The sequence below is a fragment of the Corvus cornix genome, unplaced genomic scaffold (genome assembly GCF_000738735.6).
Source record: "Corvus cornix cornix isolate S_Up_H32 unplaced genomic scaffold, ASM73873v5 scaffold7, whole genome shotgun sequence".
Lineage (NCBI taxonomy): Eukaryota > Metazoa > Chordata > Aves > Passeriformes > Corvidae > Corvus > Corvus cornix.
In genome coordinates, this window is record NW_024108692.1 from 207807 (window position 1) to 270834 (window position 63028).

The following is a 63028-nucleotide window of genomic DNA, read 5'->3' on the forward strand; positions in this document are numbered from 1 at the left end:
TGTACCTCCATATGTCCTGGTGTTGGCAGCCTTGGCCCAATGCTGAGAGACACTGGGTGTGCAGGGAGGGAATCACTCACCTTCAGTGGATGTCTCCTGACTGGGAGAAGAGAAAGGGGCAGTGAGAAAGTCTGCAGCTGCCCCAGGTCCTGCACAGACTGAGCCACTGCGGGGACCCCCAATCCACCCTCTATCAACTGTGGGGATCAATAAATGAATGCCCTGCTCAGCTGTGGCTCTGCATTAGATCTGGCACCACCACTCTGCCCTTTCTGTGATGCTGGGGTAGGAGAGGAGCAGGATGCTCTGCTGGGACTGGCAGGAGTGTCCCTGGTGCCCAAGGCTGTGCTGAAGTGCACCCTGACCCCCAGCATCCCAACTGCCCAGGGACATGCTGTGGGGCAGGGCAGGATCCCCTCCCTCACCTGGAGTCTCAGGAGCCCTGGACTGTTTCCTGTGTGTGTCCCAGTGCCACGACTCACCTGTGACCCTCAGGTTTGTGGGAGCACTGAGGGCAGAGTTCCTCACTCAGTTGCTGTGTTCCTTGTGCTGGTATCCACATGTGAATGTCCCTGTGCTCTCCCTTGTCATGGTCAAGCGCATGAAGTAGCTCCTCTTCCCTGTTTGGCCTTCAGGCTGTGCACCTGCACCCCATCCTTGCAGAAGATGATTCGAGTGGCAGGAGACTGACGGGCAATGAGGCACTGAAACAAAACTTCTTCTCCCTCCTTTGTGGCAAAGGTGTTCATGAAGAGGGCAGGAGCTGGGAGGTTGTCTGGAGAGATTGCAAAGAGATGCCCAGGGACAGTGTTACTGTTGTCAGGGCAGAAAAATGCCTCAGGTCTCTGAGGGGAAGATGGGTTCACACATCCTCTCCATGGGTTCACACATGGGGAACAAAGACCTTCTTCCTTCCCATCTCTATCCCCACACAACTGCCTTTGTGGGATGTATCACTGAACTCACCATGCCCTGGGGAGCTGCAGATGTCCTGGGCCATCATACTGGTACCTGCACTGTGGGGCACAGAGGGGTTTGGTCAGACGGGTGGAAACCCACCTCAGCCCCGTGCCCCTGTCCATGTTCCCACTGCTGAGTCTTGGCTGGGCCAGCACCTTCCCACCCATGAGGCTCCAGACTGCATCTCCTTTGCCTCATGGATTTACACCTCTCCAAGCACATCTTGGTTGGGTTTGCAGTTCCAGGTGCCTGCCCCTGGCTCCCTAAAACATTTCAGCATTGGCAATGTCTTTCACTATGGACCAGAACCACTTTAGAGGGATTGGGAATTGCCCCTTTTGCTCAGAGGTCCATGGGAGCTGGAGGAAGCACTGGTCCTGCTGCCCTCCCCAGAGCAGCTCTGCCCCTCAGTGCTGCACGGCTGCTCCACACACCCTTTCCCCTGGGGCCTGCCCTGGGCCCAGCACGGGCCCTGTCCTGCCCCGCTCAGCAGCCCTGCAGTGCTGAGCCCCAAGGCAAAGCCATCCCCAACTCACACAGCAGGAGGAGGAGGAGGAGGAGGAAGGCCGGGCGAGCAGGAGACAGCCTGGCACATCCCCCCTGGGCCAGCATTGTTTGGGGCACTGCAGCCACAGCCTCTCCTTGCAGCGTCTGCTGTGGGCTGAGCTCTGCCCAGCGCTTCAAGAGCTGCCTGGCCCGGGGCTTGCAGCGTGCCTGGGGCTGGTCCTGCTGCAGGGCTGGGGCTGGCAGGGCCTTTCCCACACCGAGTGGCTGTGGCCAGCGGGGGCCCTGTCTGAGCCCCACTGTGGCCGCTGTGCCTGCAGAGCCCCCGCTTTCATTTCCGCACCCTGCGAGCCCAGAGCACGAGCCGTGTGTGCCTGTCCCTCTGGGGCTGCCTCCTCCCTGCAAAGCCCGCCTGAACCTGGTCCCCACCATGCACTGCATCCTCAGTCCCAGAGTATGGCGGTGTCCTGCACTGGTAGGGAGGAGAAGAGAGATCCAGCAGGAAGGCATTATGCAGCAAGATTCCTTTATTCAATTATTTTACAACTCTTTTATAGACTTTTTTCTTCATAGTCTAATTGCTCAAAGGATCAGCCACGCCTTGGGGTGATTGGCTAAAATCCTAAAACATCCATTGCCAAAATATTTTTCTACTGTACTATAAACAAGGCTTTGCAAGGTCGCAGGTGTTCATAGTTTATAGAACTCTACAAATGTCTTCCCTGAGAGAGAAAAATATCTCACGGGACTGGAAAGAAGCAAGGAAAATTCTTGCTACCAGCATCTTTGTACCCATACCAGAGCTCCCTCACTGCCTTCTGCCCTGGGTTGTCAGGGCATGAAGAAGCTCCATCCATAGCCATGGCCCAACAGGCCCCATTGCTCTGGGATGGTGTTGGGGACACAGACACTCAACACCTTTTCTCCTTCCTCTCTCCACACTGCTTAATGATGTTGGCATTGCTGAGGGCTCTGCTGCCAACATCCAGAGCTCCTGTCAGTGCCAATCCCCCACATTCCCTTCCCCTCTCAGCTCTGGGCACAGTGTCCTGATTAGCCATATTCGCTTTCTATATAAATATATATATATATATAAATCTAATCTAAATTGCTGATAAATGAAATCTCAGGAAATTCTGTCCTCAATAAATAGTCATAACCTTGTCCTGTTATTTACTCTTGAAAGGTGGGGCTCCTTCCCTCCAAACTGTTTTTGGATGTCCCCAACATCCTCCTGATGGATGGACACACAGGTTGTCCCTCCAGATGTCAACACGCACGCACTGGGCAGAGTTGAGGCGAGTGAAGCTCTTGCAGAGACTTTCAGCCTTCTTGGCTCCATGACAGAGTTTTTAGGGAAAATAAAGCTCAAACACCTTGAACCTGGGATTTTCCCAGGCTCTGCTGTGGCTGGCATTGCCCTCGTTCCACAGTGCAGCCCAGGCCAAGGGTCTGTGGCCATGATGGGCACCAGGCTGCTGTGTTCTCTTTTGAAGGCCTTCAGCTCAAAATGCTCTGAAGCTTCACTGTATGACAAGTTATGAGAAAAGGAGAGTTGCTGAAGCCATCTCCTGAGTTATCCAACAAGAGACAGCACATTCACATGGAACCTCTGTCTCTCTCTTTTCCTGTGTGAGGATCTGTGGGCATTTGCTGGAAATCCCTGGAGGGGCTCAGAAAGGCTCCTTTATGAGTTGTAATTATCCTGTTCCATCCCCAGTCATGGCTTCAGCTCTCCTGAAGGAAATGTTTGCTTGAAGACATCTCAAAAGACCCCCAGACCCTTCTCCACTAAAACACCCCACTCCCAGCTTTGTGGAGACCAGGCAGGGAAAGTGTCCACACAAGTTCTCTGAGAGGCAGAGGAAAATGAGGAAATGAGGATGGGGTGCTTTTCACATAGGTGTGTGCAGTTTGTGGGAAATTCGAGTCACCCCCCCTTGCGTTCTAGACATGGCTCACCCTTTTCGGGGTGTCGGGCTGGGTGTGGCTGGAGTGAAACGTCCTTCCGCTATTACAGACTACACACAACCTTGCAACCCCTTCTGTGTGTCAGATCCTGTCCATGATGCCAGTTTAATGTCACGATCCGCTAATGCCAGCGGGGGTTGTGATGGTTCGTTTATAGATCTCAGAGTGCAAAAGGACACAAGAGATTTCAGTTTTAATCAAAACAGTGCACCTTTATTAAGTGCCCACAACACGGTAATGCGATAGAGGAGAGAAAGAGAGAGAGATAAAGAAAACCAAGTAAAAGGGTAGAGAGGAAGAAGGGAGGGGAGGGGAGTAGCTACCAATGGATGAGACAAAGTCCTCGTGGTCTTTTGCCAATAGACTCGTCTTCTTTCCATGGGGAGATCTCATCTCAGTTATTTCAGAAAGTCCCTTTATAGTCCTTTTCAGAAGCAAGAGGCAACTGGCCAAGAGGTGGGGGAAATCTACAGCCGTTGTTATGAGGCCCATTGCTTTGGGAAACAGGTACAGGACAGACGTACAAGACAGGTGTACTGGAGAGGTGTACAGGACAGGTCATTCCTTTCTGCTTCAGCGCAGTCCTTCCCGCCTGGGCAGCAAGAACGGCGCAGTCCATTGTGACCTGCACTAATTTCCTCAGGAATGCGTACCAGTTCCCAGTGGGCACACCCATAGGCAACACTTGGCAGACAATCCCACCTCAGCCAGGCCAGGACTCCTGTGCTCAGTCTCTGTCCTCAGCGATGATCATGAGGCAGATGAGGGATCTTCGGACCGTCTCTTACAAATGGTACCTTAACAATGGCTCTTGTCTATTAATACTTGGGACAGAGAATGCAAAACGTGGGGCATCTTCTGGATGAAGTGGAATATTGAAAAAACAGTCCTTTAAATCAATGATAACTAAAGGCCAATCTCTCGGAATCAGAGAGAGAGAAGGAAGCCCAGGTTGGAGGGGTCCCATATCTTGTTACTTCATTAATCTTTCTAAAATCTTGAAGCAGCCTCCAGGTATCAGAGGCCTTCTTGTGTATAACAGACACTGGTGAATTCCAAGGACTAGTTGTTTCTTTAATATGTCCTTTCTGCAGTTGTTCCTGAACTCATTTCTTAAGGGCACTCAATTTCTTCTCCTCTAGGGGCCATTGATTAACCCAAATGGCTTCATTGGTTTTCCACAAAAGCTTAGGGGTGATGAGTGCCTGCATGGCCCCCACTAAAAATCCACTTCCAACTTGACTCCCCATTCAGATAACAAGTACCTTCCCCAGACTGTAATAGGCCTCTTTACAATAAAAGGACGAACAATTGCTGTTTTTCCCTCAGATCCTCTGACTGTAATTGCAGATTCACTTTGTAAGCATAAAGTGGCGCCCCCTATACCTGTTCGGGTATCCAGGGGAGTCACCAGCTGCCGGTCTTTTGGCCAAAACAAGTAAGAAATGATAGTGACATCTGCTCCTGTATCTAATAAACCTTGAACCATGATTGTTTTGTTGTTATGCATTAAACTGCCAGTCAATAATGACCTGTTATGTCCAATATGTTCTGTCCAAAAAATCTCTGGTCCCAAATTTGAGTTTTCTGTTATAGGTTGCTGACCTTCCATCTCTATTGCTCTGCGTGCAGCTGTAGTAGGCACTGCAACAGCTGTGGCTAATTGTGTTCCTGCAGGAACAATTAAAGGAGGTTGTAACACTTGAGCCAAAATTGTAAGCTCTTCATAACAATTTGCTGAAACAATTGTTGGATAGACTACAAGACCTACAACACAACATGCATCTTTTCCCATAATTAAAAAGTCCTGCCTCTCTTCAGATGTCCCAGTAACTCCTGTGGGTATCAAGTAATGGGAACTGTTTATAAAACATTAATTTGGAGGCTGCCAAGGTACAGAATGCTCCAGGGGGCAAGAGGTTTGGGTCGCTCAGGAGGCATTTGACCATTCTGCTGACTGTATATGACTTTGGTCTCCAGAGGACTGGAGCTCTGACTGATGGACTGCTGCTATTTGTTTTGTCACGCAGTGGGACATCGTGCTCAAAAATCCGTTTCCCAGCAAAAGATTCCCATCTGCATCATACCTAGAGTGACACCTGTTAGCATAGTGTCTGTTGCAGTGGGGATCCTGCAACACGCATATATCAAACCAGGAGTCCCGTGGAAAGGAAATATATATGGACAGACAGATTCTTGATAGCTGTTTCAGAGAGATGTTTATTCCTCCAGCCGCATGGCCGGAGCTCTGCTCAGGAACTGTTCCAGTCACCGGACCAAGGGTCCTTCTGCCCGCGCAGGGAACACAAACCAACCAATGGGAACAAGGCTGAGCAGGGGCAGGGAAACCCCGTGTCTGTGCCCTCAGGGCCCCTCTCCCAGGGCTACACGGCGGGGGAGGAGACCCCAACAAGTGTCTTCCTTTTTTACATCTTGGACAACGAAGCAGTACTGTTGCAATCTCTCTAAGACCTGGACAATTTCTCATTAAATGTCCAGGCTTGCCACATCAAAAACATGTTCTTTCATCTGTATCAGCTCGTGGCATTGCTTGAGAATTGCTTACAGCAAGAGCATTAAGTGCTGTTAGAAGTCTCTTATCCAACACCTCAGCTTGAGCAGAGAGCCTTTTGTCCATCATCTCAGCTTCATTGGTAATAGCTCTTTCCAGTCTTTCTCCTAATGTATCAGCTTGGACGACAGCCATATGCTGTGCAGTACAAACTTTACTACATGCTTCAAGCATATCTGAAATACTTGGTTGTATCCCTGGTAAAGCTCTAATAGTTCGCTGACAATCCTCATTAGCATTAACATAAGCAAGATTCCATAATAAAATTGGATGAGCAACATCATCATCACACTGTCTCTCCAAAGCTTGGGTCAGCCAATCAATGAAAGAAGAAAAGGTCTCGGTAGGACCCTGCTTAATTTGTGTATAGGCACCTTGTGGAGAACCCACAGGCTCAATTTGCAAAAGTGCCTTTTTAGCTGCCTCTTTGGTATCACCAAGGACCACCCTTGCCAGATTTGCTTGATCTTCTGGCCTGTCATGAGGTGGATCCCCTGCCAGTTGTGCAAGTGTCAGAGCTGCATTAGGACCTCCTGCATAATTCTCTATCAGCTTTCCAAGAAGTCAACGCCACTTTAAATCCCACAGTAAATACTGTGAATCAGTTAAAAGCATGGAAGCAATGATTTTACAGTCAAAAGGTGTTAAGTCCACGTGATCTAAGGTTGCTTTTAACAGCTGCTCAAAGTAGGGAGATCCCAAGCCACTCTCTTTTATAGCTCTCCTTAAATCCTAAATATCATCATGTGCCAGGGCTTCCCATCTCGGGTTTGCTCCTCCTCTACCATACCTCACCGGCAATGCTAACAATGATTTACGAGTTGGGATAAGATCATCCTCTTTAGATACCTCCCAATGTATAGCATTCCAATTTGTTAAAACAGGCTTTTCTCTCAGATTTTTTTCTCTCGGTTTATTGGCAGAGGAAAGCCTATTCATATCTTGAAAGCTTAAATCAAATTCATCCACTGATGGTAAACACTCATCCCGAGTTTGCACATCTGCTGTGCTACTAGCAACCCTCCGAGTTGTCATGGGGACATCCATCTTTGTTTTCATCATTTCTGGAGTTGTCATTTCCGGGGATGTCACTTCCGGAGATGTAATTTCCAGGGCCTTCCACCCTCCAACACTATCTGTCACTGCCAAGGGCTCCTCCCTCCTTTCTTCACCACCCCCCCGCTGGGTGCAATATCACGAGACTGTAAGGGACCCTGTGGCGCAGTTAAAATTCTGGAGTTGCCATTAATCACCAAGCTGTTTAACAATTCTATCACCACTCGGCAAGCAGGGAGTAAAATAGCCGCCGCTTTATCGCATCTCGAAACGAGATCGTAAAGTCTAGTTGCAATATCATCCCAGACAGATTTAGTAAGAAGAAGTTCAAAGTTAGCATCTGGGCAATTATGGAAAACCCAAAGCAAAAAATCCTTCACTTCCCTGCTGGGAAGAGGCTCAGAATGCAACATGAGCAAGGCATCCAACTTATTATAAACATCCCTTTGTTCTTTTGAGATATTTTCACCCATCTCGTCCCTTCCCTGCCCCTACCTCCACTCAACTTTGAAGGCAGTTCTTCTACCAGCGTGCTGTGGGATAAATTGGGCAGTGATCCTCCTTTCAGCTATAGCTGCTGCTGGATCACTCTTCCTTTCAGGGTTAGACTAAATCAGGCTCACGTCAACCAGGGGCATCATCCTCTCTACTCCAACCTCGCCGCAGTAAATCCGCTGCACACCAGGCACCAATTGTGGAATTTACCACATTCCGCTTGTCAGAGGGAATAACCTTCAGGGATGGGACTACACGATTACATGGATTTATTGTTTAAAATAACAAAACACATCAGTCGAGGCGTCAGATTTTACAATACCTCCAAATAATGGCAACTAGTCACAAGATTGAGAGTTATATCGTAATTCATAACTTTCTAATCCAATAGGCACTTAAAACGACACTTTGTTTTGGATTTAGGACCTATCACCTGTGGCACTTCTCACTGCAATGCAGCTGTGTCTTGACCAATAACTTCTCATGTCACGTACACACAGATGTCTCTCTTATACCATCTACATTCCAGAGCGTTTCCTCCTAAAATTTTGTCTCCAAATACCAAGAGCGTTGTTGTTGAGATTCTGGAGATGTTGTGGAATGGCTCCCTGACTGGAGGTTTGCAATAGAGCCACATGGGTTTTTAGGAAGAACAGGCTAGGAAGATGAGAAGGGGGATTTTCCTGTTATGTGAGAGAGTAGCTGGAGTCCATGGGGCTCCCCTGGGGATGGGTGAGGAGCCAAGGAAGAGTTCCTGGGTTAGGATTAAAGACGGCAGAGCTCCAGGTGACATTAGAGTGGGAGTCTGCTCCAGGCCTTCTGACCAGGGAGAACAAGGGGATGAGGCCTCTACTGACAGACAGGAGCAGCTTCACGTTCACAGGGCCTGGTCCTTGTGGGGGTTTCTACAGCTCCAGTATCTGCTGGAGGGAAAACATGGCAGGACACCAGCAATCCTGGAGGTTCATGGACTGTCTTGTGATGACCTTCTGTCTGAAGTGATAGAGGACCAAATGAGGAGTGTGGCTCTGCTGGATCTTCTACTCACCAGTCATAAGGGTTTGCTGGAAATGGGAAGGTCAAAGGCTGTTGGGGAAGATGAAACAGAAAAGCATTGTAAATATGATTGCCTGACAAAAGATTTTGGGAATATGAAAACTACAGGCAACATCAAAATGAAAGGCACTTTTGAAATACCAGGTCTTAGTTACTGAACAACTAGAAAACAATGGTATGGCCACTGAAGATAATCCCCTCTTGATGGAACAATACCCTCTGCTTGCAAGCGGGTCCAAGGGTCAGAGCAGACCCTACTAGCTCAGCAGAAGGGGTCCAAAGAGTAGTTTTTAGAAGTTAAGATGTAACACTCTATGGTAATATAAGAACTCTTATAGGCTGTATGTAAATGCTATAGGATTTGTATCTTGTATTAGATTGGTTAGTGACAATTAGAATATTCAGTACAGAAGATGATTTATTGTATTGTAACCAGGAGTTCAGACACTTCCATTCCTTTCCTTACTTCCTCTTCATTCCTTTCCTTCCTTACTTCCACTCTTGCTCTTACACCCTCTCTCTCTCTCACCTGCTTACTCTCTTGGGCCTGCTCAGAGCTGAGTCTGGCAGCTCTGAGCAGTGCCCCTATACCCACGCCTTTACAATAAACCGACTGTGTCCCAAGACCTGCCTATAGAGATCTCTACGTCCGGCCATCCAGTAACCTACAAAAGGCAAACTTTACTCCAGTGACCATGAGATAGTGGAGTTCATGATCTGATTGGAGGAAAGATGTGGATGCTAAAAGGCAGGAGCAGAGGAATTTTCCAGCTCTGTAGCATTTGTGAAGTCTTTCCTTTCTCATGCTTTAGCTGAGAAACAGAGAAATCCACCTTCTCACAGCTTCTCTGTGAAAGCTTTCATTCTCATGAGAACTGGATGGACAACAGTTTGAGAGAATGCAAACCATTTCTACACCTGTTGGTTGTTGTGAGAACAGTGGAATTGTTTTCAGTCTTGTGAGAATAATATTTGGAAATGGGTGTCTTACTGCTCAGCCTGTCACCTTGAGAGGTGATGGGTGAATAAGCCAATCATGTAATTTCTTAATTGCGAACCACGCTATAAAAGATGACCTATTCATTAAATGAGGTCTTAGCTCTGCTAAGGCCATATCATCTAACCTGGATTTATGTCATGATTTCGCCGTTTTCTGGGGATAACAGCGACAGGAAGAGGGTAAAATCCAGCACACAGCCCTGGACTACAGAACAGCAGACTTTGGCTGCTTCAAAGGCATGCTTGGAAAAGTTCTGTGGGATAAGAGGCAAAGGAAAATTCATTAATATTTAAGGATTACCTCCTCCAAGTTCAACAACTGTCCATGCCTCTAAATTATGTGTCAGGAATTTGGAGGCTGCTGCTATTCTTTCATAATTTATTGGTGTTTGTAATGTTCTACAGGACCACAGAAGAACAATGAGTTTCCCCAGCTGCTTTTCAGAGTCACATTCCAACTGGAGTTCCAGCCTGCCCAGTGCAACAACACAGACACAACAGCAATGTCATGGCCATCTGCCAGCCCCCTCCCATGGCCAGGGCTGTTACCCAACTGTTCCCAGGCATGCCATGGGAGGGGATCAGCAGCACAGCAGCAGCTCATTTTCTCTTTCTCTCTCGCTTGCGCCCTTTCTAACACCAGCTCTGGATCATCCACATAGCACAATTAACATGGGATCTAAAGACTGGTGATATTCTTTGTTTTCTTTCTCTCTTTTCCTTCTTTGATTCTTCCCTCCCTTGTATTGTCTGGGCAAAACGTAGCTGTCATATTGTACCCCATACTCCCTATTGAGCTGTGTTTTGGGATTGGGAACTTGTGGAAGTGTGTTGTGGCTTGTGAGACAGAACCTTTGAGAAGTTTTCTGTGGGAGCTGAGAGCTTATTGAAGTGTATTGTAAAAATTAAGGGCTTGTTTTGAGCAGTGTAAAGTGTAAGAGCTTGTTAGCCAGCACTTTTTGAGTCTAAACTGTGGGATCATTTCCAGAATTAAGGCAACTGTGCAACAAAGAACAAGAGCTCCCTGACAGATGATCTTGTGTCTTTGTTCAGCCTGATGAGAATTTAAAATGAACATCACATCCTGACCAATGGATTGTGACACTTTTTCAGAAGGCTGATGCAAATGTCACTATCAAAAACCTCCCTATAATCCAGGAAAACTTCATCTACTGCCTTCCTGTCATCCATGAGTCAGGTGACCTTATTGTAGAAGGATATGGAATTAGTTAGAGAGGAATTTCCCAATATAATTGGGAATTCCATATATTTTAGGAATAATTTCATCTATTTTAGGAATACAGTGACAGAAACTTCCAGTATTTCAAGGAAGAAACAGCTGGGAAAAGTGACAAAAAGAGACAAATGCAGTGGGAATCCAAGACTGCTTTAGTTTCTAGATGTGACTTTTTCAAAAAGTAGAAAAGCTCCCATTTCAAGCTGATTTCTCTAAAGGGTGACTGTGAATTCCCAGGGAAACCCCACCTTCATTCCTTATGTAACCTGTCAACAAAGCATCGATCTTACAGAAAAATGATCCCTGATCTTCATTCAGAGTACACCTTGAGTTAATCTTTACCATTTCATTCTTCTTTTCAAATTCTCTGTTCAAAGTCCATATCCAACTGCTCAGTTCACCTTTGATCCATAGATTAAACACCTGGAGTTTGTTCTTATCGCACAGCAGGTAAAATCCAGCTCTAAGTCTGAACTAAGAAACGCTTTGTAGGCATGGAGCAGGATTCTGGCTTGTCTCTAATGTCTCCACAACACTGAAACTCCATTTGAACCCAATTGCCTACAACACCAACATAGAGTGGCACACAAAATGTGATCTTCAGGCAACAAGGTGATTTTTAGGCAGAGGAATGCTGCATTCAAACTTCAGAACTAGATCCTTCTGTTCATTTACCTTTGTTTCTACAGGTGGAAATTTCTCTGGCAAGAGGAAAAATACCTGTCCCATGTCAGTGTTCACCTTTGCTGACCGAGGCAGGTAAGCAGCTCTGTGTTGTTTCTTTCTCTCCTGAACAAGTGGTGAATGTGCTGCTGCTGTCGGGGTGGAAAGGAACCACTCTGTTCCCCTCACCCCAGCTGTGCACACAGGGACCAGCAAGCTCTTCCCATCCCCCAGCTCTCCTCAGGCAAAGGTGGCAAGAACTGGGAGCGTCAGCAGCACAGGTGTTTCCAGGGGGGCTCAGAGAGGAACTGAAAGTGACAGGGAATGGTCATTTGGGGGAAAAGCTGAGCTATGGGCTGGCCCTCTGGGTCTGGTGTTTGTTTCCCCAAGGATGGTTCTGCTGCCTTTGGTGTCCAGAGCTGGCTGTGCTGTCCTGGTACAGCTTGGAAGGGGAGGCTGCAGAGCAGGAGAGAAGGGTGGAATTCCCCCTCTGCCTTGAGGCAAAGCAGGGCTGATGATAATGCTGGAACTTCCTTCCCAGCAAGCAAGGCTGGTCCCAAGTCTGGCCACTTGGAACTCTTTCCTGTTGCAAGCTGCAACAGTGTGAAACTGCCTTGATTTTATGGTAACTCAGGATGATGATAACTCCCAGAGCACCCAGGGGTCAGCAGCCCCTGCAGAAATGTGAATAAGCTTAAACATTTCCTGATTAGTACTTTGAAGAATTGAGGTTTCAAACCTCAGGGCATCATGACTTCGTCTTTGTTACCCATTAAATCATTCATCTCGTAACTCCAGAGCACTCGATAATCTTTGCAGACCTCACAGGTGTTGCAGAGTCAGTGTCAACCCAACTCCATTTTCTCCCCTTCTGGTGTAACACTGATTATTGCCTTCAGTTAAACTGTGGCTGGTTGTGTCTGTTTAGCAGTGCTGAACAGGAAGCCTTGGGGGATGGAGAAACTCTGCCTTTGTGTGTTTGCTGGATTTTTTTAGACCTATTTTCACATCTTCTTTTGAAAAGTATTATGCTAGTTTGGGAATGTGGTTTTGGTAGGAACCGATGACTTGTTAGTGAAGTTTCTTTTGGGCCCTCCTTGGATGACAGGAACGTTTTGTAAAAGTTGGATGTAAAAATACTGTGACATCTGTCAGAAGAAGTTTCAGTGTTGCTAAACAAGGTCTGCTTTTTTTCTGTTCTGCCTGGAATTCCTGGGTCAGATGTTCCTGTTTTGTGACTTTTTCCATTTCTAAGCCTCCAGCTGCTGATCCAGAGGGGAACAGATTACTACACGTGCTGTGTCATACCTGCCCCCCCACGCCAAATGTTTAGTTTAACATCCCAACCCTAATAATATAGAAAACAGTCTCTGAGACCTCATTTTAAGTTATTATAGAGCAGCCCACTCATCTCTATTTAAGATTAACCTGTTTCCCATATTAGCTCTCCAAATTAACACCTCCAGCAAAATTTTCTATGGCCTTATGTGTTAATTGCCCTTTTTGCCCCATGTTTCCCACCAATTTTCCTCTCACACTTCTCAGTTTTCATCAGAATAATAGACCTGTTTACTGTCTTCCAACTCTTTCATTGGATACAAAAAGTCAGTTACTAGACCGTGTTTCTGCAAACAGTCATGATTCTACATCCTGCAATTTTTCATGTAAAAGTCTTTCTCCCTCATGCACCACAGAGCTCTACATGAAGCATCATGGTATGGTTGTGCTGGGCAGCAAGCAATGCCTCTGCCTGTAGCCCCTTTTCCTTTTCCTTTTCCTTTTCCTTTTCCTTTTCCTTTTCCTTTTCCTGACCATGCTCAGTGCAAGCAAAACCTATTCGCAAAGCCTGCTTTTCCTCTCCTCATTTAACTGATCCTGTAATCTTTTCATCAAATCCTGCAGATTTCTCCCTCTGCCCTTTTATTGGCACACCTCTCCTTTCTAGCAGTGGTTAAAGCCATTCCCAAAATTGCACATAAAACTGCTTTACGTTTCCCCTTTCATCCCTTTTTGCTCACTTAACACCATATTTATCCATTTAACCACTAACTAAGGGTTATACCAATTTCCATGTGCCCATTCCAAGCCTAGGGGAGTTGGGCAGGCATTATATTCTCTCAGTCTCTCTAAACTGCAGCACCCTGCAGCTCCCTGCTGCCCTCTCCTGTGTTCAGGAAAAGCCCTGGACACTCTGGAAGGAAGAAGGTTCTTACGCATGCCCCAGCAAAGCTTGGAACAAGCCCAGATCCTCTCTGGAGGGCAGCAGGGCCCCTTGTGAGCCACCAAAACACCTGTAAAAGTCCCCAGGGTACTCTGGAGTGTAGCAGGGATGCTCACAAGCTTGGGAAAAGGCCACTGCCCAGTAGAGTGTCCTGGGGCCTTCACTGGGCTTTGCTGAGGCTTGAAAGAACCCTGCTGCTCTCCAGAGGCCCCAGGGCTTTTGGCTCATTAAGGGCCAACTGATCTGCAGACAGTGGGGGAATGATCCATAAGGGCTGGTGTGAGACCACAAAGTTAATAATTCATAGAATTCCTCTTCAAAGTCTACTGTCCATTCCCATTCAAAATCTGTTGGTTCTGGCAAAAGAGTCACTGGTAATACAAAAGATAAAGGGGTTTTTTTCTTTGCTATATTTTTTCTCCTCTCCTCTCCTCTCCTCTCCTCTCCTCTCTTCCCCCACATGTCCCCACTTCTTTTCTTTTTTTTCTTTGCTATATTTTTTCTCCTCTCCTCTCCTCTCCTCTCCTCTCTTCCCCCACATGTCCCCACTTCTTTTCTTTTTTTTCTTTTCTCTCCATGCTTCAGAATGACTTTGGTTTAGGATTGCAGATCTAATCCTGGGTAAATTAAGTTTATAGAATCATAGAAACATAAAATCATAGAATATCCTGAGTTGGAAGGGAACCACAAGGAACATGAAGTCCAGCTCCTGGCCCTGCACAGGACACCCCAACAATCCCACCCTGGCAGCCTTGGGGCCATTACCATTCTCTGGGGAGCCTGTTCAGTGCCTGACCACCCTCTGGGGGAAGAACTTTTTCCTAATATGCAGCCTAAACCTCTCCAGACAGAGCTTTATGCTGTTTTCACTGGTCACAGAGAACAGCAATTGGAGATGTCCCTGTGCTGCCGTCCAGGAAGGTGTTGAAGATGGCAATGAGGTCTGACCTCAGTCTCCTTGTCTCCAGGCTGAACAGACCAAGTATCCTCAGCCACACCTCACGAGGACTCCTCTCCACACCTTTCACCATCCTCGTGGTTTCTTTTGGACAGTCTCTAATAGCTTAATGTCTTTCATATCTTTTGGTGCCCAAAATTTACACCAGCACTCAAGTTGAGGCCACCCCAGTGCAGAGCAGAGCAGAGCAGAGCAGAGCAGAGCAGAGCAGGACAATCACTTCCCTTGCCTGGCTGGTGATGCTGGACCTGATGCCCCCAGGACCCGATTGGCCCTTCTGGCTGCCAGGATGTTACAGATTGAATGGAAGCTTCCAACAAGCTCTGCCTTAGGCTCAGTTTAGGAGGCCCGCACACAAAATCCCTCCAGCCCGCAAGTTCTAAGGATGGCAGATTAAGTCTATCATAAAATGAGTTATTTATTAAATAGTCAGGAGCTAACAGACAAAAGGCCTTAAACAGAGTTACTTACTACACAGGATAAAACAAAAGAACTACTAGTAGGTTACACAAAACAGTGCACAACATCAAGGTACCTGTATTATAGCTGACGAAGTAGTATGGCTTAGGAGTCAATATAACTTACTACCAAAATGATGATAGTGTACGCAGAGTCCCTTCACTCAACCCCCAGGAGAATAACCACAAAGAGCTGGTGTCCCAAATCTGGGGAGAAAGCCTGACATATTTCCAGGGAATGTGCAGAAGATTGCTGCTTTGTGGAAGTTTGGTGTAGCTTTTATAATTTGTAAAGTGTCTGTCAGTCAGAAATTCCAGCTAATCTTTCCAGATCTCACTTCCACAGCAAGATGTTTATTTTCAGCTGAAAGCATCAATTCCGTGGCACCAAAATAACTCACTACAAGACAAATTGTCCTGATTGAGTTATTTCACCAAGGCTCATGTGAGACGCAGGTGAGAGTTGAGATGCCCTGAGTTATTTCATCAGCTAACAAGCAACAGATATGCTCTCCTGTGGGGGGGTGAGATGCCCTGCTACACAGGGCACTGCTGACTCATATCCAGCTTTCTGTTCACCAGGATGCCCAAGGTCCCTTTCCATGGCACTTCTTTCCAGCATCTCCTTCCCCAGTCTGTCCATATATCCAGAGTTGTCATGTCCCAGGTGCAGAATCTGGCACTTTTCCTTGTTGAACTTCAGATGGTTGGTGATTTCCCAGTCCAGGTCTCTCTGCAGGGCCTCCCTGACTTCCAGGGAGTCAACAGCTACTCCCAATTTTAATCCTCTTCAAATGTATTTGGCATCCCTTCAAGTCCTGTGTCCAGGTCCTTAATGAAGATGTTGAAGAGCACAGGGAGGAGGATGGAGCCCAGTAGAACCCCATTTGTGACCAGTTCCACTCTGATGTCACCCCACCCTTTGTGCCCAACCTGTGAGCCAGTTGCTGATCCATCATATGATGTATTTATCCAGCTGTGGGATGGACATTTTGTCCAGAATGAAACTGAGACAATATTGAAAACTTCTCTGAAATCCAAAATTATTTTATCAACTGGCTTCTTTTTTTCAACAAGGCCATAAACCTTGTCATAAAGGGAAATTAATTTTGAAAAGCAGGACTTTTCTCTCATGACTTCGTGCTGGTTGTGACCAATGACTGTGTTTTCCTTTTCCATAATTTTACCAGGCACTGAAATGAGACTGACAGACCTGTCGTTTCCAGGGTCATCCTTCTTGCCATTATTGAAGATTAGGACAATGTTAACCAGCTTCCAGACACCTGGGACCTCTCCAGATTTTTCAGATATTCAGAAATCATTGAGAGAGGCCTCATGATGACATCAAACCAGGGCTTTGAGTATTTTCAGACAAATTCCCTCAGGCCCCATAGAAGTACAGGGATCCAGCTGGATCAGTAAATCCTACACCAGTTCAGGGGGTTTTTTGAGTTTATCACTCTCACAGTCATGGTTCTCCAGCTCAGGGCTCTGGGCCCTCTATGGCCCATCATCAGTGTTAAGACAGAGGCAAAGGAGCATTAAATGTCTCTGCTTTGTCTCTGTCCCTCTTTGTGAGGTGACCACCCTGTGGTGACATAGGGCAGCTGTCTATGCCATTGTCAGCTGAACACCCTTCAGCAACAGACACATTCCCAAGGGTAAATCCATTCCTCAGCAGTGTTGTGAGCCTCTGGTACTCTCTGCCTTCCACTCCATGATTTCCACCCATGAGCTGTGCCCTGTCTTGGGGTGACTTTATGATGTTATATCCCATATTGCTGTTCTATGCCCAGAAATTAATTTTGTGCCTTTCTATGCCTTTAAACTGAGACTGAGAGGGGGGAGAGGAAAAAAACCCGAGCAAACTCTTCAAAGCAGTTTTGCAGTTTGTTTTCATGTTTCAAGGACACACAGAGATACAGATTCCTCTTGCTTCTAACAGCAGTGGCGGGAGCTGGAGAAGGCACCCTGCTTGTTTTTTTTCTAGCCAGCTTTCCAGCCAGTTTTTTTCAGCTCCTTTTCCTCCAGAGAGTTGAACTTTGTTTTCCTGGGACTCCGATTTTTCCCTTCTTCTCTGCTGGACAGTTTCAACATCAGAATACATTGGGAGGAATTTTCACTGAGGCGTTGGCCCTGGAGGTGGGCCCACCACCCCGTCCAAGCTCCAAGGAGGGGGAGAGACTATGGAAGGACTCTGAAATTTTCTCAGGTTTCTCTCAGCAGAGCGAGAGGTTTTTTTATTATTTAGCATTGTTGTCCTTTTCCTGTGTGTTTGTTAAATAGTTTTTATCTCTTTCACTTTCCTTCGAGGAAAATCTTTTTTTTCCCAAACCTGGTGGGGGAGGGGTGGTTGTAACCTGCCTTCTCTCAGAGGATGTATTTCCAAATTTGCCCGAACTGGCACAGCCCTGAGCAGACTTTCCTGGGGAACAAGCAGGTCAGCCCCTGTCTCTGCCTCCTGCTTTCAGCTGGTCATGGCTGCTCTCATGGATCTGGTCCAAAGGGAACGGCTGCTCTGTGGGAAGGGCTGCCGAGGCAATGTCTTGTGCAGCCAGCCCTGTGGAAGAGGAGGAGGGGAGGGGGACAGTGAGGCACTTTTATTTCTGTCTTTGTTTCTCCCCTTGCTGCTCTGTTGTGATTTGCCAAGAACATAAAAATAACCTTCTGCAAGCCGAGTCTGGTTTGCCACGATGGCAACAGGTGAGGGATCTCCCAGGCTTTATGTCAACTCACAAGCTCTTCAGTCGTATTTCTCCCCCGTTGAGGAGGAGGAATGATAGAGGAGCTTGGTGAGCATTTAGCAGCCAGCCAAGGTGATCCAATGCATCACTGTCCATTCTCCAAAGCTCGTTCAGGGTAAACTCCAGGATTGGAGTTAGTCTGCAGGAATAAGCACATGGACGATGGTCCCCTTGCTGTGCCTCTGTGGAAAATTGTAGCTGGGGTTAAACACCTGGTTCTTCACTCTGCAGAGGCAGATATTAATTTTGACCAAGGAAGATTATGTGTTTGGCTGTGAGAATTCTCAGAGAGCTCCAGTGAAGCCAAGATGGGTTAGGGACCAACTAGGAGTACAATAGTGTCTCATCAACTGTCTCTTTTCTCTTCTCTTCTCTTCTCTTCTCTTCTCTTCTCTTCTCTTCTCTTCTCTTCTCTTCTCTTCTCTTCTCTTCTCTTCTCTTCTCTTTTCTCTTCTCCCCTTCCCCCTCCCCTTCCCTCCCATCCCCTCCGCTCCCCTCCCCTCTTCTGTGTCCACTACATGGATTTGGACCCCCTTTTCCTTTGCATTGCAGAGTGAACCCTGAGAAAAGGACACAAGGGACAAGAAACAAGGAACTGTCTGAAGGAACTGGTAAGAGCTGTGTTTCTTCTGTTTAGACAGTGATGGAAGGGAAAATAAGTAACTTTAAACCCCCAAGTAAATCAGAGTTTGCATAGTATAAGGGATATGTCCAAAAAAATCTCTTCAGTGCATTCCTGTAAAGATTTAGGGAAAGCTTTTGGTGAAGTTTCCTACATTTCTTTTTTCTTTTTCCTTTCATGTGAACCTAATGGTCAGAAATGGAGAGGTGGTGGCAGTGCACCCCAAATATGGGAGGCTTATCTGAGTTCATACGTAAGTATGATGATCCCATTGCTCTTGCCTGTGGTCGTTGTGGGGAACCTCTGCCATGGAATGTATCACCACAGAGAGAAAGGAGGCCAGTCGAGGTCTCTGCCCAGAGCACATTACCTGCAGAACCCCTTCCAGGGCACAGAAGGAGGCCTGGCTTCAGGGCGGGGTGACTTTGGTTAGAGGGACGTCCCTCTTTGAGGACAGACATGTCACCCTCTAGCAGGGGTGTTGCTCAGCAAGGCTTTCAGGAGACGGGCTCAAATGAATCTACTGAGAGACAAGAAAGGAACTTCTCCTCCCCTGCAGTGTGAAGGAGGAGAGTCTCACCCTCCCATGGGTGGCTGTATTCTGGTGGGACTCTGCAGCGGCATCTGAGTGGTGCCTGAATGGTGTGGCAGCTGCTGAGGCAGCTTCATGGCCCAGGAGAGCCTCAGTGGGCCCTGACAGTCAGAAGTCCCCCAGCACTGCTGTCGGGCTCCTGGGTCACAGCACCTCATAGTTCCTGGGCTGGCTGCATGATGTGCTCTGCCCGAGAACCTGCTCAGAGCAGTCCTGGAGTTCCTTAGGGAAAGGTCCTTGTTAAAATTCCTCCTTTTCTGTTTTATTTTATTTTCATATGAATCTGATGTCCAGTAATTTGGACTTCTTGGTGGGCGCTTGAGAAAATCCCAGGGAAGATATTCAAGAAGAAAAGTAAGTGTTCTGGATTCCATTCCTCTTCTCTGTGGTCATCGGGGGGAACCTCTGGAATGTCATGTGCTATCCCTGAGAGAAGCAAAGCCAGGTGGGGTCTGTTTCTTAAACAGCTTATTTGTAGAACCCCTTCCAGAGCACACCAGAAGGTCTGGCTTTTGGGTGGGATAATTAGAGGGATGTCCCTCTCTGATGAGACGTCGTACTCTAGCAAAGGGTATTCCTTCCAATTGCTAAATTTCAAAGGCACAGCCCATCATTTCTGGGATTTCCTTTCCTTTCTTTGACCCCTAAAGGAGGAATCTCGTTTGTTCTCCTCCAGGGGCAAAAGGCAGATGCATTTCTGTGCAAGTGATTTCTAGGTCTTACCCACACCATGTGGAAACAAAACCCTGCCTAGAAAGAAGATCTAGAGGCCTGCTGTGCATAAGAGTCCAGCACAAACAATCTCACTCCTCCAGGAATTCCCACTTCCAAAAGCCTCCAGAAAGTCCTTTGTTATATTCCCCATCCCCAAGCAGATGCCCAGGAGCCCAGGCTCCCATGGTGCAGAGCTGCCCTGACAGTGGGCTGTTCCCAGCACAGACCAGGACAGCCTGGACTCTGCTGGATCTCATTTCCCCTGGGTTTGAAGACTAGCTGTTGTCCTTACATTCCCCTTACATGGGCAACAGCTTTCATGCTCCATGACAGTGAAACACCTCCATGCTGGAGTGTTCTCTGCAGGGATCAAGGTCCCTCTTCTCTGCCTTGTCCTTGAAGAGAGTGTTAACTGTGAGGTCTCTCTTTGCTTCATACTTGTTAAGGCTCCCTCCTTGAAGTCCTGTCCCTGTCTTGGTCCCTTTCTCCACCGCCCTTGTCCTACTGCCGCACTCCTGGTGCCACAAAGCTGGGCTGTGCACACCCTGCGTGTCTGTGCCCATGATGAGCTCCCCCGTGTGCTCCCCTGCTCAGCTCAGGGTCATCTTTGTGGGCAGTGCATGAGGTGGGGGCAGGGGAGGGCACTGGCAGCAGCCAGCACTCTCTGCCCAGTGTCCTGGGATCTTCCCCTGGCCAGGCACAGGGCCCATGTCCATCTCAGGGGCCACTGACCAAGGCTGAGGCCCAGTGAACGTTGCTGAGACCACAGTATCACCCCAGGGGCAGGTGGGGGATGCCCCATCACGCCTTCCATGACAAAAACCATTGTCTCTCAAGGCCCACAGATAGTGTCTGGAGAGATGGAGTGGGGTCATTCCTGCCCTCTGTGCTGCCCAACATGCCTTGTTCAAGCCTTCAGGAAGTCTCACAGAGACTGGGCTCTTTCCTAGGGCAGGGAACTGAAGAACTGTGTTTGAATCTCTAATTGAGTGGAGGAGTGAGTCCTTCTCCAAGGTCTTTGAACTAGAAAGTATTCTCTAACGCAAGAGAGGCTCATTGTGCAGCAGGTCATTTAGTGACCAAGTATGACATTGAAAGGAACTGTAATAAGGATCTCCTTTGGAGTAGCAAACCTCTGAGAGTGGAACTCCCCTGGAATATCAATTCTTTACAGCTTTCCTGACTTCACATCACTTGCCCCTCTTGAGTTCTGTGCATTCAGATTCTCCTGTGCAGGTGTCAGGAATGGACATGCACCTGGACTGGTCCCCTACGCAAACAGCCAGGGAAGGACTGGAAGGAGGATGTCCAGAGGAACAGTGTGCCAGGCTAGGCCAGGCCAGGGTACACTGGGACAGGTTGGACAGTGTTCCATCCCACCCTCCCTTGGATGTCAGGCAAGATCTTTCCCTGCAGCTGTGCTTTGGGTGCCCTGCTTGCAGGGACATGCTCTTCCCTGGGGGAAGACTTGTGATGGTCATGCCCTATCCTATGGCATTGCCTTTTCCCTGAGGAGAGGGAGTCTTTTTTTGCCATCCCATTGAAGTCACCCCCTGGGCAGGAGATCCCCATGCTTCTGGATATGAGGTTACCATGGTTGTCTGGCTTCTTTTTTCCAGACTTCGTCTATGTGGGAGAGCAATGCCTCCCACACTGCAAGCAGAGTACAGGAATTCATTCCCATAGGGGAGCCCAGGAATACTTGTCACATCAGATCAAAAGGGAAGAAAACCTGGAAAGTCTGGGAAGAGGTGAGTGATGCCGACAGAGTAGCTGTCCCAGCAATGCTGGCTCCTCATCCTACATTAACCACACTTCTCATCTCAGGGCTACATGACTCTCCTGCAGAGTCTTCTGTTCTATTAAGGCACTTCTGTCCTGCTGCTACAGTCCTGCACATCCTGTTTCTCTCTCTTCACAGAAGAACTGGTTGCTGGAATCAAGATTAACCTCCTCAACGACAGACATTCACAGCCCCCTCCAATCCTGTTAAAAGTTATCGTTATCCCTCCCATCAGCAGATGAGTTTCACACTGGTGTAGCTCTCACCTGGCTGTGGGGTCCCTCTCTGCAGCACCATTGGGAGATACAAACCTGACCTCTCTGGTGTTGGGAATGTTCAGCACCCATTTGGTTGAAGCCCTGAGCTTTCAGCTTGGTCCTCAGGCCAGACCCTGCTCTCAGCAGGAGACCCCACTACACACCTCCTGTGCTCCTTCCCACCCTGAGCAGCTCTGCCGTGTGCTGACAGAGGCAAAACCAAAGTCCCAAGCCAAGCCTCAAGAACCCAATTGACTTGTTAAGGAATTTCCAGGCACAAAGGAGAGCTGTCAGGGAAGGTTCTGGGAGAAGGGCAGGAGCAGAACAATCCCTGTGTGGGGTGGCAGGAGGAGAAGGGGCAGAGTGAGGCCCAAGCCACCTCCCTGTGAAAGCCCATGTGGTGCTGCCCTTGAACTCTGTGGCAGCCAAGGTACCTTTCAAGGCCCAGCAGAGCATCAGAGCAGTGGGATACATTGATCAACAACCCCCAGCACTGCTGTCAGGCTCTTGGTTCACAGGACCTTATGTTTCTTGGGCTACTGAGTAACATGCTCTCCCCCAAAACATTTTCAGTGTGTTCTCATAGATGCGGTGGGAAAGATTTAGTTAAATTTCCTTTTACTGGTTTTTTTTTTTTTTTTTCCATATGACTGTAATGGCCAGAACCTGAGTGCAAGTAGTGCCATGTCCAAGAAAAAAAGAAAGTCCATGGAACCCAGAGTAAGAAAACTGGATCCCATTGCTGTTGGCTGTGGCCATCCTTGGGAACCTCTGGGATGGGATGTGTCACTGCAGAGAAGCCAGGCCAGTCGAGGTCTCTCCCCAGAGCACGTCACCTGCAGAACTCCTTCCAGTGCACAGAAGGAGGCCTGGCCTTTGGGGTGACTTTGGTTGGAGAAATGTCCCTCTTTGGGGAGAGACACATGCTCCTCTAGCAGAGGGTATTCCATGTACTTGGTAGAGGAAAGCTTACGCATCTCATCATTTCTGGGGTTCCTTTTACTTTCCTTGAGCACTAAAGGAGGAGTTCCTCAGGGGTCGGTATTAGGACTGGCCTATTTAACCCCTTTTTCAGTGACACGAACAGTGGGATCAAGGCGCCTTCAGCACATTTGCTGATGACACTGAGCTGTGTGGTGCAGTCACACGCTGGAGGGAAGGGATGGATCCGGAGGACCTGGACAGGCTGGAGAGCTGGGCCTGTGAGAACCTCATGAAGTTCAGTAAGTGCAGTGCAAGGTGCTGCACCTGGGTCAGGGCAATCCCAAGCACAAGCACAGGCATGACTGAGGATGGATTGACAGCAACCCTGGGGAGAAGGACTTGGGGCTACTGGTTGATGAGAAACTCAAGATGTCTCAGCAGTTTGTGCTCACAGCCCCAAAAGCCAACCGTGTCCTGGGCCGCATCAAAAGCAGCATGGGCAGGAGGTCAAGGGAGGGGATTCTACCCCTCCACTCTGCTCTTGTGAGACTCCACCTGGAGTGCTGCATCCATATCTGAGACCCCCAGCACAAGAAAGACATGGACCTCCTGGAATGAGTTCAGGGGAAGGACACTGAGTTGGTCACAGGGCTGGAACATCTCTGCTGTGGACACAGGCTCAGAGAGTTGGGGCTCCTCTGCCTGGAGCAGAGAAGGCTCTGGGGAGACCTTAGACCCCCTCCCATAGCTAAAGAGGGCTTCTAAAAAGGCTATGAAGAGACTGTTTCCAAGGCCATGGAGTAGCAGAAACAAGGAGAACAGCCATAAGATGAAGGAGGTGAGATTTAGATTAGAAATTCTTCCCTGTGAGGGTGGTGAGGCCCTGGCACAGTGTGCTCAGAGAACTGTGACTGTTCCATCCCTGGCATTTTTAAAGGCCAGGCTGAATGTGGCACTGAGCAACGTGGTCTGGTGGGAGGTGTCCATGTCAATGGCATTCGGGTTGGAATGGGATAATCCTTAAGGTGTCTTCTAACCCAAACCATTCTATGATTCTGTGAGTCTCATCCTTGTGTCAGGCTACCAACAGATGAGCAGGGGGAGACTCTGTGAGCTTCTCTCACTTCCTGTGAGAAGCAGTGGACATATTTCACCCTAAAGTGTCTTGCAGGCAGACACAGCCAAATTCATTGCCTTTCCTACTTGGGGAAAAGGTAGGAATGTTTCCGTGAAGCTGAGTGCCAGGACTTACTCACACTGCCTGAAAACAAATCCTTGCCTAGAAAGAAGACCCTGAGGTCTATTGTGCGTGAAGGGCCAGCACAGTGAGATCAAACAATCCCACCCCTCCAGACATTCCCACTTCCAAGGGCCTCCAGCAAGTCCTTTGTTGTATTTCCCATCCGTTATGGAACGAGTGGGAGCTTCAGGCAAGCCCTGCCTTAGCCTCAGATTTTTGGCAAGGGCTCAAAGTTAAGAAATCATTCTGTCCTGCAAATTCTAAGGATGGCAGATCAGTTCTACTTACAAAATGAATTATTTACTGAACAGACTTGGAGATAACAGACAAATGGTCTTAATCAGACTTACTACACAATATAAAACTAAAAGAATTAGTAATAGATCACGTAAAATGATGTACAATATCAAGATACCTATATTAAAGCTAACAAAGGAAACACTATAGATTAGGAGTTAATGAACTTACCAACAAAATGATTATGGTATACAAAGAAATCCTTCACTCAGCCTCCGGGGAAGTAACTGCAAAGTAGGTGTCCCAAACTTTGGAGAGAAAGCCCCACACATTTCCAGGGAATGTGCAGAAGATTTCTGCTTCGTGAAAGTTTGGTGTAGCTTTTATAATTTGTAAAGTGAATTGTCTGTCAGTCAGAAATCCAGCTAATCATTCCAGATCTCACATCCACAGCAAGATGTTTCTTACCAACTGGGAATCTTACTCCCATGGTGCCAAAATAACTCACTGCAAGACAGCTTGTCCTTTTTGAGTTATTACACCAGTTAACAAGCAACAGAAATGCTCTTCTGCAGGCAAGATGCCATGGCCTGGGCTCTTCCCAGTGGCCAGGCCCTTGAGAGTGATGAGGCAAGGGGGGTCCTTTCAATATTCCTCACCAGCAGCACAGGAGCTCCAAGCCCATGTTTAGAAGGGCTCACAGTGGTGCTGAGACTCCTTTCAACAGACAAAACATGAAGGAGGAAAAAGTCTCCAAGTCATAAGGAAGACTGGAGCTCCAGGAGAGAGGCCAAGGCTCCTTCCCAGAGCAAACTCCTGGTGGAAATGGATTTGAAAGCCAGGAAAGAAATCCGTAATGGTGCCCACAGGTGCATCAGGATGTGAATTCCCTATCCCTGCTTTCCAGGGATGAGAGAGTTCTTTTCCAATGCCTCTGAATTAGTTTGGATTCTCTGAGGAACTAGAAATATGGAGGAGAGAAATTAGCAAACAGGCCGGACATGAGGGAAATGAGCCTGTGTTTCTTGTCCACTCTCTGCCTAAAGAAATAAGGCACAAAGAAAACCATTTCCAGGTTCCCCTTTCAGCACAAGATTTAGTTCCTCTGAGATGAAGGTTTCTGTGGAGGAGAGGGGAAGGAACAACAAAGCATCTTAAGAAGATACCCTGCAGGAAAGCAGAGGATTTGAGCATCCTCAAAGCAGAAGGGACCACCTCCCCTTCAAGGAAGCAGTATCAGTGTCCCAGTGACATGGTTTTTTCACAGAAAGGCCAAGGAAGGCAAAAAAGCTCAGGGACCCTGGAATTCATGGGGCAGAAGAACATCCAGCAGCTCTCCCAGCAGCTCTCCCAACAAATTCAGGCTCTGCAACCATTTTTCCAGAAGACATTCAGGAGGGCTCACAGGGACTGGGAGGGCCTAAGGAAAGATACCCTGCCAGGGACTTTGAATCAGAACTTTTGGGCTGACTCAAAGAAATTGACTTAACAGCCTGATTCTATGAAGCAAGCATTCCTTTAGTGCAACACACTGGTCACTCAGGGGATCCTTCCTCCATTTGAGTGTCATTAGTGTTGGGTGAACAAAGTTTTTATCATAAACACTGATTACATGTTCATTAGGTATCACCACTTCCTTTGACTTTATCTGGTATAGTCACACCCCTTACTGGAAGTTCTTATATGGTTCTTTGGGGTCTGTCTCCAACATCCAGTATCCTTTTTAGGTGGCTGTGCCTTGATCCCTGATTTTGAGTAAGCGCAATATTGTTGTTTTGCGTAACTTCTATTTTGTCAACTTTGTAGAGCTGAGCTGGCATCCTGCTTGCCTTTTGCATGACTTCTCTTTGCCTAAGGCGCATCCTGTATTTGTTTCTCCACAGCCATGCTGTTGTGTTCTACTGTCCTTGATAAGAGTAAGTGTTGTTCTGTTCTACTGTCCTTACCAAGTGAGTCAAATGCTGTTCTGTTCTGCTGTCTGTATCAAGTCCCCCATTTTCCTTGAGACTAAGTTCCTGATGGGAACTGGTCTCTCCATATCTCTATTTCATTTTATAGCTAAGGCATTACAACAGCTGTGACACTGATTCATGACGCAAACTAAAACACATATAGTCAATTACTATGGTGACCCTTATCAACAGATGTTTTAACCAAGTCCAGCTGGGTAACCATGAAGTAAGTTTGGTCCAGATCTCTTCAAATCCACAGGAGGTATTGCATTGAGCTCTGCATTGTAGTAACTTCTCTAGATTTATTTCCTCTGCATGGAAAAGCTTCCAGCCACCCAGAGAAAGTATCTGTCAATACCAATAGGTATTTGTACCCCCCTTTTCTTGGGAGCTCAGAAAAGTCCGTTTGCCCCTGTTGGCCTGGTATATTTCCTTTCCCAGTTGTCCCAATTTGTATTCTATTTGTAGTGCTTGGGTTATTCCTCTGGCCAATTTCACACTGCTGAGTGACTTGTTTGGTAATGGTATACAGATTATGGCCTATTATCCCTTTAGTCAAATCTGTATACAAAGCATCTGCTCCCCAACGAGTTTTGTTACATTCCTATAGGACTACAGTCCACAATATGTGTGAGGGTAGGAGGACAAGACTGTCAGGTTGTCACAAACACTGTTCCTTCCTTCTTTACTTCTAAGTCCTCCACTAACTTTATATCCTCTTTTGAGTACTGGTGTCCTACCTCTGCGCTGGGTTTAACTGACTGGTATCAAAGCTAATGCCTCAGTCTGAGCCCCTTCTGCGGCCTGTTTGGCCTCATGTTCTACCAATTGCCACTTGTTCCAGTAAGTTTACAGCTTCCAATAGATGCAGAATTTCTTCTGCATGTTTGATTTTCTGTAAGCAATCCCCTTTCCTTTCAGACAGCACCGTGAGCGTGTACTACCCCAAATGCATACTTGGGGTCAGTCCATATGTTGATTCTTTTTCCTTTTGCCAGCTCTAGGGATTGTATTAAGGCAATTATCTCTGCCTTCTGAGCAGATGTCCCTGCGGGTAATGGTTTTGCTTGGATTACGTTGTTGGCAGTGGTCACTGCATACCTTGCTTTACGAGTCCCTGATTTTAAAAAGCTGCTTTTGTCTGTGAACCAAGAGTCCACAGCACCCTCCAGAAGTTCTTCCTTCAGATCAGGTCTGCTGGAGTTGATTGTCTCCGTGGTTTCCAGGTAGTCGTTGGCCACAGGTTCTAATGTAGCTGTAGCCTCACTGAGAAAAGATGTTGGGTTCACAATATTAGTAGTCACGATATTATCATCTTGTTCTACTAGTGTAGCTTGGTATTTTAGGAATCGAGAGGGGGAAAGCCAGTGGCTCCCTTTCTGCTCCAGCACTCCAGAGACTGTGTGAGAGACTAACAGAGCCATTTTCTGGCCCACAGTGAATTTGCAGACCTCTTGAATGTTAAGAACAACTGCTGTAACAGCCCACAGGCATCCTGGCCAACCCTTGCTTACCTCATCCAATTGTTTGCAGAAGTAAGTGACCACGCTTTGGTATCATCCTAGCTGCTGGGCTAGTACTTCCAGGGCTATGCACTGTCTTTCATGGGAGAACAGCCAGAATGGTTTTGACACATCCGGGAGGCCAAGGGCAGGGGCACTCATGAGTTCTTTCTTGAGTTGTTCCAATGCCCTTTTTGCCTTTCCTGTCAAGTTCAAATGTTTTTAATTATCCTTTACCAGTTTGTTTAATGGTTTTACTAGAAGTCCATAGCTACAGATCCATAATCTGCACCATCCTCTCACGCCTAAAATGGTTCTGAGTTCCTTTACCATTTCGGGCCTTGGGGTCCAGCAAATTGCTTCTTTCTTCTCCCTTACGAGTTCTCGTTGTCCTCACGAAATCTTGAATCTGAGGTAAGTAACCTGGGGCTGGATCACCTGGGCTTTCTGTTGAGACGCTCTGTACCCCTTAAGTCCCAGAAAATTTAGCAGACGCACCATCCATTGCATGCAGTCTTCTTCTATCTCAGTGGCTATGAGAAGATTATCCACATAACTGCAATGGAGTCTCCCTCTCTGTGGGGGTGTCCCATCCCTCAAGGTCCTGAGACAGCTGATTTCTGAAGATGGTTGGGCTATTTTTTAAACCTTGGGTAACACTGGGTTTTTCATCTTGTATCAGGATTCTCCCATTCAAAAGCAAATACCTTCTGATTACCTTTGTCTAGGGCTAGGCAGAAAACAGCATCCTTTAGATCCAGTACAGTAAACCACACCTGGCTGTCTTTTAACTTTGTTAGCAGGGTGTATGGATTTGCTACCACCAGATATAAATCCTCAACAATTTTATTTATTGCTCTCAAATCTTGCACTAATCTATAACTCTTACCGTCTGGTTTCTTCACAGGCCGAATAGAAGTGTTATACTCTGACTCATATTCTATTAAAAATCCAAATTTCAAAAAGCTGTCAATTATTTCTTTTGTCCCTTTCCGATCCTCTAATTTCAAGGGATACTGTTTAATTATAATGGGATTAGTTCCTGGTTTCAATTTTATTTCCACTGGTGCATTTTTGGCTCTGCCTGGAATCCCTAATGCCTGATGCCTTTTCCTGGTCTTAAAATCGAGAGTCATACACGGTTAGAAGGGGAAAAGGGATTTTTCCTTGGTATTTATTTTAAAGATCCTTAGGTGCACTACGTCCAGGTCGAATGCACCTCAATGCACACCACGCAATGCACACCCCCAAAAGATCTGGTATAACATTACAGGTTTTACTAATTAGCATATCTATCAAAAATTTCCCAGTGAGAGGCTCGAGTGAGCCCCCCTCCTCAAGGAGCCTCCCCCTGGATGGTTCTATCTTGGTTTACAGAATGTGTTCTGGAGAGAACCTTGGGGTCTGGGGCACACTGATCCCTAGCTACAAAGCTTCTAAAATGTTTAGTCTCTCAGCTTGATAGACAAGTCCAAGAATGTAGGCAAAAAGCACTAAGAGTACAGAAGTTGCAAGAAAGGTATAACGGGGTATAAAAGAAAAGGCAAAAAATCTTCATGGCATCAATGGAAGCCCAGGTTGCAGAGTACCCATAGGTTCAATGACTGCATTTACTGCCCGTAAATCACGCAATAATCGCCATTTGCCATTTTTCTTAGGTATACAGAACACAGGGATGTTCCAAGGGCTAGAAGATGGAAAAATATGGCCTAAAGACAATTGTTCTTCTACAAGCTGTTTAAGTTTTCTAGCCATTCCCTTCTCAGGGGCCATTGGTCGACCCATACAGGGTCCTCAGTTCACCATGTGAGTTTACATATGTCCAATATTTGATTTCGGAATGGCTGATCAATGGCCCCTATGAAAAAGGTTTTTTTGGTGAGGTTGAGTCTATTTGTATGGTGGTTCCAAATTGTCCCAGAACATCTCTTCCCCATAATGTACATGGTATAGCAGCAGTGAATGGGGCAATTGAAGGGCAGTTTGCCCTTCAGGGCCAAGGACAAGCCGAAGGTGAGCGATTTGTCTAGGGTGCTGCATTCTTCCCACCCCAATTAGGGTTGATGTGGGGCTGATTGTGGGCCAATTATTAGGCCATTCACTGCTTTTAATAATAGAGACATCAGCTCCGGTATCAACAAGCCCTTTAATTTTTTTACCATCTATACTGCATATCAAGGTTGGCTGAACTGTTGCAATGGAGCTTGTCCAGAAAACCTGTGGCTGACCTGTGCTACCAAAGTTACTTGTGCCATGTTTACCCTTACCACTAGGGGTTTTGTTGGAAAAAGGAATAAGCTGTGCAATGTGTTGACCTGCAGGGTGGCATGGGAGTCCATAGCATAATTTGTATTTCACCTTCATAATCTGAATCAGTAACTCCAGGTAGCACAAAAAGCCCCAATTTGGTGCTTTTGTTTTGTTGGAAAAAGGAACAAGTTGTGCAATGTGTTGACCTGCAGGTATAAAGCAGGGTGGCACGGGAGTCCATAGCATAATTTGTATTTCACCTTCATAATCCGAATCAGTAACTCCAGGTAGCACAAAAAGCCCCAGTTTGGTGGCAGAGGAACGCCCTATCAGCAAAGCATGTATATTATTACCAAGGGATCCCCACACTCCAGGAGGAACTAGGTGCACTGAAGATGTCATGAGAGTTACTGACTCTGGAGGCCAGGTCCAGCCCTGCACTGCCTGCAGTTGCAGGCAGGAGCTTGCTTGCCAAATATTTTGCCTCGCATTTCTTTGATTCTGCGGGGTGCACGGGCTTGCCCCCTGCCAAAAGTTTCCCAGTTGTATAGCCTTCCCTTTTACAGCGTGCCGTGAACAGCAATCAGTATGCTCCCTCTTCCACACTGGGGACAATCTCTAGGTGGTATTTTTATCCCGTCCCCTTGTCAAGGGCAATCCCTTTTAAAATGATCAGTTGACCCACAGTTAAAACAACCTCCTGCCCGTGTGTCCAGAACCCGGAAGTGCACGGCTAAAGCCACGGCCGGAGAGTTAGTATGATGAGTGGCAAAACACACATTTTGGCATGCTCTAACCGTATCTGCTATGTCACAAGTGTGCGGGTTACGAACAGCAAGCAATGCTTTTCTACAGTCTTCATTCACATTTATGAAAGCAAGCTGCCACAACAGAATAGCTCTGGCCTCATCGTTATCAACTTGCCAGGAGAGCATGGCTGCAGTCTGTCCAGGAACTGTACAAACGACTCTGCCAGACCCTGTAAAATCTTAGCAAAAGACACGTTAGCATCGATACCCGTCCCCGGGAGTCGCAGCAAGGCTTGCAGGGATAGGTTGGTGATGATACCATATACGTCATGCGTCTGTGCTGTAGGGACTGCATACAGACCCTCTCCGGTCAGCTGCGTGGCAACGATAGGTGGATTTCTGTCTCACAGCCCTTCTGCCTGGGTAGTACACAGCTCAAGGCAGTCGATGAGCCCGACTGAAAATTGCATCATTGTTAAGATCATTTTCATTATGCTTTTCCAGTCATTAGGCACGAGGACATATGTGGTACTTATGGACTCTAGGTAACTTAGGATGTGACAGGAGGATGCACCACTTTCCTTTATTAGCGTCCTCAGTTCTTTGATTACTTTATAGTCTAGTTCCCTGTAGGCCAGGAGTTGGTTCAGCGCATATATAACTGGACGAGCCATAATGACTGCCAGGTCGCCCTCCTTCATCACAGCTTCCCTACACTTCTGCCAACACTGGGTTACAATGTCATCATTCTGGGCAGGAAGTAAGTCCGATGCTTGCTCACAACCAGGGAGTTGCACGCCGAGGGGGCCGACCGCATAGGGATTTTTATCGGGGTAAGGCAATTCTGTAGGGGATGGGTTAATCTCGGGGTAGCCTGATGCATCGGATATGGGTTCTGGTGGTGCTGAGGGCTCAGGGGAATCGGCTTCTGAAGCTGCGTAATGGCCAATGTCCACGCAACTTCCCTTAAAGGCCGCCATGATTGTTCCCCATGTAGCGAGGTGCCCACAAGCTTCAGCATCGTTGTTCCTGGCAATATCAAAAAGTCTCTGCCCTACCGCTTGCCAGGCTTCTGATTGAAGGGGCCCACTAAAGGGAAAATCTTTAACGTGATTGGACGCCCAGTCCAGCAGGGTGCTTAATTTCACATCAGCAATATCAGTAGTTTGCCGATGTAGGAGCCACCATACAGGTCCAAGCTCCTTCTTTGTTCCAGGGATATTCCACCTCCCATATTGCTTCCACTGCTTACTCACCTGATAGGTGAGGTGTGCACACTTGAATTCCTTGAGTTCCTTCCCCGAACTCTTCCCAGCTGACCAATTCCTAACACAGTGGAAATTGCTACCGGAGTGGTACACACCCTTCACCGCTTTTATCGGTCCCGATCCGAGCCAGCCATTAGTAGCAGTGAGGAACAAAGATGACAGACCCCCTTGTATGTCCCAAGAAGATCCATTTATTGCCAAAAATCACCCCCTCCTTATACCCTTAATCTCAACCGAAACCAAACCAAAGCCTAACAGAACCTAACAGCAGAAGGGCACCCATTGGCTGGCAGAGCTCCCGTGCTGCTGTCCATGCATCCTATTACCCAATCAGCTTCCCGTTCATATGCTGGCCACGTGTTCCTCCAGCCAATCACAGTCCCTCTGCCAATTGTCACTCAACCAACTCTCTCCTCACTTGCGACTGCCTCTCACCCCTCACCCAACTTCAGCCGCCCAGCAGCTGTGCCTTTCCCACAGGGCCTTCTGGTGAGCATAAACCTCAACCACTTTAACAAATATAACCCCAAATTCCACATTCTCTCTTTACAGGAAAGACAGAGGAGGCAAATACCTCCCAGGCCCTGGAATCCAGGCTGGAGAAGGACCTCAAGCAACTGTCCCAACAAATTCAGACTCTGATACAAGCTTTCCAGAATATGCAGGAGTCAACAGAGCATGACCTGATGATCAGAACAGATCTGGAGAACAAACGAGGTGAGCAGGACCATTCTTAAGCAGGCCTTCATCTCTCTGAAGGGAAACACTGCTGTACAGGCAAACCATCCTGTGAGCTTTTTCTCTCCTCAAAGTGGGTACTGTAAGCAGAATTTCCTTGGGAGCAGCTCTTATGACCCAGGTATGTGGAACACTTTTGATGCTGAGATGGCAACTGAAGGTGCTCAAGGTTCCTCTGCTCTCCCTCATCATTGAAGGGAGTGAAAGGACAGCATCTTCTTGGTCCTTTCTGACAGGAAAGGCCCCATGTCATTAGTGGGACAAGATGTTATTTAGGGGAGGCAAAATCATTGCCTCAGTGACACCGGTCTATTTCACAGGAATGACAGAGGAAGGAAATGCCACAATGATCCTGGAATCCACGTGGCAGAAGGATCTTCAGCAGATCTCCCATCAACTGCAAAATCTCCAGCAAATTCTCCATAATATGCAGATGTCCACGCAGCGTGACCTACAGCTCCTCAGAACAGAGCTGGAGAACAAACGAGGTGAGCAGGGTCATTCCCCAGCAGACCTCCATCTCTCTAGGCAAAAGCTGATCTACAGGGAAATCATCCAGTGTCCTCCACAGCTCCTCAGAAAGGATGGAGAGGGACAGACTTTCCTGGATGAGTAGCTTTTCTGTCCCACCCAGAGACACCTGAACAGTGAGGTGGGGACTGCAGGTGGCTCTTCTCTCCCTTGTCTTTGAAGGGAGTGTGTACCATGGGCTCTCCATGACCTGAGATGTGCAAAAGGTGTCCATCTGCACATCCTCCTACACACTCACCTTCCTCACAACAGAGGGGTGTCTCCCACAGCTCATGGATGCTGTTTGGACAGTTTGGAGGAGGACAATCCCAACCTTCCATCCTGCCCATCAGGCCTTTGCCAAGCCCTTTGGAAAACTCACAGGTCCTGTGCTCTTTCCACAGCCCTCCAGCAGTCAATCCATCCAAACCAGTTCTGTTGAGGTGGGAGGGTGTTTGTTGTCCTCTTTCCAGAGCCCACGTGCCCCAGAGCCCTGGGAGTTGGACACTGCAGGGAGGGAAGGACCACAGGAGTGTGAGAGCCCCAGATGAAATGTAAGGCCTCAGGCCTTGGGCAAGCCCTGCTGCCCTTTCCCTGGCTCAGGAGTGCCAAATCAACCTGACAAGTGTCTCCATGGGTAACTGGTGCAGGAAAGTCACCTTTGGTTTCCAGGGGCCCCTTCTCCTTTGTAGTCCATGATCTGGTCATTACTCTGGTATCTCTTTCCCATCTGGAAAGGAAGGAGAAGCCGAGCTCATCTCACAGCAGGTTTTATTCCTCCTTGGACCTCCGAGGGAGAAAACTGGAGCCACGGGCCCCATGCCTGGGAAACAAAATTATTAGACACACTGATTAACTGTTTTCTCTTGGAGGTTCTTAAAAATGTGACTAGAAGTGGCTAAGAGAAGAGTGTGTGTGTGTGTGTGTGCGTGTGTCATAGTAGAGTAGGGGAGTGGGGCGGGGCCTTAGTGTCATGTAGAGCAGAGAGTTGGCCATCTCTCTTTGGATCTATGCTTCCAGATTTAGAAGTTGGAAATTACTATGGGCAATGAGCAGATTTTAAATCAGTCTGGGAGTGTTGCCCCAGGGGAAATGTCTGCTGGCACCAGGAGATACTCAGGCAGCAGCTGGGCTGTGCTGGGGAAGGTGCATCCCTACAGCAGATGGGAGCATTGAAGAGTCCTGAAGCTACAGTTCCTCCCAGTGTAGGGCAAACCAGAGAGGTCTTCTCCATGGAAATTCATCTCCCTTGTTCCCTATCCCTTCTTCCCTGCCACCAGCAGGGAGATTAATTTCTTCCTTCTCCTCAAGGATTCCTGCCTGGATTTCAGGGCTGGTTGGAGTTCTTGCTGCCTAAGGATCGAGCACCCCAGTGCCTCCGGCTTTGCTCCCTTTGGAGAATGGCCTGGGACTGCTTGAGGTCTTTCCCCAACTTAGACATCAAGTGTGTTACTGGAACCTCATCCTTTTGGCCACAACAGCTTGGGTTGTGTCTGAGCACACGTGGGCCCAGCAAATCTTGATAAATCCCCTCATTGTCTGCTTTTCTCTTTTTCCCACAGAACTTTCCAAAGTAGAGTCCTACAAAGGTAAGCACAGGGGAGATGATGGAGGTGAGACCTCAGAGCCTGAGTACAGCTCTGAAAAACAGAGAGCTCAGAGAGCTGTTTGGAGAAGAACACACTCAGGGAAGGGTGGTTTGATGACTTTTTTCACTGCCATGTGCTGCCCAAGGCCCTTGCCTGTGCTTGTCAGGGGCCCTCTCAGCTGTGGGGAGCAGGCACAGCCAGCTTACACTTTTGAGAAGAAACTGCTTAAAGCTTGAAAATCCCCTTCAGACTTTGCCAAGGAGTTAATCCTGACACCCAAACCTCATTCCAGCTGCTGTCAACTCCTGCTCCTTGTCCTCAGGCCACCCCCCAGCAATGCAGAAATGGAGGGAGAGGGGGTTCAGCCCCACAGCCGCCTCCTTGGAGCTGTCTCCTGCAGTCCCAGCAGCACTGGAGCAGTGCCTGGCATTTGGTGCCTGCAGGCTGCCACTCTCTCTGGCAGCAGCCCAAGGAAGGGACATGGTGGAGGGGAGGGAGAAGCTGGAGGTGCCCTGAGGCTGCTGAGTGCTCCTGAGTGTGGAAGGGGGAAGGACAAATGAGAGTGGCCTGAGGGCACAGAAGGGAAAGGCTCAGGAAAGCAGAGCTTGTGTTTTCTGCTCCTCATGGCCTGACCTGACCATTGCAGGGGATGTCACCCTGGATGCTGACACGGCTCATCCCAGATTGGAAATCTCTGCAGATGGACAGAAAGTGAAAGATACTGGTGTCATCAGACATGTGCCCAGCAATGAGAAGAGATTTGATTCCCATCTGTTTGTGCTGGCAAAGGAAGGATACACATCTGGGAAACACTACTGGGAAGTGTCTGTTGGGAGAAGAAGGAGCTGGGCCTTGGGTATTGCCCTGGAATCTGTGACTCGCAAAGGGCCATTGACTCTGTGCCCTCAGAATGGCTTCTGGGCCATAGGGTTGGCAGATGGACGAGACTGTTGGGCCTACACAGATCGATGGACCCGTCTGAACGTGAGCAGGAACTTGCACAAGATTGGGATCTTCCTGAACATCCCAGCCAAGAAGCTGAGATTTTACAATGTCCATACGGGAGCAACTCTCTACACTTTTAGCATTGGTGATGGCAGCAGCCAGGAAGGGAAATTCATTCCCTTCCTCTCCACAGGCCCAGCTACTTCAGAGCATGAACCTGAGCCTCTCTTAATCGTGCAGGAATTTGATGATGATGATGGATAGGTCACTCTGCATTTCAAATGTCAACAATGTACAGGCCGTGATCAATGTATGCATTGTAATCAGGCTGCTGCCAATTTGTCTCCCGACCTAAGGTAGTGATCTGTTATGGGCGTCAGCTCTGAATTTTTTACATTATGTATCAGAATGAATTTTTTTTTAGGGAAATGTTATGTTGTCAAGAAAAAGAAATGTTCTTTCCTCATATCATGAAATACTTTTTTACCTGGAAGGTCATTTTTTCTGAAAAATTACTCTCTTTTTCCTGCTGGTGTGTGAGTTGTCATTTTCTTGGGGAGGGACAGTCACAGAGCATTTTTGTGGGCATGTGGCAGCTATCCAAAATCCACCAACCACACGTGTCCACATGGCTTTGGAATATCTCCAAGGGTGGAGATTCCACCGTCTCTCTGGGCTTTGTCACCCTCAAGTAATAAAGTATTTCCGGGTATTCAGAGGGAACCTCCTGTGTTACAATGTCAAAATTTTCTAAAGTCAGGGCATTCCTTAATATAAGATCTTTGTCTATTTTCAGGCATATTTGGTTAGAAAAGAAACTCAATCAGTGGAAGAGACAGCAGCTGCATCCCTTAGACCTCCCTCATGGACATCTTGGAACTAACTCCTCTTTAAGGATGTAGTAAATCAAGATGTTGTATGTCAGTAGAAGAGGCAGCAGCTGCAACACTTAATCAAGGACATCCTGGAACTTAAAAGCTTTAATGACGTGCGACATCAGGATGTTGGTCTATGTCCACGCATTTATTGTCAACTTAGCAAAAGCCCCAAGGTCCATATATCCTACACCCAGACCATCTTCAGTATAATACTAAAAATCACTACTGCAGATCAAAAAGGTCCTGCCCAAGTGAAGACTTCCCCTGAGCATATGTAGAGCTTTGCTGGGGTTACATAACTTGTATGGAAATTATTATCCAATCATAAAAGAGGAACTGTTCTTTGGAAGGTATTAACTCTGAACCTCTGTGTATATTGGTGTGGATGTCCTGGATTTGTTGAATATCACCAAGCAGCCAGGCTTGCACAGCTCTGACCCAGTCCAGTGGGGTGCTTTGGCCACTCCTTCCCAGTCAGGCTGATTCCAGCCTCAAAGGGAGTCACTGTTGGGATGCCCCTGTCCCTCCTGAAATACAGATGGGTTGTGTGCCTTTACAGCCTGATGGCATTGGAGTCCCTGTCCCTCACTGTCAGTTGGAGCCTTGGAATCCAGTGGGAGTACAGATCCACACACTCTGGCAAACCCGGCCATCCCTCTCCTCCACCTGGCTGGATGCAGGGCCCCCTAGCCCTGATCATAGGATTCCTCACTCACTTCTTGTAAAAACAGCTTAGAATTGCTTTTGATAGGGTCACAAGTAAGATCAGCCCTCCCACTCTGTCTGGAGATCTGCCAACTGGAGACTGGAGCAGCAGCTTTCCTGGAAGAACCTCATCCGTGACTGGTTTTCCTGCAATTCACACACTCATGCCTCTGGGGCTGAGGAAGATTTTCCATCCCAGTTCCTCATTTCTTCTCCGTGATCCCACAGGTAAAAGCACAGGGTACCCCATGGTGTGTACCCCCTATATCCTCTCTCCTGAGCAAAACAACACTTACTGTTGATAGCAGGATCTGTCCTCTGTGAGATGCTGGACCAGCTTCTCTGTAGTCAAGAGAGACTTTTTTTGTATTGCCAGAGCTGACCTACCAGTTCATGCACCACTGGTGCCTCTTCAACTCTTCGTAAAAGAAAAGAACAGTTTCATACTTGAAACACAGTAAAATGTAATAATAATACTAATGAAAAGGAAAAAGATGAAGAGGAATAAATCCCATGAAAAAGCAGTGATGCCCAATGCAGTTGCTCACCACTCACTGACCGATGGATGTCCCACCCAGTACTCAGTAAGGATTGGCACCTCCCAGTCAACTCCCCCAGTTTATATGGGCATGACATTCTGTGGTCTGGAATATCCCTCTTGCCAGTTTGGGTCACCTGTCCTGGCTGTGCTCTCTCACAGCTTCGTCTGCAGCTCTGCACTGGCAGAGAAAGAGCCACTGAAAACTCCTTGACTTGGGGTGAGCACAGCTGAGCAACAACCAAAACATCAGTGTGTTATCAACATTGTCATCCTGAATTCTCACCAGGCAAGGTTGTCCCTGATAAAGCCCAGCAAAGGCCCCAAGGTGTATCAGAGGGAAGCAGGGCCCAGTTCTTGTACCAGAAAACCCCAAAGGATTCACCAGGACACCATCAAGGACACCTGGACACAGAAGCCTAGAAGATCAGGGCTGATGCATGTCTCAAACACTCATTACTGAGAGCTGTGCAGCCAAGCAGGGACTGTTGGTAAGAACACACTGTGAGAAAGAACAGGATGAGGCTGGAGAAGCAGCCATGTGGAAGTTAGGGCAGCAATTTCCTGGAACAAAAGTCCTTGTTCTGGCTCCTGGAGAGAAGCACAACATAGGACAGTGCAGAAGCAAGAATGAGGTCAGCAAGTGGGGATGGACTCTGGGAGGTTTTGGCAGGATGTTCCCCTACCACAAAAGGGCTTATCTGTTCTGCCAATCAGCTCGTTCGACAGCTCAGGGCATCCTCCCCCTCACATGAATTTGCTAATTGTGAAATAACTCAAGCCAGGACATCTGTCTGGTAGTGGGGTACTTCTGGGACCATGGAGGTGGCATTCCTAGCTGACAATAAACATCTTACCTTGAGAACGAGATAAGAGAACGCTAAGCTTGAATTTCTGACTGACAGGCACTTCACTTTACAAACTATAAAAGCTACATTAAACTTTCACAAAACAGAATTCTTCTGCACATTCTTTGGAAATGCGTGGGGATCACTCAAAGCTTGGAACACCAGCTCTAAGTTACTCTCTTAAAAATTGAGTGAAAAGAGTCTGTGTACCCCATCAATAATTTGGTGGTAATTTACATTGATCCTAGTTACTCCTAATCTATGGTATTTATTTGCTGGCTATAATATTAGGTACCTTTATGCCGTGCAGTTTTATGTAACCTACTTCTTGGTTTTAACCTGTGTAATAGGTAACTCTGTTTAAGGCTTTTTGTCTGTTAATCTCCTGTTTATTCAACAAATAAGTCATTTTATAATAGACCTGATCTGCCAGTCTTAAGAAAGTACAAGCCAGAGCAGTTTAGGTGTGGGTCACCTGAATAAAGCTGCTGCCAAAAATCTGAACCTAAGGCAGGTCTTGTCTAACGCTTTCACTTGATGCATAACAGAGGTATCAAGACCACCAAAGACCCCTGAAGCCTCTGCCCCATTTCCAGAAAAGTCAGGAAGAACAGACTTCATGTGATAACCAATTTGCATAGAAAGCAAGAAACTGATCTCCAGGGTGGGGAAAACTTGCCTATAAAAACCTCCACGAAGCCCAGATGTGTGTGAGCCCCAGGACCCTGGACACCCCATCAGCTGGATCAACGCTGGAGTCAGGACTGGTCATCTGCTTTTCTCTATTTTTTCCTTTCTTTCTCTTTAATTAATCTCTCTGGTTTTCTCCTCCCTTTTCACCCCACCCCTTTATCCAAAACCCACTGCCATTGCTTATATGAGGAGGTCAAGGACTGACTTATACCAGTTTCCATGCCAGGTGTGTCACTTAATAATAAATCTTCATAAGCTTTGGTGGACCCTCTGACTTTTTCATTCTTTCTGACCACGAGCATTTGCAAATCTTGGGTGCTCCCTCCCCGTTAAGGGTGGGATTCCACACTGGGTCCCTTGTGAGCCCCTGCAAAGACCAGAGGAGGCTCCAGGGCAGACTGAAGAGCACTAGGGTCCAGCCAGGATTCATCCAAACCCTGACACAGGACCTGGGGAACCTTGGAGGGCAGCAGGGAGCTGCCTGTGTTCAGGGAGAGCCCAGCAAGAGTCCTGGGCACTCTGGAGGGAAAGTCAGGAAGCGATTCCAAAGTTTTTGGAAAATTCATTCGAGTGTGTTGTCTGTAGCATTTTACTCCCTAATTCTGGTTGTGGTTGAAGAAATCATGGAACTGGAATAAACCCAACTTGCTCTTCTGGTGACACTGTAAGAGCCAGACCTGCTTCAGTGGCCAGGAGGGCTGAGCTGGGAGAAGAGTGGGAGCTTTGCCCAGTAAGCCCAGGGAGGGCAGGTCCAGCATCCTGGTGTTGCCATGTCAGCACCTGCTCTGGCCCTTTGGCCACAGTCACTGCCACCTCTTCAGAGCGCAGAGTTAATTCCTGGAGCCACTTGTGCTGTGGTCACATCCCTGCAGGATGGGAGAGGCACACCCTGTTCCACTGCTGGCTGTCTCTCTGCCCACAGATCCCTAACACCAGACTCTGCCACTCCCTTTGTATATTTTTGGGTTTGGTGTTTTTCTTAAATCTATGTTTTTCCAGAAATTGTCACTAACACTCAGCAGAGATGGCTTCACTTTCTGTTCCATTCTGTGCTCTGCACCCTCTTCCTTCAATTCTTCACTGTGGTTCCTGGCTCCTTCCTCTAACCAGCTCTGCAGCTCCTCTCTCCAATGTCCTTCTTCATCCTTCCAGCAGAACCAGCAGGGGAACACGTGGCACAGGTCACAAAGACTGACAACAGCAGTGAGAGGGAACAGCCCTGACACCTGGAAGAGAAAGTACTAAAAGTAATTTTCACTAAAGCCCTTGCATTATTATGAAGTGCCATAGTTCTTCTTATGAAATCCATTCCTTGCTCCTGCCATGGCCAGGTGACAAGTGACAGCAAGGCACAGACTCACTGGAACAAGGAATAGCAGCCTCTCTCTCTCACTCTCAGTGCATTCTCTTATTTCTTATTTTCGTGAAAGTTCCTTTAAGAACCAGACACAAAACACACGTGTAAGTTTCCAGAATAACCCTGGAGCAAGGTGTTCACAGTTCAGGTTTCAGCCTCAGAAGGAACATGATGATTATGAACTTGTACTGATATACAAGTTATACAATTAGTACACTAATTAATATAGACAATTAGTATGTACAATTAGATGGATGGAAATGTTACCAAAAATTCAGTAAAAATAAAAAGCTCCTTGACACCAATGTAGTATTAAGAAGCAGCGTTCTTTGTTCAGCCAGATGCACAGGGGCATAGCTCCTCCCAAACCTGTGCATCCTGAGTACAGGAAAGTTTCTGTTTGTATTCTGTATTCTACATACATATTCACTGATTGTCCTGGACTAAACAGAGGTATGATAATAATTTCCCCAAAATCATTAACATATTTCCCATCCCCTTTAAGCATGCGTTCTTCTGTCCTGGGGATCTCCCTGGTGGTCGTGTACCCCAGCGTTCCAATTGACCTGGCTGAGTTGGCAGGACACTGAGGCTGGTGAACTTCCAGTTCTTCTTGCACAATGGGCATTGTGCAGTTCCATAGGCCAGGAGTTTTGGAGAAGAAGCATTGTGTTAGCTCACCAGGTGTAGGCCATTTATAATCTGGTAACATTCCCCAGCTCTGAGGCTTGTGAAGCTTGTCTTTGTAAGCCTTCATAAGCCTCATTTTGTCTTTTTACTAACATCATATAAGTTTCTCATGTTGCATTAGCAATCATGTTTTTTATGCATCTTAAAGCAAACATCATAATCATGATTATTACTATAATCACAATTATACTTTGAAAAAGTGAGGCCAACCAACCAGTTAAGAGAATATCAAAATCTTTTAAATATTTTGTTTAGCCAGTTACTTCCTAATCGTGCCCTTAATTCTCTGCTGGATGCAGCAACTGATTTTGTCCTCTCTATTTGATCATCCAATTTAGCAGTCACATTTGGAGTGTGCACACAACAAGTACTGTTCAAATATCCACATACTCCAAGTTCATGTAACAGCAATAAGTCTAAAGCCAATCTGTTCTGTAAGGTCATTCTAGTTGTGGCTTGTTATTGTTCCTTTATTCTAGTGAACCCCAGTTGAGGTGCATTTGTTAAAGTTTCCATTTGCAGAGCCAATGGCTGGTCTATTTCTGAATGTAGATATTTGCAGAGTGAAGATGGATTCTAAAATCCATCCCACTATCATTCCTATACTGGGGTGTTTCCAAGTTTCATCACGTTTAACTTTTCCCCACAGTTGGGCCATCAATGGTGACTCCTTCCACAAGGGACATAATGTTAATTAATATTCCCAGTGTCCATCGTACTCTTGATTCTCCTAAAGGCAAACGTGTGGTCCAAATCCCATTCCTTCCACCCATACTGTGGGTCATGATAATTTTACCGTGTCCTGCTGACAGTCCATATCCCTCCAAGTCTTGTTGTTTGTTAGGTGAGACCAGGGGTCATTAAGAAGGGTAGAATAATTTCTACAAACATATCCTTAACCTTAGAGCTTGAGCCACAGTCATGAGTCACTGTATCTCAGGATTTTTGCTACTACAAGTGTATACTTGAGTGCAATTCCATTTTTCCTTTATCTTTGGATTCTTTTGCCTTGACCTTATTAAATCAGAATATTTTATACCGACCTGTAAGGGGTCCTCTGGGAGGCCTGGATTCCCTTCCCAGTCTAGACACCACTGAACTGGCTGGATATATTCCCATTGTCCTTTTTGAGGGCTGTTTCATATTTTTCGGTATTTGACATCCCCAAGGGGTACTAGTGCAGTCTGTCAGCTGATAAATATTTCCTGAGACTATTTCCAGATCTGGAATTTTGGTTTTGAGATATTAAAATTCTCAACAGTATCATTCTTATGCATCCATTGTAAGGATCCCTTTGGATCAAGAAACATGGCTTAAATTGTGGTTACTGTTGTCTTTAATTCCACATCATCCTGTTCCAAAAGCACAACTTGGTATTTGAGCATCCTGCTGGGGGATCGCCAATGCCCCCCCTTTTGCTCCAATATGGATATCACCATGTGGGGAACAAAACCAGTTATGTGCTGTCCAGTCATGAGCTTCCTGGCCTCTTGGATCAATAGAACAGTTGCAGCAATCGCTCTCAAGCATCCCAGCCATCCTTTGCTACCATTGTCCAGCTGTTTGGAGAAATAGCCCACAGGTCTCCTCCAGGTTCTCAACTTATGCATCAGGACCCCCAGGGCTAAATGTTGCCTCTCATGTACAAGCAGTTCAAAGGACTTGGTTAGATCAGGAAGCCCTAATGCAGGGGCCATCACTAATGCTCTTCTCAGTTCTTGGAAGGCAGTTTGGCACTCAGGAGTCCACACCAATTTTCCTTCCTTTGTCTCTTTTAGGGCTTCATACAGGGGCTTCACTAAAAGTCCATAGGTTGATATCCACAACCAGCACCCCGCAACCACTGCTAGAAAGCCTCGTAATGCTCGGATATTCTGAGGTTCTGGAGTTTGGCAGATTGGCTCCCTTCTGTCAAGGCCAAGAATTCTGTGCCCTTGAGTGATCCCAAAGCCCCAAATAACTCACAGTTGCCTTTCCTATTTGAACTTTTCTTTTAGTTACTCTGTAATTACTCTGTCCTAGAAAGCCTGACAGACTTTTGTGGTAACTTGCAACCTTGAATACTCTGTGTTTCTGAGATTCCGTAAAGAGCACAAGATATCTGAAATGAAAAGTTTCAAAATCTACAAAGTCAGATATATGAGTATCTGTACCCAATTCCTGTGTGTGTTTAATTTTCACATCCTCTTGGCTGATTAATCTTTTGCGGACAGGGTGATAGAAAGTGCATAAAAAGATGAGTGATGTGATACAGAGACACAGAATGCTTCTTGGAAGGTGAAGTATAGATCACCGAGACAAAATGGAAGTCAGGAAGCAATTCAAAATTATTTGGAAAAATCATTATAGTGTGTTGTCTGTATCACTTTACTCCTGAATTCTGGTTGTGACTGAAGAAGGAATGGAGCTGGAATTTAAATGTCCTCCAGAGAAGCCATTAAGGAAATGTGTTTCCTACTTTTTCTGTCCAGGCTTCATTCCATTTTTCCTGAGCTTGACCTCCCACCCTGCCTGCATTCCCTGGGCTCTCTGTGTTGGGAAGTGCTCGTGCTGCCGGAAGACTCAGATCATTTTTAGGGCATTTCTGCCTCCTGTGATTCGGTGTGTGATCCTCCTGTGCCATGGCAGATACATCGAGTGTGTGGTTTCAGGAAATGAAGGAAACAACATCCAAAGCAGAGCAGCTGAATTACCCAGTGAGTCCTACACCAAATCTCAGGTAAGGTCCTGGGCAGCTTGGATTGTAAGTGTTTAACCAATCTGTGTGTGTGAAGAATCTGGGATGTACAGCAATATGGGAACTTAACATCTTTCATCTGGAGAAGGATGTTAATTTGCAATTACGATTTTTGTGTGATATGTTTACTATATTATTCTTCCTATTTCTTGGCCCTCATTTTGTTGCTCCTTTCCCTCTGGGTAAGGGGCTGAAGGGTGAATAACTCACAGAAACTGAGGAGAAAACTGGGAGCCAACCAGAAATGACATGAAGATTGAGCTCTCATCATGGACCAAGAGTGCCCTGGAGAGACAAGCAGATCAGAGATGCCCAGCAGCACTCCCAGGGCTCCAGGACACCAGAAGGGCTCTCCTTGGAGTGGTCTGAGATGAGATCCCACTGTCCCTGGGGTGTCTCCCGTTCCACTTTGTCCCCTTGGTGATGTGAGTGGCCAGTTTGACCAGGGCTGAAGACCTCCTGCAACTTGTTGTGTCTTGGATGGGGATATGTAGAAGACAGGAGGAGCTGGAGGTGAGGAGAGGGAACTCAGAGAGTTGCTCAAGGGAACAGGCAAGTTTAGAGGTGAGACTGACACCAGAGCTGGTGGCAACTCAGAAACAGGGCACAATGTGCATTGGATCTGCTTGACCTGCACAACTGTTTGAATTCAGGTGCTCTGGCCCTTTGTCATGTCCTGTATCTCTGACTGAATTGGAGTGGAATTCCTGCCTGCAACACAGGCAGCCGTGGAAATCCTACCCTGAAAGATCCAGTACTGCATAATGAGGTTTTTAGTGGCACTTGGGTTTTGTGTGGGTGTCCAGGAGATTGCATGCCCAGGTGTGATCAGCAGGACACAAGGCTTACAGGAGACACACACTTTTCTGCAGCAGCTGAACATGGGGCTTGACGCAGGAAAAGCTCTAAAACAAGGAGGAGGGAGTGAAATATCTTGGCCAAGCCAAAGAGCACAGAACTGTTCAATTTTGTATTCGCAATGCCAGGAGCATGGATGCCCACTGCAGGCAGCAGTGAGGGCCCCCTGTGTCAAACAGGGGATCTCTGCTCTGCAAAGCACTTGGGATTGCAATGGAGTTGGTCTTTGGGAACTGGAAGGAATCCCTGGTGCAGCTGCCCCTCTTCCTCTGCCTCATCAGGGCAGCTGTGAGATGTGAGGCTTTGGGAAAGGAGGAGCAGAGCTGCACATGGGGCACCTGTAAGATCTGCTGCTTTCTTGCCTGAGCACATCCTGGGCTGGGGCAAGGGACAGAGGCAGAGAAGAGGAACAGAGCAGCCCTTGTTGCTCAGCAGGGCCAGGAAGTTCTGCTGGGAGAAAGGAGATGGCCAGAGAGAGAGTTTAAGGGTTCACTGGAAGCTGATGTCTTGGAGCATTTCCCTTTCCCAGGCTCCTGCCCACTGCTTCAGGAACTCCCAGCAGCACCTTCCTCTGATTCCCAGCAAAGCCAGCATGAGGATGAGCAGGAGAGCCAAGCTGAGCCAGGTTCATCCCTGGTGGAGCTGCATGGCTTGGGGACCCCTGTCCCAGGGACCTGAGCCCACCTGTCCCTCTGTGCTGACACCACCTGAGAACTGAGCGGGGAGAGCAGCTGGAGTTCCAGGCACACCCGAGTGGAGAGGGAGATTTCTGTGGGGTGGGAAAGGCAGAACAGGAGCTGATAACTGGGGCAGGATGGAGCTGTGAGGGGGGTGGGCAAAGGAGGACCCACCCAAAGCAATGGTGCAAGGACTTATGCCCGTGGCAGAGCTCCAGGACAAACACAGCAAAGCAGAGAGGAAACTTCTGCTAGGGGCTCCTCCTGCACAGCCCCTCTCCATGGACTCCAGGTTCTCTCTCATATCTGGGAGAAGAGCTGGGAGTAGCAGTGAGAAGAAGGCAGAGCAGGGTGGGGGCCAGGTTCAGGAGGGCTTTGCAGGGAGGAGGCTGCCCCAGAGGGACAGGCACACACGGCTCGTGCTCTGGGCTCGCAGGGTGCGGAAATGAAAGCGGGGGCTCTGCAGGCTCAGCGGCCACAGTGGGGGCTGAGGCAGGGCTCCCGCTGGCCACAGCCGCTCGGTGTGGGAAAGGCCCTGCCAGCCCCAGCCCTGCAGCAGGACCAGTCCCAGGCACGCTGCAAGCCCCGGGCCAGGCAGCTCTTGCAGCGCTGGGCAGAGCTCAGCCCACAGCAGACGCTGCAAGGAGAGGCTGTGGCTGCAGTGCCCCAAACAATGCTGGCCCAGGGGGGATGTGCCAGGCTGTCTCCTGCTCGCCCGGCCTTCCTCCTCCTCCTCCTCCCCCTCCTGCTGCTGCTGCTGCTGCTGCTGCTGGGTGAGTTGGGGATGGCTTTGCCATGGGGCTCAGCACTGCAGGGCTGCTGAGCGGGGCAGGACAGGGCCCGTGCTGGGCCCAGGGCAGGCCCCAGGGGAAAGGGTGTGTGGAGCAGCCGTGCAGCACTGAGGGGCAGAGCTGCTCTGGGGAGGGCAGCAGGACCAGTGCTTCCTCCAGCTCCCATGCACCTCTGAGCAAAAGGGGCAATTCCCAATCCCTCTAAAGTGGTTCTGTTCATAGTGTGAGACATGGGAGATGCTGAAGTGCTTTAGGGAGCCGGCAGCTTCCATCTGGAATCAGAAGCCAATCCACAATCAGCTTAAAGTATAAATCTGGGAGATCAAGGAGATGCAGTCTGGAGCCTCATGGGTGGGAAGGTTCTGGCCCAGCAGACTCAGCAGTGGGAACATGGACAGGGGCACGGGGCTGAGGTGGGTTTCCACCCGTCTGACTAAACCCCTCTGTGCCCACGGTGCAGGTGCTGCTGTGATGGCCCAGGACATCTGCAGCTCCCCAGGGCATGGTGAGTACGGGTCATGGAAATAGAGATGTGTGGTCCCAGAGATGGGAAGGGAGAAGGGCTTTGTTCCCCATGTGTGAACCCTTGGAGGGGAAACTCTTCCCCTTCCAGATCAGATACCTTTCTGTTACAGTGGGGATTACTGTAACACACATATATCAAACCAGGAGGCCCGTGGAAGAGAAATATATATGGATGGATTCTTAGTAGATGTTTCAGAGATGTTTATTTCCCCAGCCGCGTGGCCAGAGCTCTGCCAAGGAACTCTCACAATCTGGGTTGAGGGTCCTTGCCCACGCAGGGAAACACAAAACAACCAATGGGGAACGAGGCTGACCAGGGGCTCAGGAAACCCCATGTCTGTCCCCTCAGGGCCCCTCTCCCAGGACCACATGGCAGGGGGAGGAGACCCCGACACCTTTCCATCCCTGACACCAGTAACACTATCCTGAGCCATCCCTGTGCCATCTCTCCAGGCAACCTTCTGGCTCCTTCCTTTGATGTGACCCCCACTGTTGCACAGGAAGGAGAACAGGTCATATTTCAGTCAGATTTCCAAGAAATCTCCTGTCACCAGAATCATCTTCTGCAAGGACGGGGTGCAGGTGCACAGCCTGAAAGCCCAACAGGGGAAGGGGAGCTACTACATGCACTTGACCATGACAAAGGGGAGCACAGGGACATTCACACGTGGATACCAGCACAACGACAACAGCAACCGAGTAAGGAACTCTGCCCTCAGTGCTCCCACAAACTTGAGGGTCACAGGTGAGTCGTGGCACTGGGGCACACACAGGAAACACTCTGGGGTTTCTGAGACCCCAGCTGAGGGAGGGGATCCTGCCCTGCCCCACAGCATGTCCCTGGGCAGTTGGGATGCTGGGGGTCAGGGTGCACTTCAGCACAGCCTTGGGCACCAGGGACACTCCTGCCAGTCCCAGCAGAGCATCCTGCTCCTCTCTTCCCCAGCATCACAGAAAGGGCAGAGTGGTGGTGCCAGACCTAATGCAGAGCCACAGCTGAGCAGTGTCGCTGTTTTCCTGAGAACCGGCAAGAAAAGACACAATCCAAATCCAAGGAGAAGATGAATTATTTTATTATTTACACGCTAGGTTATATATCTTTGTGGGTGAGAGAGCATGATATGATTGGTCGCTTAACCAGCCCCCCCAGAGGGATTGGCTGAGGTTCTCTAACACCCATTCAAAATATTTTTTCCAGAGTAGAAACACAAGGCTGGGAAACAAACCCAGGTGCAAGATATAGAATTAGTTTACAAAACCATCAGCAGCTGTTTTTCTCAGCTAGCTGTATGAGAAAGAAACTTCATAAAATGCAAAGGCAGCTGGAAAATTCCTCTGCTCCTGCCTTTTAGCATCCACAGTGCAGAGCATTCATTTATTGATCCCCACAGTTGATTGAGGGTGGATTGGGGGTCCCTGCAGTGTCTCAGTCTGTGCAGGACCTGGGGGAGCTGCAGACTCTCTCCCTGTCCCTTTCTCCTCCCAGGCAGCGGGTCCAGCTCCCAGGCAGGGACATCCACTGCTGGTGAGTGATTCCCTCCCTCACACCCAGTGTCCCTCAGCACTGGGCCAAGGCTGCCCAGCTGCCAACACCAGGACATTGGGAGGTTCATAAGCTGGAAGTTTGTTTTCCTCTAAGGCCATTGGCTGTTCTCTGCTTCCTCTTCTCCAACAGATCATGTTCCCACAGCTCCTCATTCCAGGCAATCCCACACCTTTCCCACATGCATGCTAGTGGGTGTGGTGACCATCTCCCTCTTCCTCCTCATGGCTGCAGCCAGCTACTGTGTCCTGAAGATTGGTGAGTGATTTGGGGAAATTGAAGGTAAAAGTTTAGGCCAAAATTGTACCCTGGTGCAGGACTGCTGCTGTCTTACCCATGCTGCTTTAGCATGGCTGTCTCCTAAAGGCCATGTCACAGGAATCTGAGTCTCTCAGTCCTTTCTTTGTCACCTCAGGGGAGTAAAGTTTCTTGGATGTGGAAGACTTTAACTCCAGGGCGACAGAGCTCTAATCCAAAGTGTGTAGGGAGAGACCAAATATATCCCTGCCCCATGCTCACATTGGCTCCCATCTTCTGGACACAAGAATTGAGGCTCTGAGCTGCCCTGAGTGCAGCCAGCACAGCTGCTCCACACTCTGGCGGAGCACAGCTGCTGAGAGCTTGGGAGAAACCAGGCTGGGAAAGGGGATTCAGGGTTGTGAAGGCTGGGACAGAAAAATCCCTCTCCCACCGAGGTGTGGTGTTGTGGTGACCCAGCCCACTGTGGGGCTGGGGCAGCGTGATGCCAATCAATCCCAGCCCATCCCCTGGATCGAGTTTCCCAAAGAGGCAGACTCAGAGGGTGGGTTGATGGGCGGCTCAGAAGCCTAAGCTGCACCCCTTGGGCAGTGCCCGGGTACAAGCTGCCTCCTCCGGTTCGGGAAAATTCTCGGTTACTCGGTTGTTCGCTGGTTCTCTGTTATAACTCCTGCCTTTCGGTTTCCCCCAGGGGTTCTTTTTACATTGTATCCTCCCCCTGGCTTGTAACTCATTGGTTGTTTTCCCCTTTTGCTGCAGTTTTCAAACTCTCTATAAAACTGAGGACAAGCCTCGGGGAGGGATCCCATCGCATTCCATCCCTTCCGAGCTTGTTTGGGTTGCGAAACTTCTAACAAAAAGCCTGTTAGGAGCCAGACCAGAACAGTCTCTCTCTTCCTCTGTCTCCGAGCTAATGTGAGCTGATACCATCAGCTCCTGCCATATTAACTCTGCAAAGAAGCCAGCTAGCTAGCTCTGCCAGCAGCACCTTCCTGATGCCAAAGTCGCTTCAGCGACGCACAGAAGTAACGCAGTTGGACTGTCTCTGACCTGGGGCACACCAGAGCTCGTGCCTTGAGCACAAGAATGGCATTAGTGTGGAGGTTCAGCCCATCATCTTCACTGCATAGTCCAGAGCAGGGAAAGGCAGGGCTGTGCAGGAGCTCTGCCCCCCACCTCTGCCTTTCTTTTCCTTGCAGGGGCCTGCAGAGAGAGATGCCAAAGGTGAGCAGCAATCCCTGGGGGCTGCGGGGCTGGGGCTGATGGAGACAGGGGCATCCTGGACACTCTGGGACTTGTACATGGGGAATTGCCAGCTCTTGGCTTGGGAGAGCAACACAAGGCCTGGCCAGGCCAACATGGCCACACCCAGCCCTTGCCAACCCATCAGAAATGTATTCTGAATGATTTAAACCAAATATATGTCTGTGACTTGCACATGTATTTACAATGTCTGACGGATCAATTAATATAAAATCCATTCCGTATATTGTACATGGGGATATGTGCACCTGAAGTGAAGACATCTCCATCCCACTGTGTCCAATGGAACATGTGTGTCCATCAACTGAGGGATCCAGCTCCATTTGTGCTCTTCTCTCTGCCCACACCGATGCTCACATGGATACACAGGTCCACAAGGACACAGGCACTGCTGTGCTCACACCCCAGGACACCCCCAAGATGCTCCTTCCTCTACCTCATCATTTTCCTGTCCCTCAGTTTCCTAGAGGTTCCTGTCTGTTCAATAGTGGCACCTGGGAAAGGGGCACCCAGGGAAGGGATTCGCCTGTCACCCCAAACAGGGACCTGTCTCCACCCCTGTCTCTGAGGTCCCCTCCTGCCTGTTGGGAAGAGGGATGGGGATCCTCCACTCCCTGAGATCCATTGACAGTGCCCTGCCCAGACACTGCCCAGCCCCACACAGGGGCCTGTGCAGGACCCCCTGGGCTGGGGGGCTCAGGGCTGAGGAGGGATCCCCCTGGCCAAGGGCCCTGACAGCCCTGGGGGCTCAGTCCCTGCCAGCCCTCCTGTACTGGCAGCTACCCTCATGCCTGCCACAGAGGGCTCCAGCCCTCTGGCACAAGTGCCCTCAGGAGCCCCCAGGATCACGGTGGTGCCCCCAGGGAGGCTCTGGCATTGCCCCAGGGATGTGGCTGCATCGACACCAGCACTGGCACAAGTGCCACAAGCCCACAGGGCTTCCACAAAGGCCAGGACACAAGGGGACAGTGTGGAAGTGAGAAGAGCCCAGAGCTGACAAGAGCACGTCCTGCTCTATTCCCTTGCCAGCCCTGCAGGGAAGCAGCAGCCCTGACTCCCAGGCAGCAGAGAGGCAGCTGAGGCTGTGAGGGACAGTGCTGGGGCTACCAGGGTTCTCCTTAAAGGGACCTTGTGTGAGTTCTTGGCTGAGATTTAAAGAGTTGGCTCTTGGGAACTCGAGAGAGAAGTGACCTTGAATACAAGTGACACAAACAAACATATACAGGTCCTGGTGTGCAGAGCAGATTCACCTTCTCTGTAACAGTGCAAGCTCTTTTCCCAGTTTTCATAGAAATATTTCCCTCACAAAACTGCATTATGAATTGGTTTTGACTCTTTTTATGCAAGTTAAAATTCCAATCAAATTCTAACCAAGGAAATCAGAGGAATCTTTCAGTATCTTTCAGTATCTCCATGATTTCTTCCCCTCTCCCCTTCTCACCCAGAGTAAATGGGTCTGTGAGGCCAAGGAGCTGGGAGGGCACAGAACCTGCAAACCTGAACTATCAAACCTGAACCACATCTTTCTCGGGGCAATAAAGCTGAGCAGAGCAAGCTCAGGAAAAGGAGTAAGTGGGATTTCTCAGGGTTATGACATTTGCCCTCCCACTTGTGATTTTTTTCCTCCCGATTCTCTCCTCATCCTGCTGGGGGAGGGATGAAGGAGTGACTGTTGGGGGGCTTTACCTGTTGGACAGGGTCAGTCCAACACAACACACAAATACCTGTCCATTGATTCAATTACGACAGGGACACTTAAATATGCCACACTGAGGTATTGATAAATAACTGTTGTGAATGTTATACTATCTCTAAGAAAAAACAGATAGAATAAACCCTTTTTTATTTCAGCAGAAATTCAAGACTTAAATGTAAATCCCAGATAGAGATACTGAACTGACTCATATACAGCAAAATACTAAAATGCAAAAAAATACTAGTAAAAAAGACTTCTGTGGGAGGGATGAGCAGACATTGTGCTCAACTGAAACATGCCTGAAGGGACAGTCCCAGAGCCTCTGGATCGGTGGCACAAAGAGTGCTGGGAGACCAGGAACCTGGAGTGAGTCCCTGGAGTCCATCCTGCCTCCAGCAGAACCAAGGAGAACATTGTTACTCTGAGGGGCCCCATGGAACCAAGGGGCCATTGTGGAAGTACAGAACCTTGTGGAACGAAGGGGTCATTGTGACACATTGCAGCTTCATGGAAACAAGGGTCCACTGTGACCCTGCGGAACCTCATGGAACTAAAGGGCCACTGTGGAATTGTGGAACCTTCATGGAACAAAGGGACAACTGTCACACTGCAGAACCTCAGGGTAAAAAGGGTCCAGTGCTACAGAGCAGGGCCTTAAGGAACCAAGTGCTCATTGTGGCACTGCAGAACAAAGGAGAACATTGTTACACTGCAGGGTCTCATGCGAACAAAGGGACACTGAAACTGCAGGGTCTCATGAAAATAATGGTCCATGGAGACACTGTGTATCCAAGGGTCCATTGCCACAGTGGGGGACCCCATGGAACCAAGGGCCCATTGTGACAATGCAGAATGGAGGGGCTATTGTGACCCTACAAGGCCTCATGCAATCAAGGAGACCACTTGGACAATGTGGAGCGCCATGGAACCAAGGGGCCATTGTGAAACCCTAGAGCCTGACTGAAACCAAGGAGGCTTCATGACACTGTGGAAACCTAGGGAAAAAAGGAGCAATTGTGACACTGCAGAACCCCAGGGAACCAAGTGGTAATTGTGATGCTTCAGGGATCCATGGAACCAAAGGACCATTGTGACAGTGCAGAACCTCACGCAACAAATTGGCCATTGTGACATTTGTGGAACCTTGTGGCATCAAGGGGCCTTTGTGACACATCGGAACCTCATGGTACCAAGGGACCATTGTGACTCTGTGGGCCCCCATGGAACCAAGGAGTCATTTTGACACTGTGGGGCCCCATGGAACAAAGGGGCAATTGTGACCCTGTAAAGCCACACGGAAATAAGGGGTGACTGTGACACTGCAGAACATCAGGGAACCAAGGGTCATTGTGACACTGCAGATCCAAGGATACCATTGTGACACAGTGGGAACTCACGGAAGAAAGTGGTCATGGTGACACTGCAGAACCTGGTGGAGCCAAGGGGCCCTTGTGAAACAGTGGGGACCAGTGGAACCAAGGGGCCATTGTGACACTGCAGATTCAAGGAAACCATTGTGACACAGTGGGGCCTCATGACACTGAGAAATGTAGAAGACCACTGTGACCCAGCCGGAGCCACTGTGTGTCTGTGACCCCCCCAGAGCAGCAATCCTCTGAGGAGCCAGCATGCCTTGCAGTCCCCATCCTCAACCCCATGAGTGGGGCCCAATGGGTCTATAGGGCCAGGGAGGGTGTGGTACATACAAGACCAGAGGGGACATATGGGGCTGGGGAATCCATGTGGGCCTGGGCTGGGTACTATGGGGCCAGATGTGTTGGCAATGTGGTCTGTGTATGGGGTCACTCTTCCCTGTGGGTTCAGGGGGCTCTGATGGGGACAAGGGGGACTTGTCCCCCTTATGGGGCTGGGAGAGGCTATATGAAGCTTGAGAGTCCATAGGACACTGGAAAGAGGCTATATAGAGGAGGGGAAGCTGTCTGGGCCTGGGAGGACATAAGGGGCCAGGGGAGCTATACAGAGCATGGGGTGGGGATAGCAGTGACTTCTGGACCAGGTGTGTCCTCTGTCCACCATTTCCACCCTGTCTCTGTCCCCATCCTGACAGTTCCCACACTTGCCTACATTTCTGGGAGAATAAGCCCAATGGGTTGTGGGGTGGGGGGCACAGGAGGGCCTGTGGGCAGGTGTCACTGTTCTACTGCAGATGGCGAGAAGAACGACATCAGAGAGATCAGGTCCAGGAGAAAATGGCCATTTATTAATGAATGAAATCCGTCTTTTATAACTTGACTCGCAATAGAGGAATGATATGGTCCATTGATCAACCACCTACCAGAGTGATTGGCTGACCGGTATAACACCCATTTCCAAAATATTTTTCCCAGTGTACCAAAACAATCTCCACAACAGCCTGCACCTGTGAGATAGTTTACAAAACCTCAAACTGTTTCCCAGCTAGTCTGCGTGAGAAGGGAGACTTTCACAGGTGGCTCTAGAAAGCTAGAAAATTTCTCTGCTGGCCTTTTAGTATCCACAGGCAGGTGGGTACCTGGGTGCACCAGCCCTTGGGAGCACTCTGGCTGCCCCACCATGCCCTGGTGCCCAGCCCCTAGCCGAGTTTATGGGGGCACCTGTGGGGGACAGGGGTGATGCAGGGGCCACCCCCCAACACCCACTCTCCTCTCCCCACAGACCTATGTGCCAGTGACTATGGAAAAACTGGTGAGTGCGGAGCAACGACAGTGGGGTCCTTCCTGGGTGACAGTGGGGGAATCCCCAAGACTGAAGGATGTCTCTGAAGGGAATGCCATTCAAAGTGGAGCTCTGCCAAAACAAGTGGGGTGTCATTCTACCCATGATAATTGAGGGAACAATTTCCGAGACCACAAACGGCTGAGGGTGCTGTGAGGTGATAGCGCTGGGGAATTTGGAGTGCCTGGGAGTCCAGAGATGGCTGGAGGGTGCTTGGAGGGTGCAGAGCTGGGTGACAGGACCTGGCAGGGCTGGCTGATAGGACCTGGGCTGGGATCCAGGGCTCATGAGAGCTAGGTGTCTTGGCCTAGCTGTCAGCGGCTGGAGGTTCTGGGGCTGCGTGATGGGGGCTGGGAAGGTCCAGGCTTGGCTGACGGGAGCTGGGGGGGATCCAGGGTTGATGCTGGGTGTGAGATCCTTGATGGATGCTTCTGGTTTCAGATTCTGCATCACACTGTGTCATAACACTCCTGATTATGTGTCACTGCAAATCAAGACCTCCATGTCGAAGAAAAGCTTGGTGTACCACAGGAGGAAAAGCGGTGTCTGGTTCCCCAGTGACAGCGGTAGGTAGTGATGCCTTTTTGCTGGTCCTAAAATCATGAGCCAGACACAGTTAGGGTGACAAAAAGGGGTTACCTTTATAAGGATCCTTAGGTGCACAATTCGCAAGGTGGAAAATGCCAAAGATGCACACACAGCATAACACATATACAATTTTTATAGGTTTTGCAAATTAGCATATCTGACAAGAATCTTCAATTAGAGATATAATTGGTGAGGTAATTCTCCCAGTTCAACCCTTTTATTCGAATTCCCTCTCCTCTAGATATGGACTAAACTCTGTTTATAAAAACACGTCTCAAAGAGCTGGTCTCAACTTTGGTTCCCAGGAAGAACCCGGATAGGATAGGAGCCTCAGACCTCCAGCTTGGAACCTTTGGAATGCATTTTGTCTTTCTGCCTATCAGGTAGGGTAAGGAAAATTACTGGAGCTAGGCTACGAATACAGTAACAGGCTACAGAGCTATGTGTAAAAAATACAGAGAATATATAAAAGAAAAAAGGCAAAAAAAATCAATTCAGCATCAGTAGCATCATGCCCTTTCAAAACAGGATGCCATTCAATGTCAGCCACAGCCTGGGCCTGGCCCGGGCTGGGGTCCACTCTGGGGCCTAGCTCTGGTCCCAGCTCTGGCTCTGGGCTTGATCTCATTCCTGTGCCTTGTCCCCCATGGGCAGAGCCACCTCCTTGGTCACGGTCCCAGTCCTGGCTCCCTCCCTGTTCTCTTCCCAGTGCTGGTCCCAGCCCTGATCACAGCCTGCCTTCCTGCCCCGCCCCCAGAGCTGATCCTGCCCCCAGTTCCAGTTGTGGCCCTGATCCTGGTCTTGAGCCCAGACCCAGACCCAAGCTGATCTCCATCCAGTCCCAGTCCCAGTCCCAGTCCCAGTCCCAGTCCCAGCCCAGCTCCTGCTCCTTGTGGTGGCCCTGAGGTTGGTTGTCTGTCCCAGGGGAGTGCATGTCCTTGTCCCCAGGCAGGGTGTCCTTGGGGACACATCCCTAGCGGATGTGGGTGCCCGAGAGGAGTGTTCCAAGGAGGTGTGGATCCCCAGGAGTGTTCCCTGGGGGAAGAGCTAAGTGTGGGGGCTGGTTGTTCTCAGGAGGGGTGTCAGTAGGGGGCTGAGCATCTCAGTCCCCCACAGTGACATTGGTGTTGTTCAGATGGAGATTTGTGTTGGGGTCCCTCCCCCCTGCCATGTGGTCCTGGGAGAGGGGCCCTGGGGGGGAGGCACGGGGTTTCCCTGCCCCTGGTCAGCCTCGTTCTCCGTTGGTTGTTTTGTGTTCCCCTGCATGGGCAAGGACCCTCGGGTCCCGTGATTGCCGCAGTTCCTTGGCAGATCCTGGCCCTGCGGCTGGAGAAATAAACATCTCTGAAACAGCTATCAAGAACCGGTCCATATATATTTCTTTTCCACGAGCCTCGTTGTCTGATACATGTGTTGCAGTATCCCCACTGTAACAGATGTGGATGATGAGCACCCACTTTGGGCTGGGTGGGTGGCCCCTGCATCTACAGCTACCAGCACTACCATGCGCCAAGTCTTGTCCACCAGCTGCACGTGGAAGGGGCATCACCCTGCAGCAATTCTGTTCTGAGGTACCAGACAAAGCAAGGTGGGGAAGGGCCTTTGGGCAGAGGAGTGTCCAAGATGGGAAGCCAAGGTGATGGCAGGAGCCATTTCCCAGCTGGACACCACAATTCTCGGCATCCTCTTCATGCCGGGGACCCAGGGGACACTCAGGGAAAACTGGCTGACATGGATCAACTTAGCACCTTGCTCACCTGCTCAGGATCCTCTGATGAGGTGCAGATACCTTCGAGCAGCAAAGAATCTTTTCTGGCCTGGACATTTCTAGCACTCCTGGAGGAGCTCAAGGAATTAGGCATTGGTGGGTTTTTGAACCTGAAACACAGACAGTGGTGAGAGACAGGCAGAACTGCAGGGCTTCCACTGCCTGCTGGCAGCTCAGGGTAAGGGCTGGAACTCAGTCTCTGTCTTGGTCTGTAAATACCTCAGGTCCCATACGGTCAGGGCAGCGCTGCCAAGCACAGCATGAAGTCAGCAGGGCTGCCTTGGCCATGGCACCGTGTCCAAGCACAGCCCTGCCCTGATCCCACTCACTCGGGGCTCAGGGGGTGTCTCCTGTGGGGCTGGGAGCAGTGTGCTTGCTTTGGGCTGGCTCAGCCAGCTTTGGCTGCTGCAGGCCTGGATGACCCCCACTGGGGCTGGAAAGTGTGGTGGGATGGAGGGCCCTGCTCCTTGGGGGGTCCTGCAGCATTCCTTGGGTCTGGCAGCCAGAGGGTCTCGGGGTCCCTCTCCCCACAGAGGCTGTCAGGGACAGTGTCTGTCTGCTCATGGAGTGATCAGCAGTTGTGACAACCTGCTCAAGGCATGTATTGGCCATCAGGAGAAGCTGTGTGCCAAGGCTGTGTTTGGTAAGCTGTACCGGTTTGGCCAAATTTAGAAATAGATCCTCTGAGAGAAGGCACAACCACCCCTCCCCCACCAGGTTCGGGAAAAAAGAAAGTTTCCTCCAAGGAAAGTGAAGAAGATAAAACTATTTCTTTAACAAACACATGGGAAAGGAAAATAATGTTAAATGGTAAAATCTTTTGCTGTGGAGGCAAAACCTGGGAAAGCGTTAGAGTCCTCCCTTTGGTCTCCTCAGAGCTGGGGCTTGGCCCGGGGCCAGGCCCTCTGTGCCCGGTGGAAAGTCCTCCCGATGGGTTCTGATGTTAAAAGCAATCAAGCAGTCCAGTAGAAAAGGGAGAAAATCCGATATTCCAGAGAAGGAAAAAATTCAACTCTCAGTCTCTCTCCGGAGAACAAAGCAGCTGAACCACTGGCCAAAAAACCTGTTCTGGGCGCAGCAAGCCGGGTGCTTCCTCCCTCCCCTGCTGCAGTGGGGAAAACCGATTGCTATCTGTGTGTGACCTTGAACAAGCTGCAAACTGCTTTGCAAAAGTTTTGCTCAGTTTTTTCCTTCCCCCTCTCAGGCTCAGGTTAGAGGCATAGAAAGGCACAGGAATTAATTTCTGGGCATAGGCAGCAATATGGGATACACATCATAAGGTCACCCCAAGACACAGGAGCTTGTTGGACCACAAAGTCAGGGTTTTCCCAGACGGGATTAATGTGGCATTAACCAAAGAACTATTCCCAGCTTCTTTCCAATGCAAGGGGCAAGAAGCTGTTAGGAAAATTATTCATGACACCAGAGGTTTATGTCCAAAAAGGAGACAGATGAGTCCTGTAACTTTATTCAAATAAAGGGAGAGGCCATGGGACATTTCCCCTGGGATCTCTCAAATTTTTGGAGGATGCAGCCTCCTTTTTAATCCTATTTTCCCAGCCACATCACCCTCTTTCCCCATTGGCTGAGGTACTTGAGCGGTACAGACTTCCCGAATTGCCTAATACAGACCCCCTTCTAATATGCATCCCCCCTTTTTCTTTGTATCTCTGTTCTTTTTCACTAAGTCCAGGGATTTAACATGGCCTTGTGTGGAAACTGACAGCTGGTCAGAAAGCTTCACAGACATTGATTTAAGCACAACTATTCTTTACCCTTGAGAATTCAGCTTGTACCCGTGAGAACTTTATCATCAACAGAAGCAAGAAGCCCAAAACAAGAGCAGAAAACATGCAGCTGTCTGTGGGATGTTGTTTTTAGCTTAGATTTGTTTTCTTATGGGTGGTGGTTGCAATCTACCAATAACTTTTAAGAGGTGTTAATGTAGAAGCCTATGAGGACACAGCACAAGTGCCAAGAGACTATATAAATGGAAACTTTGTAGAATAAAACGTCTTTTCTGTCCTTTTACCTTCTGACAAAGTTGGTGTGCATTCTTCTGGAGTGTCGTGTCCGTCTCAACAGCGACAGCCTTGGATAAGCAACAGTCTGTGTCAATTAGTAACTCTCCCCTGAAATTTATTGTTCCTTCCATTGCTTCTTTCACTTACCAGTATCTGGCTTTATCTACAGGCAGACTCACAGTTTGTTTGTAAAGACACATTCCTCACATTCCTTTCAAAGCCCACAGTCAGGAAAAGTTTGGGCCCAACAGGAGTGACAGGAGTGACACATTAAGAGGATCTAAGGAGCACTAAACCCAAAGTGGAGAGGGGGACACAAATCGGAAAAGGGGGATCCTAAACTGATTGTGGGAGTTGAATTAATAAGACAGGGAGGTCGGTATAAAACCATGGACACAAAGAGGGGCAGGGCCTGGGTATCCCCTCAAAGGTCTAGGGGAGACCCTAGCGGGGCTCATGGCCGCCCTCCCTCATGCAGACAATAGTGGACAAAAGGCAAAACTCAGGGTAGAAATGCTGTGATTTATACAAACACAATTTTTTTTAGACATCTTGAGGGTTTGGGGTGCCTGGGGTGTTGCAGGGAACACAAAGGGGGTTTACCATTTCTGAGCCGCTTTTCTAGAAAATAATTCAGTGGCTTTTGGGGTGAAAGTGCCTCATTTGTCCCCCAAAAATAAGGGGGTTGGGGAGATCCTCATCCTCTTATTGCCTCTGTATTTAACCTCACCACCCTGATATGGATACCCTGAGCCACATATGGATGATCCTGGCCCCATAGGGAGGCTCAGGGCTCTGTCTGGACACTCTTGGTCCCATCAGGCTGCTTGTGGTCCCATAGGGACAATCCAGAGGGGCGTCCCTAACCCTAGGGAGCCCTGCACATTCCCCATCCCACTCACAGCTCCCAGCTGGCTCCAGCTCTGGAGAAGACACAGGCAAAGCAGTGGAGATGCTGCGCGTCTGAGGACAATTCTGGCTGGAGCCACCAGCACTTCTGGCGCAGGTTGGCCACCTCCACCTGGAGACCCACCTTGTCCTGTTTCTTCTGGGGTGCACAGGGACATCCCTAGTTCTTGGAGAGGTGTGCAGCCCTGCTTTGGCCCCCTCTCACTTTTTCCAGGTTTCCATGGAGCTGCTTTAGCAACACTTCCAGCTGAGAAACCTCTTCCTGCAGGTCCAAGTACAGGCTGGCTGCAAGAATCTTGGGGGATCCCGGGGATCTGAAGTGTTCCCCGCACATTGGGAGGGGACTCCAGAACATGGCCTGTGGGAGACAGAGGAGTAGAAACTCCTGCAATTAAAGGAGGCTTTGATTTACAGCCCTGGAAGAGACTAGATCTGGCTTAATTGACAGAGTTTTATAGACTTTAAGCAAAAGGATTACAAACTTGTATTCCTATAATTATAAGGAAAATTGTACACTGGGTGTTTTGGTGGAGGGTTTTAAAATATAATAGAGTGATTTTATATAGTTTAAGTTAAGAATGTAGATGGTATAAGAGAGACATCTGTGTGTACGTGACATGAGAAGTTATTGGTCAAGACACAGCTGCATTGCAGTGAGAAGTGCCACAGGTGATAGGTCATAAATTTAAAACAAAATGTCGTTTTAAGCGCCTATTGGATTAGAAAGTTATAAATTACGATGTAACCCTAAATCTTGTGACTAGTTGCCATTATTCGGAGGTATGGTAAAATCTCACACCTTGGCTGATGCGTTTGTTATTTTAAACAATAAATTTGTGTAATTGCATAGTCCCATCCCTGAAAGTTGTTTTCCTCCGACACGTGAACGCGCGAAAAACGGACAATGGACAACATGCTCAGCACTGGGTCAGTGATGGAGAAGAGGCAGATGGCTCTCTGCACTGGGGAGCATCGGCACCCCAAACCCTCTGGGACATGAGGACATGGGGACACAGGGACATGGTGAGAGGGACACAGGCATGGGGGGCACAGAGGAACAATGGGGACACAGTGATGGAATGAGGGGACACAAGGACATGAGGTCATGGAGATGGGTATGAGGACACGGGGATGTAGCAACAGGTGACCGGACACAGTGAGAGGGCCTGGAGACGCCGAGACACGGGGCCGGGGCCCACAGGGAGCCGAGGGCGGGGGCGGAGGGACCTGGGGGACAGGCCCTGGGGCAGTGACACGAGGAGAGGCCGGTCCTGCTCATGGCGAGACTGAGGCGCCAGGCCGGGCCGGAGCGCGGGGCCCAAGGCAGCCACCATCTTACAGGGGCAGGGTCAGGCCGCCAGGGCAGAACCGGACTGGCCGCAGCCCCGCACGCCAGGAGCGGAACTGGCGGGGGAGGAACAGAGGGGGCGATGGCCCCGCATGGTGGGTGCCCCCCGCACCTCTTGTCCTGCGAGCAGCGGCTGCTGTCATGGCCCGATGGCTCGGCCGCCTTCGTACAGGGCATGTTGAGCTCAGGGGTTCCCACCACACTTCCCCCTCTGCCGCCAGGAATCCTCTTGCTACCCTCCCCAGGTGTTTCCTTTTGGGTGGCACAGCTCAAAATGGCCCCGAGGTTTTAGAGGGAAGAGGGACTTGGAGCTGTGTTTGCCTTTTGGGGTTTCCCCATCCTTGCACCCCCAGCTGCTCTGCTGCTGCCTGAATGCTGCCTGCACAGGGCTGCTGGCTGTGAGGCTGCCCCTCTCCTCCCTCTTCTGCCATGTCACCCCCATGGAGGGACTCTCCCACCCACCCCGACACAAACGATGTCAGTGGTCTGTGGCTGGATTGCCCTGCTTTCAGCCCTGTCGGGTCCCTGCACCCAAAAGCCAGCTCTGGGTTCCCAGGAACTCCAAATTCGCCAGCACCCTCACCCGTTTGTGGTCTTGGAAACTGTGCCTCACTCATCATGGGTGGAATGACCCCTCACTTGTTTTGGTGGAGCTCCACATTAAATGTCATCCCCTGCAGGGACACACAGCACCTTGGACCCCCCTGCACCCAAAGGCCCTTCCCCACCTCGGTGTGTCTGGTACCTCAGGAACAGAATCGTTGCAGGGTGATGCCCCCTCCACACGCAGCCGGTGGACAAGACTTGGCACATGGTAGTGCCGGTAGCTGTAGATACAGCTGCCACCCACCCAGATCCTGAAGTGGGTGCTCATCATCCAAATCTTCATCTGAACAACATCGATGTCCCTGTGAGGGACAGGGACCCTCACCCACCCATTAACACCCCTCCTGAGAACAGCGAATGCCCCACTCCCAGCTCTTCCCCCAGAGAACACCCCTGGGGACTCACACCTCCTGGGGACACTGATTTTGATGTGCTGATGACTGACATCTCCTGCCACCCTGGGAGCCCTGGCCCAGGACTAAATGCTTTCACTGCTCATGGTCCACGGCACTTTCTCTTTGTTCACTGTGATCTGCAGGGACATGGGGATGGCAGGGACAGAAGGAACAGCAGGGACATCAGGGACAGTCAGGGGACTGATGCATCTGGGAGCATGGCTGTGTCTGCCATAGAGAGCTGAGCTCTCACTGCCTGGGGTCCCACCTTGTACGGGCCCTCATGGGGCTCCATGAAAATGTCAAAACCTCTCCCCCTCTGCCTGATGTGCCAGTCCCCAGTCTTCTCTTCTCCCCCTTCTCTTCTGGCTGTGCCGTTCAAGTGACATCCAGCCCACAGGTGATGAGGAATGAGAGCTGCATGAGTGCCTCCTGTGCAGTGCACACCAGAGACACCCAGAACCTGCAGCAACAGCACCCATGGGTGGGGGTTCCAGCAGCCCCACAGTCCACAGGCCATGGAGGGGCCCCCAATGCACCCCCACACCACAGGACTTGGGTAACCTCAGACACAACCCCCAGCCTGGGGACACCCCAGCCCAGCCCTGCTTCTCCTGCTTGCCGAGTCCTGTCCCCCACCCAGGACGCACACAGTGGTCAGTTTGGGGACACCCCTCCACAGTCTCCTCTGCCTGCCCCAACCAAATCTTTGCCCTTCACCAGAGCCCCCAAGCAGCTTTGGGGTGATGGCTGCAGGGGGACACGGGATGACACAGGGGGTACCCACCTCCTGGCCTGGACAAAGAGCTGCCCCCAGATGATGAAGGATGGCTGCAGAGACAGATTCCTAAA

General features: G+C 49.0%; 1 protein-coding gene across 4 annotated transcripts; it reads left to right on the plus strand.

Annotated features, from left to right (window-relative positions):
* The first annotated feature begins 10228 nt into the window (after nucleotides 1–10228).
* Nucleotides 10229–38844, plus strand: LOC120412266 (E3 ubiquitin-protein ligase TRIM39-like). 4 transcript variants are annotated; one of them, XM_039572645.1, is made up of 12 exons: nucleotides 10234–10302; nucleotides 11298–11462; nucleotides 11540–11609; nucleotides 18447–18505; nucleotides 18713–18769; nucleotides 19403–19462; nucleotides 21442–21573; nucleotides 26147–26179; nucleotides 32537–32701; nucleotides 33043–33210; nucleotides 34795–34821; nucleotides 35468–38844. In XM_039572645.1, exons 3-12 carry the CDS (start codon nucleotides 11578–11580, stop codon nucleotides 36028–36030), a joined length of 1296 nt encoding a protein of 431 aa, XP_039428579.1. In that variant the 5' UTR covers nucleotides 10234–10302; nucleotides 11298–11462; nucleotides 11540–11577; the 3' UTR covers nucleotides 36031–38844. The 4 variants fall into 4 exon arrangements, with proteins under 4 accessions (XP_039428580.1, XP_039428581.1, XP_039428582.1 ...); XM_039572646.1 differs by having other exon boundaries at nucleotides 10229–11300; XM_039572647.1 differs by lacking the exon at nucleotides 26147–26179 and having other exon boundaries at nucleotides 10229–11462.
* The last annotated feature ends 24184 nt before the right edge of the window (nucleotides 38845–63028 follow it).

What these genes read in the sequence shown, in the direction of transcription:
- LOC120412266 (XM_039572646.1), top strand. Translation starts at nt 11,578, where the DNA reads ATGTCAGTGTTCACCTTTGCTGACCGAGGCAG. An exon ending in GGAACTGTCTGAAGGAACTG is followed by an intron (nt 18,506 to 18,712) that starts GTAAGAGCTGTG and finishes CCTAATGGTCAG; the next exon opens with AAATGGAGAGGTGGTGGCAG. An exon ending in CCTGGAAAGTCTGGGAAGAG is followed by an intron (nt 21,574 to 26,146) that starts GTGAGTGATGCC and finishes GTTTCTCCACAG; the next exon opens with CCATGCTGTTGTGTTCTACT.